Source organism: Cygnus olor, chromosome 8 (genome assembly GCF_009769625.2).
Source record: "Cygnus olor isolate bCygOlo1 chromosome 8, bCygOlo1.pri.v2, whole genome shotgun sequence".
NCBI lineage: Eukaryota > Metazoa > Chordata > Aves > Anseriformes > Anatidae > Cygnus > Cygnus olor.
In genome coordinates this window covers 20,240,970-20,304,786 of record NC_049176.1, presented here as the reverse complement: position 1 = coordinate 20,304,786, position 63,817 = coordinate 20,240,970, and the positions used below count along the sequence as shown (strand labels likewise).

General features: G+C 37.4%; 1 protein-coding gene and 1 long non-coding RNA gene across 7 annotated transcripts; both read left to right on the top strand.

Moving 5' to 3' along the window:
• Positions 1 to 6,526: 6,526 nt before the first annotated feature.
• On the top strand, positions 6,527 to 18,313 carry LOC121074029. Its single transcript, XR_005822061.1, has 3 exons — positions 6,527 to 6,782; positions 7,915 to 8,022; positions 17,988 to 18,313. It is a non-coding gene; the product is annotated as an uncharacterized LOC121074029 (long non-coding RNA).
• Positions 18,314 to 26,191: 7,878 nt separating this feature from the next.
• On the top strand, positions 26,192 to 45,991 carry PTGFR (prostaglandin F receptor). Of its 6 annotated transcripts, none has more exons than XM_040565697.1 (3): positions 26,192 to 26,409; positions 27,560 to 28,407; positions 43,736 to 45,991. In XM_040565697.1, the coding sequence occupies exons 2-3, from the start codon at positions 27,619 to 27,621 to the stop codon at positions 44,039 to 44,041; spliced, it is 1,095 nt and encodes a 364-aa protein (XP_040421631.1). In that variant the 5' UTR covers positions 26,192 to 26,409; positions 27,560 to 27,618; the 3' UTR covers positions 44,042 to 45,991. The 6 variants fall into 6 exon arrangements, with proteins under 6 accessions (XP_040421631.1, XP_040421632.1, XP_040421634.1 ...); XM_040565698.1 differs by having other exon boundaries at positions 26,210 to 26,272; XM_040565700.1 differs by having other exon boundaries at positions 26,213 to 26,409; positions 27,560 to 28,086.
• The last annotated feature ends 17,826 nt before the right edge of the window (positions 45,992 to 63,817 follow it).

Sequence of the window (63,817 nt, the reverse complement as noted above, 5' to 3'; positions counted from 1 at the left end):
GAGCAGTCCTTGGATTGCCTGCAAGTCAGTTCTGATCCAAGCACAACAGGATCACCACCTTTGGTACATGGGGTTAGCGGCATGAAGTATTTTTTTTTCTTGATTGCTTCTTTACTCTGGCTTGCTGACATTATTAAGTATGTCTTATTTGTTTCTGTTTGAATTAAATGTTTTGTTCAATCTCAAATAATCTGTTTTAATTGGCTGAGTGTGTGGAAACATTTCAGCTTGGGATGAATCCAAAACAATAACCACTAACTTTTTTTTTTCCTGTTGGCTACTGAACCAAAAAAAATCAATTATTTAAATGATTTCATTTTTAACATCAGCTGCAGAAGAACTTGGTAAAATTCTGCCTTTATTTGAATCTGAAAACCAATCTGAAATGTGAAGCTATGGATCAAAACAAAAGCAAGCTCAGAGAAGCTCCTAGGATAGAGAAGTGAGGATAGTTTGCTCTTTTAGTTTTATTTCTTTCTTTCTGATACACACAAATTCAATCTGAATTCATATCAGAGTCTCTTAAAAGTCAATATTATTTGGGATTTAGGGTTTCCTTTTGTCTTGTATAGAAATAAAACTACATCAGTTCTCAATAATGAAACTAGTCTTTTTAGGTGATGCACCTATTCTAGCTCTGGACAGTACTCCCTTATTAAATAATGTGAGCAGTAGGTTTAGATCCAAACTTTGTGGCAAATTTTAAACTTCTGATTTGTCAGCATAGCTTTTTGGATTTGGGCTTCACATTTTAAGTCTGAATGAGTTACAACTTCCAGCCAGTGCAAGCTTTGGTAACTTCAGCTGAGATTTCCAGAGCAGGTATATCTATAGTTGTGAGGGAAGGTAAGATTATAAGGTGGAGGAGACAAGCTGAAGGAATGACAAACAATTTTTTGTGCTTGTCTTACGATAATGTAGCACAGAATAGGAATGGAAGTGGCACTGTTAGAAACTATCCAACACAAATATGATTTAGGGAGATGGATGAGAACTGGGAACTTTGGCTGTATTTTGTTGCAGAAAGGAGTCAGACACATGATGGAAGGAACCAATGTTGCCTTTCCTGTAGAGCCAAGAAGAGGATGTGGTTTCTTGTGCCCCTTATGGTGCATTTTCTTCTGATGTGGTTGATTCTCAGATCAGAAAAAAAAAAATAAATCCATTCTCCTTTGTCCAAACATAGATTAAGTACCTGCAATTTGCTCATCTGCTGCAGTAGTAAAGAGATGGAAATAGCTTGCTGAGGTGCTAGTTATGGATGTGTTCTCCCTTCTTTCTCCTCTCCTTCAAGCCCACCACTATCCCAAGCTGTTACTTGATATGTTGACCATCCACATAAATGTGTACAAATACATTATTTTCCCTTACAGTCTTAAGAACAATGTTAAAGAGGTTAACTGCTAAATTCAGCTTGGCTTACGTGGAGTTTATCTGCCAAGACAAACTTGGCTTATATGAAGAAAAGAGTGAAGAATATGAAATAAAGATAACAGGTGATGTTTCACGTAGGCTGGATATATCTTCATTATGTTAGGTCATCAGAGGCAGTACAGGGGCTGTTTCTGATAAATCACCAGTATTATTATTTTTATAGATTTTATTTTTTTTTAGTATACAGGAATTACAGATGTCATAACTGGATGCTGCACATCTTTGAAAAGCCTACACTGAAAAAATTAGCAGCCTTCCCATGAGATCAGTTTATGGCTGTCCCCAAGCCCATATGGCAGAATGTCAGATCACACTCAGGTTTTCTTAATAGCAAGGAGGTATTGGGATGTCTCTTAAAGAAAAAAAAACCTTATGCACAAGTTCTGTGGAAAACAACGAGTGAGTCAATACCCACACTTTCTGGGAAACCTTATATTAAAAAAAATAAAAAGTAAAAAGGAGAGATTAGTCAGCTAACAAGATCTTATTTGGAGAAATTTCATTTCTCTACAATATAAGTGGGTCTTTGTGATGCTGAACATATGGAAATGTTTGAACGTACTGCTAGTGGCAAATATTTCCTCCCAGTGCTGGACCATGGCCTCATGCCCTTCAGTGGCTTCATTGATGGTTTTGCCACAGAGCTGAAAATCTTTTGCAAGAGTTGGTTTCACAGCATTAATTCCAGATTTGTATAGGCTTCTTAGTCTCTAAGATATGGGGTTCTGGAACAGCATTATCCACTTTCCATTTGCCTTCCCATTCCCGTAGTTTTGTTGCACACAGGTATTGCAACTAGAGGCCTGGGGAGAGGGAACTGCGACTTCTCTTTCTCCTCCGAGAATAGCTGATCCCCTCTTAAGCTTTATATTGCAAGCTATTTATTACAGGAGAAAGGTTGTATTAAGAGTTTGAGTGGTAGTTTTTCTCTGTTGCCCAAATTCATTTATTAGCTTCTCCCATGTAAATGGTTTTATAAAAAAAAAAAAAAGCTACATCACCAAGTCATGTACTTCACTCTGCATGTACTGTATGTACTGTATAGATTATTTTCTCTAAGTTTTGGTACATGTAACATCACTATGTAAAGAGAATCAAAGAAAAGAAATCCCTGGGAAAAAGCTGTGTTGGGTATCTGTGAAGTTGTGTTCTCCTCCTCCTGTGAATAGCTAAATTGAGTTTATAATGGTAATGCCAATAACAATTGGGATATGAGCACAACATAATGACTTCCGTTTGATTGTTGTACTCTGGTTTTCAGTTGCCACTATTCTTCACTAGTATTAGTTGTACCTATCATCTTTATTATTATTTCTGCAAAACATAGCAATGATTGGAGTTGTAGAGGTGGATCACCGGCAACCTATGCAGGTGGTCAGATCAGGATTAGAATACACTTTCAGGGTAATGTGGTTATACCAACTCATCAAATTTTACTTGCTTATGATTTGCTCAATACTAATTCCCAAAGTTTCCTGCCCTCAGAGTAAATTACATGATTCGTTTATCCTTTTTTTTTTTTTTTTTTCCTTACAGTAGTGCTACTCATTCAGATGAAGACTACCACTCTCTGCTTTATTTCCTATTTTCATTGTTAAAAAAAGTGAGTTTATGACTAGGAGGCCAGACATGATGCAGTGGGAATAAATGTATGGGATATTTTTTCAACACTTGCAATATCTTTTCTTTAAGTGCTCTGGTATTATTTTTTCACAAAAAAAAAATCTAGAGAATAATTTGACAATTCAAGCATAACTTGTCCATGTTGTAAGTGGATTTTATTCTTAGTGAACAGAGAACAGAGTAACTTTCTAGCTTCATAGTTTCTCTAATATGAGACTGGTAATATCTTGGAGGACAATCAATATAAATAATTGCCTAATACTTTTAATTGAATTTGGATTTTTTTTTTTTTAAATCTTTGCCTCTTGCAGCAAACTTTTAATCCTGCATTGAAGTATAAACTGAGTATAAATTTTGCTTTCAGTGAAATCATGTGGAACCAAATATAACCCTCCTGCCTAATGTAGTGAGTCCTGCAAAATATGGACAGTGGGATTTTGGTCAGAAAAATGGGAGATTAAGAATAGAACCAACATTATATTTGCAGAGGGAATAATTAGATTTTGTTGTTGTTGTTGCTTTTGTTTGTATGTGTTTAATTGCTCCAGATAAGGAAGCTGAAGTTGTTCTTTTTAATATTGATTTAATGAAACATCTTAATTTAGGAACCTTTGGGGCTTCTTTTGGTTGGCATTGTACTCTGATTCACATTATCAAAAAAAGATGAGTGATATACAGTAGATTAGTACCTATGCCTTGAAAATGGAAATGCAGTATTACATATGCAACTCTTGTGGAAAACGTTACATGAAAACTCAGTGTGACCTTGCACACGTTGCAAGCAAATAAGAATGGTAATACTCTAGCAGACTCTTGGTAAACTATATTTATTTATGTTTACACCTTAAAATGCAACTGTTGAAATTCTGGAAGGTGTTGTCCTTAAGCTCCCCTGGACTTTTCTTATCAAGAATATATTGTAAAAATAATCTGACCGTCCTGAGACAGAGTAGGAATGTGTTAATCTAATGCGGCGGGATTGCTTAAAAAGTTAACCATTGGTCTGAATCATCACTTTCCACAATAATTCTGAACTCCATTGGCAGTAACCATACATACAGCCTTTGAATACTTGGCTAACAGATCTAACAGATACAACAGCTTTGAAGCTGGGATTAGGAATGTGAAAAAACACCCCCAAACCTAGTCATACATGGACATGGATCAAAGTCTGCAATAGAACAAATATGCCTCTCTTCGGTCTGGATTTCTATTTGACTTTTACAAAAAGGTGTTGAAGAATCTGTTTTCTTGTCAACTCAGAATGAAAACTAGTTGAGTTTATGAAGAATAGGTTCATATTTGGTTACAATATAAAAATTACTGTTTTCTTAAAATCAACAGTGTTTTTTAATAGTTTGAATTATCAAAGCTTCTTTCATTTTTCTTAAAAAATACTTTTGAAAATGTTAATTGCTCTGGGCACCTGTTCAATTTTCTCACCGTGGGGACACTTTATATGAATTCTCTTTATATTATATTAAAAAATATATTTATTAGTAGCATATATAAGGTTAGTAGTATTTAAAAGGATTCACTGTAGAGTGCAGAAAAGTGCAGCAGTTCTGTGGTTTACATTTTATCATGGTTTACAACTGCTTGTTGCGTATTCTAACCATCTATTATGAATCATTAGTTGCCTTTTGTAAATGCACTCAATGTAAAGTGTTACATATTTATTATTTATAACTATGTTTTTTCTCCTATGTAACAGTCTGGAATCTTTTCTAGACTTTAAATTATCATTAAACTCAAAATAACTAGAGTTTTAAATGGAAAGAAAAGGCTGATGTTTAAAATACCTGAATTCTTCCTTTTCTTTTGCAAAACTACTTAATTACTTTTCTAGGGCAGAAGTCACCAGGCACAGCTGCAGTTCAGCCTATAGCCAAGGGGTGAGGAATCATGTTGCAAGATGCAGATTTCTGTGCTCAGGGCTGTCTTTGAAAGAATGTCTAGGTCCTAACATCCAGAATGAAATGTGTGTTAGGTTAAGTTGAATTTATGAGAGAAGTTTAAAAGACGTGTATATTATAGTTCCCAGAAGCTCATGAAGACAAACAGAGTGAATCATTTGTCTTGATTTGACTATAAAATCACCTGCTTTTGTACCTGAAAACAGTTGCCAGTGACAGGTTCTGGTTCAGAGAAAACACATGCAATGGGCAGGGATGAGGCAGTCAAAGATGTATAGCGAATAGAGGAAGACATGAAATGGCTACTGGGGGAAAAAAGGCAGGAAAGGCATTTGCTAAATGTCATAGAGGGAAGCTGAAGATGAGGTGACTGCATGAGCAAATACAGAATCTGAATAAGATTGGGTCAACTGAGCTGACAAATATTGAGCTCCTTACAGCTGTACTTCATTTTCCTCCATCTGCTAACCAGAGAACAGGTATTACTTCATTTTACATATGGGGATCAGAGGCAGAGAGAGATTTATTTAAGGTCACTTGGGAAGCCTACAGCAGAACAGGGAACTAGACCAGGAATTTCTGAGTTCCAGACCAATATGCTAACTATGGGACAACTCATTTCCCCTCTGTGTGTTTCTACTGCCAAATTGCATTAGACGAGCAGAAGTCCCCTTTGTTTATGTTTCTTTAAAACAAAGGTTCATTAAGACCAAATTCAATACATCACAAATACATTACCAAGATTACCGTGAAATGTTTAATAAATCTCTAAATCCTAATGACAAGATTGGCTGGTGATGTAAATGAAAATGAGGTCACAAGATTCAGGAAAAAGGCAAATAAGACTTATCTGAGGAGATAAGTGAGGTTATTTTATGTAGCAAGAAAAAAGAATAAAACTATAAGAAGTTTTTCTGAATTGGGAAAAACTTGTTTGCTTGATTGAATATACCAGAATAATTTAAAAGCTTATTTATTATGAAATAAAGTTTTCTGTTTGAATACTCTTTCTCATCAAATCTCTGGGGCTTTTTACATAAAGGAAAACAATCTGCCAGTGTTAAAAATTGTACTCATTTCCCTCATTTCCCAGTTCTTTCTTAAATTTATCCTCTGAAAAGGATGTTGCTCAAGTCACTAGTGGAAAAGAGCTGTGCTTTAAAAACAAACAAAAAAAAACTTTTTCTGAGTGTTATAGATCTATACTAGATTATACATATTGTTTAACAGCTTCCAAACACTGTAATGATGATCTTTGTTTTCAGGGAGACAGTGCATTCTGCACTTCAGCTTTGGGACAAATAACTCTATGTTTATGTGTCTGTTTCTAGTCCTGAGACACAAGCTAGGTTATGATTTACACATGGTAGCTGCATAGCTACCAAGCTATCTTCTATCTTATTTTTTCCTAGGTACTTATATAATCCAGTTATCATCATCTCTCTGCACCCTTTAAAAATGTTTTCTACATTTTTCCTCATTTTAAATAAAGCTTTTTTTTTTTTTTTTTCTACTTGCATTAAATTTAGGTGCACATATGACAGCCTTCCATGGCTTTTGCTCTAATGAGAGCCACACAGTCTGCTCTGTATTTCTACTGTAAATGAACAGCCTTTCACTGAGCGCAGCCTGGCTCTGCTGAAGTCGATGGGGGTTCCTTTGACCTCCACAGCATTTGAGTGTCAGCCTGTTCCTCAAATGAGTGTCAGAAAGTTCCCAGTGACAGCAGCTAAAGCCTTGGCATTTGGCTAAATGTGTGTGCAAAGCTGGTACTACTGGTGATGCAGCCAGCTCTACTTACATGATGAGGTGAGCAAATATGCCTTGTGGTAGTCACATATACTTGTCAGCAGGATTTAATTATAAACAGACTACAGTGAAAGATAATACTTTTCATTTACATGTTTTACAAACTTTCTTGTCCTGTTTTTCTGTATTACTTAGGTTTAATATTCAGCAGCACAAAGTCAAAGTATAGAGAAATGGGTGAATATACTTCATCTCAGTACTGTATTGGACATTTGTGCATAGTCATGACAACATGTGAATTTTATAAAATAAAATTTTGAGTTTCTCTTGCTGCCCAAAAGAACATCATGTGTTTGCTAAAGTCTATCAGGAAAATATGGGCATAAAATTTCTTTTACACATAAACATGATCCTTTCTATCCAACACAGCAAAATGGCGTGCCATTTTGAATCCAGATTAGAAAGGGAAGACACAGTGTTTTTAAGCATCTTTGGGGCTAATGAGCTTGAGCAGGGAAGGAGTGTAGCTGTGGTGAGCCCCCAGAATAGGCTTCTTCATCTCTCTCTCAAAGGCAGCTGGTTCATCCCTGCCCTAACTGGACTGCAATCAGCTTCCCAGCAGCTGTGTTTTCAGCTTGTTTGAAGCTCTCTATTTTGCTTCCAGTAGCTCAGTAACTCATAAAAAGTTATTTGTGTACATATACGTGTAAATTCTATTGTCTTCTCCTGCTTAACCTAACATTTTCTAAGCATTTTTGTTTAGTGGTACCAAGTGTTGATACTTAGGTTTCCTGAAGAAGCCATCTCCTTTTCCTTAACTTTTCACCTTATAGCACATTGTATATTGACTGTGCTGTTTGTTTACTGCCTTTATGTTCCAAAATATTTCTGCATGCTTCCTGGTCCCTGTTACTCTTCAATTCAATAAGAGGCAACAGGATACTTCCTATCCCATTAGTGCATCCAATAGCTCTCCTCTTTACTTCCTTATTTGTTTTGCTTGGCAATGATTTTCTTGTCTTTGCCAGGCTTTTTGCTCCATATCCAATTCTTCTTCTTCTTTTAATAATCGATAAATTATTTTAACAAGTAATTAATTATAAATTGTAAATTTAATATTTTATTTAATAATTTTAATCATTAAATTACATTTAATAATTAATTATAAATTATTTTTAATGTGTCCCAAAAGGGCAGATCACAGGGGAATAGTATCCGAAAGCTTTTCTCACAAATCCTTTGGGGAAGACAGGATGCTGATGCAGCAGGCCAACATATATACTGTTTTATCTTCTATCAGGTAAGTGGTGATTATTCTAGGTCAGCTGTTTTTCCTTGCTTCTTTATCTACAATTTTGGTACTTGCACAATTTTTCTCTCTCAGCACTTTAACGAAGTATACGAATTCTAGCCATGCATCATCAATCTTCAAGACTAAAACAGGGTCCAATACTCGGGCTTAATTTCTGAGTTTTCTGAGCTTTATACATCATCTTGTTCTATCTTTCCAACAGTTTACAGAGCTGCTGTGTCTGTCAATAGTAGTCTTCTGCTGTGTTTAAAGGTGATAATTTTATTATCTGAGTGGGAATGGTGTTTCCTTTTCATTGGGGGAAAAAAGGAAAAGCAAAAATAGTCTTGACCCTCTTTCTTATATCAGATCTTTCTGTAGATTGTTCAGGGCAAAACAGGTGCTCATTGCAATGATTAATTATCAACTAAGATGCTGATGTCGTAACACTTTTTTTTTAGTTGTGTTAGGAAATGTCATCTCATACAAGAGTTCTGCTGTATAGAAGGAAAAGCTGTAAAACAGCACTGGCTGCAAACAGGTTGGGCAGGAACTGAATACCTGCATTTTTTGTTGGAAAGCAAAGTATCTTCCACTGGTAATCTCTCTTGTGCTCTTTAGCTCTGTGAACTCCCATGCAATGTATTGTAATTTGGCTTCTCAGACTTAGGGATAGAGTGGATGTGGGCATATACTGGAAACTTCACTTGATAAAAAGGTATGATTAAGCTTCCTGGAGTGGGGCTGGAAAAATAGTAGGATTTTTCAAGTATTTAAATGGTTTCACTGCTTCATTGATATTAGTTATGATGAAAGTCAGGTCCTTGGTCTACTCAAGCACTTCTGAAAATTAGCCTGCTCTTTTCTGCTGTCCTGGTTTCAGTTAGGACAGAGTTAATTTTCCTCCTAGTAACTGGCAGGGTGCTATGTTTTGGATTAGAATGAGAAGAGCGCTGATAACATGCTGATGTTTTAATTGTTGTAGAGCAGTGCTTACACCAAGCCAAGGACTTTTCAGCCTCTCTCTGTCCTGCTAGCGAGCAGGCTAGGGATGCAGCAGGAGCTGGGAGGGGACAGACCCAGGACAGCTGACCCAAACTGGCCAAAGGGGTATTCCATACCATCTGACGTCATGCTGAACAATATATAGGGGTGGCTAGCCGGGGTGGAGGGGGGGGCCGGCTGCTCGGGGATAGGCTGGGCATCGGTCAACGGGTGGTGAGCAATTGCATTGTGCATCACTTATTTCGTACACATTATTACTATTAATACTATTATTATTATTATTATTGTTGTTATTCTTTTCCCTGTCTTAATAAACTGTCTTTATCTCAACTCACAGACTTCACTTTCCCGTGTCTCTCCCCCATCCTGGAGAGGGAGGGGGGAGGGTGAGCAAACGGCTGTGTGGTGTTTGACTGCCAGCCGGGCTAAACCACAACATCTGCTAAGACTGGTATGGAGATTTTATGTCTTTTCTTTGGTGCTGTGATGTTGATGGAGAAGTGGAGATTCTGCTCAGGTGTAATCAAAGTTAGATTGAGATCATGGCTAATTTTCAGGATGTCCTAGTGCACAGGTTTCAGCTAAGTGGTGAATAGTCACTTTGGATTATCTCCTCCTAGAGGTTAATACATCAGAAGTCTAGCAATGATTGCCAGAGAATCTCACAAGAAAGCCGCACTGCGAGACAAGCAGTTTGAAGGTGAGGTCTCAGTAGATGCGTTTTCTATTTTGGACTGTAAAGAAACTTCGAGGGAAAAGAGGCTCTACTGAGGCTATCATTAAAGATTTTCTTCTCTAACCCCTTTTTGTTAAGGAACTTTTCCGTATCAGAAATAATTTCACAGGAGATACACTTCTCATTAACTCTTAGTAGAATTAGGTTCTCACATATGTACACAGAAAAGTTAATGGTAGAATGAGCTAAACAAGGAAGAAAGGCAACAGTAACTCTTACAACTGTTTCTCTGATCATCCAAGAAAACACACAGGTTTTGTTAAAAAGAAGAATATTTTGAGATTTGATGGGGAAATCTCTAAGACGTATCCATTATTTTAAAGCAATAATTTAACTTCCATAGGGTTCGAGGAACCATGCTAGATCTGGTGATGATGGTGAGCACTTCTGTAGGCAGGTGATGATGAGAACCATTTAATATCCCTTGAAATAATCTTTGAGGAATTGTTTCATGTGTCACCATTTCATTGTTAATACTATTGAGGGGAGAAATCTCTAAAGAAAAAAAATAAATTGGGTAGAGATGAATACTGTTGCCTGGTGCCTGTTACTAGACTGTAACAAAGAAAATAATCTAAAGGAATTCTGTAAATGGGAAGCACAGTATTAATTCAAAAGCTGTCTCAATATCACTGAAATTGGATCGCAAGGAGGCAATCTAGATATTTAAACCCAGAAACAAATGAACACGGGTCAGATGACCCATGGAAACTGCAATTTGTTAGTCTGCAGCCAAGGCAAAGCATTGGATGTAACTTCTTTCCCTGCCAAAGGGACAGAACCAGACAACTGTATTTGATCCAGAGGACCTCCACTTCCCTTGCTAGATGGTTTAAAAATAACACATAAGTACCATTTTTATGTTCACAGAAGACGAAAGGTGAAACCCAAGTTTTGAAGAAGAGCAAAGGCAAGCACATTAAACATCTTTAACTTCTCAACTTACAACACCTCGTTCACATTTTTGGGATAAATTTAAGCTTTGATTATGCTTGGTTAAAATTGTGGGACTGAACACAACAGAGACAATTTTGCATTTAGCTTTTTGTGAAGGAGACCTAAGACTGCCACATACTTTGGTAATCAAATATTTATTACACAGTGGTGCAAGAATGCCAGTTACTCACATGGAAGTCCTTCAGTTTTAACAAAAATAATGTCTGGCAGGTTATGCTGAATTGGTTCTGACTGCAAAAGTTATAGCCTGCTAAACTGTGAACTCCCATGGAGGTTAATTTTATTATCAGTAGAGAACACCAAAATTCACGCACTTTTTGACATTTAATCAAAATTTAGTGTAATAGGATGAGATGTAGACTATTGCTGCTCAAAGCTGTTGGAAATACGCTTTTTCAAATTCAGTAATGGCTCTCTGTTGAGCACCTGATTCACGATACATTGAATTTGATTCAAGTGTTTAGGTTCTTTGCAGTCTCTGGGTTAAGTCTCATGTGAAAACATATGAGAAAAATTTGCATACAGGAAAAAAAGGAGCATGAAATATAAATCCGTAACAGTGACTGGTTGCAGCAAAATTAAGACTGTGTTAGAATTTTAATTCCTTCCTTCCTGAGTGAATTACTCATTCAAACTCAGGACCACTGGAAAAAAAAAAAACAACAAAAAAACAAACAAACAAAAACAAAAAACAACCCCCCCCAAAAAAAACACAGAAATTCAATTTCTGATGCAGATATGCTCCTGTCAACATTAAACACATGGGAGAAATATGTAGTAGCATGAATCTGAGCTTGAGTTAATTACATTTCAGCATAATTGCAAATAGTATGATCTCATTTAGGTATAATCTTTCATGAAGACTTGCCATTTATAGTTTAATAAAGCAGATAACATCGTTTACAATTTTCCCCACTATTTTTAGATAGATTTTCTAAATGGGGAGGATTTTTGGTATGTGGCTTCTTATATGTGATTTTTATTATTATTTTTTTTCTTCTGAGCTTCACGTTTGAACTCTCCCACTTTGCTAAGAAATTGTTTCTCAGTGTTACAATAGTTACAGGCTTGGTAGCTTGCAGTTCCACTTCTGGTCAGCCAGGAGAATGTGAACTATAACATAAGTAGTATTTCAGCTTGCATGAATTTGGGATCTACAGGAACAGATGTGGGTCATTTTATAGCTAAATGCAATAGAGGTGTTCTAGACACAGAGCCTGCACAGAATTGTGTTTCACTGCGGGCAGTTCCCTTGCTTATATCATTCCCGATTTTCTCTTTCTGCAGTCTCCTGCTTTAAGAAATATTTCTAAGTATTCTTATACTGCAAAGCAAGTAGAGGAGTTTTATTTTTCTAGTTATAAAAGAACATATTTAACAAATGCTCTCATTAATCAGAGCATTAATCAGAGGGTCCGAACTGTTTTTGGAACTCGTGGCAGAGTGAAACCTATCTGATGCTGGGAGAAGCGTTGGCTGAAGCCTGGGTGTAAGCCAGAAGGGTCATTTGAACTGCAGGGCTGGAACACTGTCCTTGGGGAAACCCTGGTCCAAAATCTAGCCAACAAAATGGTATGCTGCAATCCTGTAATTTATCAGGGCACTGAAATCATAGACACCTCATTGTGGTTATGTGTGAAAGTGTGAAAAACTGTGACAAAGTATTTGCTGTGTTACTGAATCATTGTAATTAGACAGGACAAACTTAGTTATATTTGAGTAGGATTTTCTAGAGGATAGACAATTAAATTCCAAGCAATTTAATATGCCAAGCAATTCTTTCCTTTAAAAATAAATAAATAAATAAATAAGTGAAGTGGAATGGAACATTTAAATGAGAAAATTTGGGCGGATGAATTTTATACAGCCCATAAGCTTTTTTTTTTTTTTTTCTTTGTTGATTTACTGCTTAATCTAAATGATCTGGTTTTATAAAATGGTTGTTGATGTCCTGTATTGTTAAACCAAATTATTTCTGCAAGCATCACTTCATTGTCTGCATCATACCTGAAATTTAGTAGGAAGGCTAAATTCCTTGGAAATGTTTCAATGAAGAAATTTCAAAGTACTGATTCTCTCTTTTACCTTCTGCACCAGCAATACACTTGAGTACAGTTTGTCTCCACATACAATGTGGTGAAATGAACGGTGATTTTCCTCTGTTTCAGGAAGGGATGAATTGTGCAACAACAAATAACTTAGCAGCTTGTTTGACAAAACTTAAATCAATCCTTAAATCAATTGTGGTACTGTTGCATTGGAATATTCCATGTTCCAATCTCTTACTTGTTTTTCTCTGAATCAGAGAGCCACTAATTCTGAGGAAATTAATTATTTAACATCTTCATATTTTTAATATTTCTCCTATTTTTTTTCCTATTTTCATTGTTAAAAATGCAGCAGTTAACCTGAAAACATGAGTCAGCTGTCTAATAGTGTGATGGTTTGTGAACAAGAAGGCTGTACCATTCACAAAACAAGCTTGCTGCTACTTGGTACTCCAACAGCCACAGGATGAATGCTGTGTCCTGTTGTGGGCACTGTTTATAGAAACTGCAGACTAATTTGCTCTTTGCAAAATGTAATGAAGCAAGAACATGGGCAATATGTTTTGTGATCATTAGTTTTTTTAAAAAAAAAAATCTTTTTTTTTTTTTTCCCTGTCTGAATTCTTTAGAATGAGGGTGGTCCTATAACCAGTTAGAAAAACTTCCCTCTCTTTTAGGATTCCATTACAATTTAGGTATTCTCAAGAAAGATAACAGACATCTTACAGAGATAATAATAGCTCACAGATACAGATGCATTGCATTCACAAGTAAACATGAATATAACTAAATTACCATATTGTTATACAGCTAAATAGGGCCTCAGCAATTTACTTCCAGTTAGTTATTCTATTGTCAGTATACCCCAGCAAATGTAAGGACAGAGAACTTGAGCAAAACTTTAAATACCACTTGCTGTACACAACCAATGAAAAATATCAGATCACACTGAATTTCGTCAAAGGGTAGATACTGGCAAGAAAGGATACTGTGCTCAGTACTCTTACCAAACTCTGAGACACTTTGACCTATTCTTTTCTAATATTGTATATTGCTTATGATATGTACTATGCTGCCTGTAACATTTACTTCAGTTACTAGGGTTGCTGGGATATGCTGTTTTGACATTCACACTATTAAAAGAAATACCTTCAAAATGAAACATGGAAACATGAGATTGGAAAACTGTAACTCTTCCTGGACTTTTGACTCTGAAGGTGTCATGAAACACAAAGTGATTTAACACAGCTGTAGTTCTTTGTTTTTATTTTTTAAATTCAGGTATGGAATTTTTAAAAGTAATTATTGAACATAGGTCTGTATAAAGTATGATGTTATCAGTATGGGATAATACAGTCCCAGATTAATTTGGGACTTAACAGTACACTAAAAAACAGCTTAATTCAATCAATACATTTGAGAAGTATAGCTGCTAAGGAAAAATATTACATGTACTATAGTTTATAAAATTGGTTATTTACTGTTTATTTTGATACTCTCTCAGAAAAAAAGTACCAGTGTGGTAATCGGTCTAACAAAGTCCTATTGTCATTGGTGACTTCTATATTCCAAACTGAACTCTGTTTACACTTGTGCACTGTGTATTTTACATTTAGGATGTAGTCATTACTGTTTAATATGTAAATCCTTAAAAAATTAATAGTTAGCATTAGAAAAATAGCAATGTTAAGTAAAAATCTAAGACACTCGTCCTTTTTTGAAACACTGAAATTTCTTGTCTTGTCTTTCATAGCTTGCTAGAATCTTTCCATAAAACCCAGTGGCATGAGTTGTTGTCATGAATCATGCTGTTTTTGTATAACTGTTACCTAGCCATTCTCTTATGAAGAAAAATCTACGCTTGCAAATCTTGCCTGCAATGACTCACTATTTTTTTTTTCCTTTATCCACAAGAAGTTTTGGGGATTCAATATACTTTTGTGGATTATGACTAAATCTATCATATATCAATTCATGATCAAAGCCTAGATTCTGTTCTAGGCCTTGCTGGATACAGTAAATATGAGCTGAAGATCTGGCATTTAATATGAAAGCAACGATATAATGGAGAAAACAAATCAAATCAAAACAAAACAAAAAACCCAAACTCTTCAAACTTGGTAAAGAAAAATTCTACTAAATAAACTTTGTGGTTGACCCGGGCTGTCAGACTTGGCTATCCTGTTCAAGGTTGCATCAGTGCCCTTACCAGAACACTTCACAAGCAGTCACCTCTCACGTTCAGTGCATTCTTCTGATATTTTCCATTGCTCAATTTAGTCCAGATAGCACTAGCTATGTTTCCTTGGGCTTCACCCTAAACAGTTTCTTTTCCTCTTTTTTTGGTGCTTGTGCTTGTGTAGAAGATAATCACATCTCCTACTGAAACTTTCTTGACCAAACTATGCTGATTATAGCATTTCCTCAAAATTACATTCCTCATTCCAAACCTTTAATCATTTCATCTGTTTAATTCATTCCACAGTATTGGTCATCTTTATGGTAGCAAGGTACAGCAATATACATTTTTCTAGCCACAGTGTCATTGGTGAGGAAACAGTAACATGTTTTCCTAGATAATTCCTCTACCAGTCAGCTTTTATTAGATATCATGGAAGATCTTCAGAGGATCTCAGAGATGAGTGTATAATTAGCTATGAAAGCTAACAAAAGATAGTTGCTAAGACAGACCCTTTTGAAAAAGAAATCAAAGGACTCTGAACCATTCAAAATGGAAACATGGAAATGCACTGGCTGCTTTTATTCCTTAAGTACAGCTCAAGTGCACCAAGACCTGATGTGACAAGAGCTTAGATGTTTGGCCTTCATCCTAAGGGCTAAGTACTTCTCAGAAGGCAACACATCTGACATCAGACTGGCCAATTACTTAATGTTCAAAATGAAAATAAAAGAATTAAAGCCATTACTCTGGATGAGATGAAATGTCCTCTCATAGATGTTCTGATATTAGATCAGAGTTAGTCAAAGTTCTACAGTAACTGTATAGACTCATCCATCTTCAGCACTTTTCAAACTTGAATCAGGCTATGCAAAGGCTGTCTTGTTTTTGCTGCTGTGCTGCATAGTGCTAGTATTCATTTTGTACCTGTTTTTCCATTTTCTTCATTTCTCATCTGTTTTACTTCTACTGGGTAAACAGCTTTATGTCTACTGCAGTTTCCCAGGCTAGAAAGTAGAAGTCTCGTACTTAATTTTTGGGTTTTCCATTAACTAGCTATGACCTCAGGCAATCAGAATGTTAAAATGCTACTAATTGTTTTGTTACTAATTAATGCAAAAATTAAAACCCTCCAAAACTTAGTATGTTTTAGTTTGTGTGCATTTTACATTTCTAAGCACATCCAACTTTTTCACTAGCTGTATGCCAGGTGTTTTCTCCTGTATGTGAATCTAATTCAGCACATTTTAAAGTCAGTTGCTGTTCCTTACACGTGGACATTAGTTTCTGAATTACTCTATCCTGAGGTAAAAGCTGATCAAATTCAATCTTAAGCAGTCACAAGGCGAGGCTGATTTCTTTTTTACAACCTGCAGTGTTACTAGTGGAGTCACAAGCTGCAAGAGAAAACCCAAAATTGTTTTGTCTTTAAACACCAGAAGTCAGACTAGCTCTTTCTGTGCTTGCGCTCATATATATACTGGGTCCCATATCTATATACATGTGGCTAGCCTCCAAGATCCTTTATGACTCTTCTGCACATGCTTCTTTGAATATGCAAAGCTAAACTTCCTGCGTAAGCACAAATATGTGGAGAGTGTGGTTGCAAAACTAATTGACTCTCTACTAGTAGTCTAGTAGTAGTCTCTACTACTGTGTCTTAAGATACACATGCACCCATCTGATTATTAAATCCTTGCATCTGAGATTTGTTTGGTCAATCAAGTCATGCAGAACTCTGTTACCAAAGTTGAATGCTTTCTTTGTTTCTCTAACAAATCCAGCCCTCTACTTTTCAATAAATAAAGCCACAGAAAATCAGTGTACAGACATGCAGTATATGTAATTCCTCTTTGCTCCCTTCCTTCATAATACACTCTCAGATCTTGATGGTCTGGTCCCTCTCTAAACACCTTTTTTTCCTTCTCTCGTCTCTCCTGTGGAACTCCAGAAATGCTATTACTGGAAATATCATTATCTTTCATTAGCTCACTGTTTATCAAACCCTGCTGTTTTCAAAATTGACTGGCTTATTGAGATTTCAGAGGTAAATTTTCTGCTTGGCTTATGTCTATATTTATACAGATTCTATTAATTTAGTAAAAGCTGTATGGCCACATGGCTGTCCATCACAATGAAAATGAAATTTCTTCTAATTAAGGATATAAACTTGTTTGCCACCTTTCTTTAGCACAGGCTTACTTGAAGTAAGCCAACATTGTGAGAATTACTTATAATAAAATTAGATCACTCTTAATTAAATATCTCCACAGAGAGACCTCTTCACATCATAACTGAGTGCTTTTCATTTTCATTAAGATGAATCTATTTCTCCATCAAAAATTATCTTCTGCCAGGAAGTCTAACCACTTTCATTTAGTAGGAAACCTTGAGGCTGAGTTCCTGCTTACAATTGTGGTTTGTTGTTGAGTCTAAATTTTAAAAATCACTCTTTGCTTTAAGATACTAGCAATTCTAGGAAAAATGTCGTGGAAATATGAAACCCTTTCCAAAATTAATTTTCCTTACCTTTTCCTTATTGCTTTACTTTAATTTCATTTTGTTTACTTTGGTATATACAAACCAAAATTTATTTCTCCTCACTTTTAGATAATAAAATACAGGGATAACTTTTTATCATTTGTCCATAGCAATCACAAGCTCCTGCATCTCTGTTGATCTCTAGCTGTGTTGGCATGGCTCAGGGAAGGAACTGTATCTCTGTGATGTAATATTTGGCCATTCTAAGACTGCTTTTTGTGCTAATCAGGTTGCATTTATATTGCTTGTAATCCAAAGCCCCCTGAAGTTAATGGAATCCTTCCTATTGCTTTTTAATGGACTTTGAATTTGTATTTGATGATATACTTAAAAATAACACTGAAGTATTTTTACTTAAACTATGAAAAATGGTAAGAGGAGAATCTGGTAAAAACAAACAAATGAATAGAAAATCAAAATGAAGTTGCCTACTTGCTAGTATATATTCTGGTTTAGGGAAATTTCATCCATAATTAAAAGCTCCTTTGAAATATTTTTCCATTTGTAGGAAGTGCACACTTTACAACACGTTGCAATAGAGCAACAGGGTTATGAATATTCCACTACATGGTGTATGTTAAATAACAGCATCCGGACTTTACTGAGTTTATTTTATAACTGAAAGCACTTGGTAATATCTTTAATAAAAAGGCACAAAAATACTGCTGCATAATTCAGTGAGAATTGCCTTGGTGAGTACTTACATTAGATACGAAATCATATTTTTGGGGTTCTTAACATCATTCTGTTTTCTTAGGAAAGCAATGTTGTCTAAGTTTCTTTGACTAAAGCTTGCAGAAACTACAGAGTATTGCCAGGCATGTGCTGCCAGGAAGCTCAGTGCTGTGCACTGTAAAGCAGATGGGTAATAATTACTTTTATAGATTCTTTTTTTCCTGTTATTAAAATATAAATAACTTCTCTACCACTCAGAAAATTTATTACATTTGAATTTTGGAAGAAAGAGGATAAAAAAATTATCTAATGGTATAAAAATGTAAAGGTTACAATGGTGATTGATTCCAAGTTACTCTCTTCCATTATTTTTACCGCCTTTTATAGAAATTTTCCTGTTACGATCTCAATTTTATTTTCTCTATCTGGAAAGTAACTTTAGAAGTGGATGACCATTTTCAGAAATGCTTGTTTCATACTGACTTATTTTAACCCATTATATTACTGCCTAAACAGTTAAAAAAGAAAATAATATAAAATTGGCAGTATGAGATTTGCAAATATTAGCATTTCCTATCTCAGAAATGAAAAACTATTAATTCATGGATAAATGATTACAATAATTCTTTAACTCTTTTCTATATATGGTGTGTTAAATGCTATTTCTGCCAAAAGTTTGACTTTGTTTTTTGATGTGGAAGAAATGGTAACTTATTTGTAGAGCACAAATACAAAGGTGAAAACAGTGGATACAGGATTCCAGGATCACAGAGAGCAGATGTAAAAGTTAGAAAATCTTAATAATCTAGGAAATATATGATTAGAAAAATATTAAGTTAAGTAATTTAAGTTATTAACCCATAGAACTCATTCGGTTTGTCACCTTTCACATCTGCAAATGCAAGAAGGTTGTATGTTAAAAAGATGCTTTTGTTTTTGTTACTAAAGGCAGCTGTGTTCTGTTTCCTGACACTTTTGATAATCGAGAGCTACTAATAATAATCTGACCATGGTTTTGTAAAAGAACCAGAATCTGGAAAAGCGTGCACGTTTTGCAAACAGCAGCATTAATTACGGGTTATTAAATGGAAAGGAAGAATTTCACTCAGTCATGGCTTTGATTGCCCTGTCAATATCTGCTCAGAAGAAACAAGAGATCACATTCTTCATTTCTCTGTAAGTTATTAGTTTCAAATATCTTTTTATTCTTGTATGAATTACAATAGATACATCTGAAAATGAGAGCATTGTATTTCATCCTAACTGCCTGAGAGCTACGCTTGTCCGGGGCCGGCATGGCATATTGGATGATGACACTCGACAGTGAGTCAAGTGCAAGGGCTGCTTTTATGTTTCTGGGAAGAAGATCACTTCAGCCTCTTCTATCTGTTTATTTATGTAGATTGTAAACTCCTCAGGAGCAAGGCCAGTTCTGTTACTATTATTACTGTCCTCAGAGTAAACTGGCTGTAAAATAAGATCATTGTAAAGCTGACAATCTTCCTCCTGTTATCTGCATCCCTCTCATATATTCTCCCCCATACCCTTCAGCTTTTCCTAAGCTAGCAACAAGTAACAAATTTTAGATGTATTATTACGTAGGCTGCAATATATAAACTACTTCATACGCAAGTTGGCATGGAGCAGGATTAGGGATCCTGTTATGACCTTCAGCTGTACCTTTTGCAGGGCTGAGGCTGCTAAAATCTCTGCCAAACTGCTGCGGACCACTGAACCTGCCTAGCAGTAGGTGTTGAGATTCTTCTTCCACCCTTCTGCCAGAATTAATGGTCCACTTTTCTGATAAATAGTAAGAAAAATAGGATATGAGTCCTTCTCTGTGGTGGATTGGGGAGATATTTCACCAATAGCATGAAGCTAATTAGCTCTTTTGAAGGAAAAAAAACAAAATAAAAACAATAAAAAACACCCAAGTGGTCTTTTAATAAGTTCTCATCAGTAAACAATGAATAAATCACCCCTGTTAGGGATGGAATTGGCTCTTGGAGAAGCAGAAGAATGAATCCAGCCCTCCAGGTAGTGAAATTTTAATTTCTGTGGTATGTTAGGTAGGTATCCATTATAGTTAGTCAATGGAGAAAATTTTTCAAACAAAAATGATTTAGAATTCCCCCTTTTAAAAAATAAAATGAAATAGTGAAATAGTATCTCAAATGTGATTTGCTTCTCTCCTTAACTAACTTTTAAATTAGAAGTTTGCTGGATTAGTAAGTGATTTCTTGAATTACTTTTATCAATGATATCACCCTTCACCATATGCCTGAGATGAAAACTTATTCAATTTAAAAAGAATTTCACCTTTCATCTGAGCCACAATTAAAAGTAATATGTAGACCACATCTCCCAAACAAAGGCATTCAGGATCACATGTAGAAAGAGGAATGTTTCTTTAAAGCAGCTGATCATAACTATGCATTTAATGTGTGGTGTTCTAAATCTGCAACTATCGAAATTTTGAGAGAACATGATCTTTTCAAACTCTTTCTTCTGAAACTGATAAAGTCTGAAGAGATAGTTCTCTATCTGTTGCCTAGAATAGAGACTATACGGTAGGTAATATAGCATGACTACTAGACCTGTTAAAGAACTCAGTGAACTGTGCATCATTTATTTTAAGTAATTTAATTCTTAGAAGTCACTATGGAAATTCTGTTCAGAACTCATAGCACTCTCATGCATAGTTAGTTTCAAAACAGTTAGTTTCAAAATATTCTTTAGAAGTGTTTAAGCTGTCAAAACTTCACTTATTACATCCTTGAACATGTGTGCAAGCAAAGAAATCAAATAAACAGAACCATAAAACTGGAAGGCATACAACAGGCATACCCCTAATGAGATTTTTTCATGTAATGGACTCATTTTGACCGTTATGTCACGTGGCGTAAATACAATAGGCTAGGACAATTCAAAGGAAATGATTTCTTTATTTCATTTGACCTGAGCAGAATGATTGAAAAGAATAGTTGATGAAAGACTTGGTTTTGTATTTTCTCCATTCTGGAAAAAGGAAGAAGAGAAAAGAAGTTAATACGGCTCAGTATTTAGTATCACTTTGTAGATTGTTTGTTCTTATGTGTCAGAATATTAAAGAGGTGACTCATAAGAGAGAACATTTTGTCCCACATATTTAAAATGAACAAAAGAATACTATGCTGTTGTTATGAGTAGAACAGTACTTCAAGTCTTGATTAAGCCAACTCACTACAAATTACCCCAGCCTGAACAGGCAAGATTCGTGTCAGCAGTGGTGATGTGTCTGTCCTCTGGCCATGTAAGGATTTGGGTCTGTGGTAGAACAAAAAGTAGATACTTCATATAATCATAAAGGAGACATCCTTTGATTGTGAACTCTGAAACATCATATTAGACTTTAAAAAATACCTTTCTTATTGGTAAATCTACTATTGATTAAAGCCAGCCAAATGCATACTAGCTTCCCAAAAGTTCTTGAAGGGAATGCTTCTGAAATCACTGATTTATAGGAAGAACACCCTCAGATTATTCTGTAGTCAATTTTTAGAAAGTACTTAAAAGATGCTTCAGTGACACACCTAGTAAATAATCCCCCTGCTATTATTCTACTCCTCTTGCCTCATTTCTAAGGGGAAGACTTCTACAAAGTAATGCATAAAAATATATGGAAGAAAGAACTGAACTATGCCCAGAAAGATTTTCACCATCTCCTGTGCATGCTCTGTTCTGATATAATAGAAGAAAAAAAGTGTCAAGAAAGTACCAGATACAAAACATTTGCAAATGAAGAAAAAAAAAGGGGAATTACTGTTCTCCAGTTCTTCCAGTTCTAACCAAGTTAGGTACTGTCTGTAGTAATCAAATAATTTTAGAGTGACAGTATGTGATTAAGATGAAAGTCTGTCTCTAAGTGGGAAAAAAAAAAGTAAATCAATAAAGCGATGTAACGAAAGGTTTCAGTAGACAACTATAATATTTAGCATTGACTAGCATGATCTGTTGGTGAATCATTTGACCAATAACTAGCATCTTCTTTTATGTGTTTACATAAACATTACTAAGAACAAATGTAAGAAAGCATAGAATCAGTTATTATTAATAATAATATTTTTTGTATTGCATATTCTGGCATATCACAAATATCCCGTCTTAGGCTGGAAACTTCTGGGTTCAGTTTTTTTTTTCCATTTGAAGTTTTGTCTGGATGTTGGATGCTTTTGTCTGCTGGATGATGGATGCTTGAGCTCTGTCCTCTTGTGTTAACGTGTTTTGGCTGTGATATGGTCAAATTCATCTCTCAGAAACTTAGCTCATGTTTTTGGTCTACTGATCAACCAATTGCTTTGCAGGTCTTTTTGTATCTCAGTAACAATCTGTTTATTTGGTATCAATAGACCCGTCTGTCATTTCATGGCCAAGCTCTTTGGCTAAGGGAATGCCTCTGAATGGACTTCTTGGCTACTTCTTGTGACAGAATCAAGATCTACATTAAGAGAGAAAATCTGTATTTGCTTTTCCCAACAAAAAGAACGCAACGCAAATATGGTCCCAAATTTTACCAAACCTCTGTCCCCTGCTTGACTCCCATCAAACTTCACTAGGGAACTGATATTTCCTCTTTGTTCTGTCTACAGAAACTTTTACCTCATTTGCCAAGGGACACGTCTCATTGTCAAGAAGAAAAGAATTGAACTTCCTTGATGATAAGGATGTTTAGAAAATAATAGTATCCAAAGTTGTACTTCCAGTAAGAGCAAACAGTCCCATTTTAGATATCAGCAGGTGGAAATCTCAGCAGAAGGATGCATATTTGTTGTTATGATTCCTGATGACCTTTCTTGTTTTCACTCCACTCTGATAGTGAATGCCTGCTGGCATGTTGGTGTTCTTAACCTCCTCAAATGATTTAGGGCTTGTTACAAAACACTGTTAATTTATATTTAACTACCTAAGAATTTCCTCCTTTAACTGCATTGGACAGTATCCCAATTCAGGCAATACTTAGGCCAGAATTTGTGACTGCTGTATGAACTACTTGATGGTGAAGCATAAAGGTCAGGGTGGCATTTATCTGAATGGCAAAGCCATGGCTGATCTGTTCAGCACATTCTGATGAACAGTACTTTTTAAAAATAGAAGTGTTTTAACGTATTTTAAAATGAGTATTTTGAATATGCCAGGATTCTGGGAGTATGTATTTTATCCGCTTTCCTAAAAAATCAAGCAGACCCAGCATCGCAAGACCACATATTTAAAGAGAAATATTACAACTTCCATTATGTACTTCATGTAGCTATACGGTCTAACTACAAACCAATATGATAGTGTACATGAAATAATATGTTGTTACAAAATATATGTTTTCTAGCTTGGGTAGAAATTCAGAGATTTTGTCTTAACATTATAAAGCCAGGACATTAATCAGAAATTATGCCTAATTTTAAAAGGGTATTTAACAGTTACACAGTGATTTTTAGAAAGCTTTGTTAAATTTATATATATTTATATACCCTTTATTGTGCACTTGTTGCCATTTTACTATGTACATTATTACTTTCAATATAACTGACCTCGTTTTCTGCCTCTATTTTCAAGGCATAATTTATAATTAATTTCTAATGCAAAATCAGTGTTCATTGATTGTAAGTGTTTCATGGTATGGTATTGTGAATTTTTCTTCACTTGTTTGTGACTTAAAATCAATGTCTTTGAAAATCTGCTGTAAGACCTAGTTAACACCCCCCTCAGACATGTAGATTATTGCTCATTTTCTAATACTAAGAATACTAAATATTACTAGTAAAAGTACAAGAACTAGTAATACTTTTGTTTAAGAAATGACTCAGACTTGTAGGACTGCAATTTTCACTCCCACATTTATAATGTCTGCTTATTAATAACTTTTGAACAGAGCAAGATTCTAGTAGTAGGAAATGCAGAAAGCTGATCCTCAGTCAGTATGAAAAGCTTAGTTCTGCTGGTGTCATTGTTAGTTCTCAGTCTTCCAGAACCCTCCAAAGTCAACACCCTACCAATCCATAACCCCACAAAAGCACATAATTCCACAGAAACCATTATTTCAGTTATTCTCATGCCAGGAGCACAGAAATGTGTATGGGGGGCACACGTATCTGTCCTGCTCCGGTCAATGTAACATTATCACCTAACTGTTACAGATGCATAATACTGCCTGTGGCCATTTCTCCTCTTCAAGCTGTTCAGAAGCTGTAGCAATCTCCTGTGCCTGTTGTCTGAAAAAAAAAAAAAAAATTTGGTAGTTTATATACTCAATTTCCCAACACTGATTCTTATCCTCCTTCACCATCTCTGCAGCAACTGAAATTTCACTCTGCCTCCTTTTGGCAGACCAGAGCTTTTTGGGGGATGAACTCTCCAAGCCTTCCTTTTTTTTTTTTTTTTCCCTTACTTTAACCACATTTTTAGCAGCATGCTGAAACATCTGTCTTGAGGTTTTTCTGCTCTTTTCTTTGGCTTGATAATGATGTTTTAACTTCTGACTCCCAGAGTGCAGGGTCTTGAAGTACCAGCTTCATTGCTTCGCTTCAGACGGAGTTGCCCCTCATTTTGGGAGAGATGGGTGAAGAAATCTGGCTAGGAAAGAAAGGCATGGTGCAAAGTGTTTGTAGTATGAAGTCTCCATCTCTATTTCTGTCTGGAGGAGGAAACATAAAATAAACTATTTTCCTCTGAAATGTAATGTCAATAAATTGCTTTGAGATGGTTTTATATTTTATTGTGATCTTAAAAAAAAGAGCTTCTGGGAATTTATAGGTCCCAAACAGAACATTTTTTTTTTTTTTTGCTTGTTGCATGATAAGATGCCAAAACGTACAGGCATATTCAGGGAGAATGTCACTGCGTAGTGCTTTTAACTATTTTTGTATGTGACTTCAGGTACTATTTGAAAGAATGTTTTTAGTTGGCCTGTATTACCTCCGTGGTGAATTAGGGAGAGGCAAACTGTATCCATAGTATTCAAGGCATGAAGGAAAGCAAAACTTTAACACGTTTGTGACTTGTCATTTTTAAATAATTGCCTTGTGGAGCTAGCAGTAGTACAAATCAAGACTCTGTCTTAATGTAAGCAGATACATGTTTTCCGTCATTCTTACTCATGAAATATTCTGTAATATATTACAATTTGATTTTATATTTTGACCTTAATTTTATATTTTGGCTTATTTCTGTAGTAAGAGCTTTTAATAAAGATTCCCATTCAGGCCTGTTTGGTAGTCCTAGACATTGATGGATGAAAGAGAACTTAGAAGTCATCTGTAACTTCAAGCTGAGTATATGATGTGAAACCAAGAACCCTTGGATCTCTATGTCTCGTTCATCACTAACTCCTCATCTGGCCATGTTGATGTCATATTGCACCAGTGGAGAAATGCCCCAAGGAACGCTGTCAGCTCTGCGTGATCTGGTGGGTGCGAGGGCCGTGTGTCTGGTGATGTGCACCTCTACATCCCACGGCAGAGTTCCTGGGGGCTGCCCCCTCCTGAGCTCCCTGTGCACCGGTGAAGGGGATGGTTGGGAAGAATTGTGTGGAAAGCGAAGGGACACCTGGCTGGTAACAGAAGTCGGTTGCCCCATGAGCTGTTGCTGCCGTGGCTTCAGCACCGCTGGCAACACCTCCTCCCGCTTGGCTGTGGTGACCTTGCCGCGTGGACTCGTCCCCTGGTGCTGTGACATGACAAGGCAGCCCGGTCCCCGTCACCAGAGCTCTCTCTGCAACGGGGCACAGAGAGGCAGCACCTGCTCCGTGCTGGCTGGCGCAGGAGGGCCTCTCTCCTCCATCTCCCCTGCTCCGATATGGGGGCCGATCGCAGCCCCACAGGGGTGAGGCCTCAGCTGAGGGGCTCCGGGTGCCCGGACCACAGCGGGGGCTGCCGGAGCAGCCCAGAGGGGCTGGGAAAAGGCGGCCCTGGACTGCTGGGAGGGAAGCCGGGAGGGAGGGAGGGAAGGGAGGCCGGGAGGAGAGGCGGAGGGAGGGCGGGAGGCGGGCGGCGCCGGGCGAGCGGCGGGGGGGGGGAGGCGGCGGCGGCGGCGGGCCGGGGGGCTTCGTGCTGCTCCGCCGCGCCTCTGCTGGCACCAAGGACGGAGGTGAGGGGCGGCGACACCGGCACCGAGACTGGGACCGGCACCGGGACTGGGACTGGGACCGGCACCGGCATCGGGACCGGGATCGGCACCGGCACCGGGATCGGGACCGGCACCGGCAGCGGGATCGCGTAGGAGCGGTGCGCGGCGGTCGGTGGCGGGAACGGCGGGGAGGCGGTGGCGGTGTCCGGGGCTGCCGGTGGCGCTGGTGCCCGGCGTGGTGGGCTCGCCCCGCCCCGGGGCGCCGTGCACTTAAGGGCGCTGCTGGGGGCGAAGGGGCGCTGCGGTGGGAGCAGCCCTTCCACGTGCTCGGAAGGCTCGCTGTCACCGCTGTCAAAGCTGTCACTGCTGTTACTCTGTCATTCTGTCACCTCTGTCTCCGCTGTCGCCACGCTGGCAGGGTGGTGCGGGGAGGTAGGCGAGGAAGGCGCTGGGCCGGGGGGTTGCCGGCTGCGCCCCCCTTGAGCAGCCCGTAACGCCGGAGACGCGGGTGGCGTGGGCTTAGCCGGCTTCGTCGGACCTGGCTCAGTAACTGAGATACTTCGCTGCCTGTTTGCCTTACTAACGCCTGGCCATTTTTTTTTTTTTTTTTTTTTTTTTCCTTTTTGCGTGGGAAGTTTTTGCTATCAGGAATGTCCTGAGAGTAGAGATGGGAGATAAGGCGTAAAGTAGCTCGCAGAATTGGCTTCGGTATCAGAGGTCGGCTGCGGTGCACACTGGTACTTCAGCGAGCGAGCTGGGGACTTCAGGACCGGTTACGTTAAAGCTTTAAAACGTTGAGTTGTGAGAGGAGAATTACTTGGAAGATGTTGGGACATTGTTTTGAAAATAAATGCTTAACAGTGAGGGAAGAAAAATAGAGTGTGATTAGCATCTCAAAACACTCTAGTTGGAGTATTTCACTTTTGACTGTGGTTGGGTTGATAAATATTTTCATTCTAGGAGTACGTTACAAAAACATTTCTTTATATACGTAGTTTAACCACAGTAATGTATTGATGATTTCTCTGATTATATGTCCATGTGCATTATATATATGGCATACATTATCTGTATAATAGGCTTGCAGAAAATAACTGTAAACTACACGTATATTGTATCATGTGTGCAGATAATTGTTTTTTCCTGTGGCTGCTGCACTAAAATATGATGACATATCATATCGCTCAGAAAACAGGAAAATTAGATTTGTACCACAGACTAACATTATGGAATTTCTGCTTCAAATGTCATTTGAACAGTGGCATGCCTTTTACACTCTGTGTGTATTTTTTTTTTTTAATATTACAGATGCCTTTTGATTGCAAGACTGCTGAAATGTTTTGAACACTACTTCTCCTCTCCTAACCATGAACAGTTCAAAATCACCTGGGCTGGCTGGATTTGGAATCTTAAAAAACACAACCTGCCACACGGAGAAGAAGATTTCGGTTTTCTTTTCAATAATCTTCATGACAGTGGGAATTTTGTCCAACAGTCTTGCAATAGCAATTCTCATGAAAGCATACCAGAGATTTAGACAGAAATCAAAAGCATCCTTTTTGCTTCTTGCTAGTGGCTTGGTCATCACAGATCTCTTTGGCCACCTCATCAACGGAGCCATTGCAGTGTTCGTGTATGCGTCGGACAAAGACTGGATTCGATTTAACCAATCCAACATTCTTTGCAGTGTTTTTGGCATCTGCATGGTTTTTTTTGGTTTGTGCCCACTCTTCCTGGGCAGCGTGATGGCTGTTGAACGTTGCATTGGAGTCACTAAGCCAATATTTCATTCTACAAAAATGACTTCTAAACATGTGAAAATGATGTTGACTATGGTATGTCTGTTTGCTGTTCTTATAGCTTTGCTGCCTATTCTTAGGTTTAGAGCCTATCAAATTCAAGCATCGAGGACCTGGTGCTTCTATAAAACAGAACATGTTGAGGACTGGGAAGACAGATTTTATCTCTTACTTTTTTCTTGCCTTGGGTTACTGGCCCTTGCTATTTCATTCTTGTGCAATGCTGTCACAGGAATTACCCTCTTAAGGGTCAAATTTAAAAGTCAACAAAGACAAGGCAGATCTCATCATTTTGAAATGATCATTCAGCTCTTGGCTATAATGTGTGTTTCTTGCATTTGCTGGAGTCCATTCCTGGTAAGAGCCTAATGTGTTTGCCAATTTTTAATGCACATCACTGTCTAAAACTTATACTTTTTATCTCCAGGTTTAAAGGTGCTTTAGCTGCGATAACAGATCCATTCACATTTTAATGTATTAATTTTACAGCATATTGCCCGTGACATATGTACCTATGCATCTATAACAAAAATAGTAATTATTCTTCACTTCTGATCAAGAGTGAAGAAAATTGAACAAACTGTGCAGGGACTCTGAAGGCTTTATTTCCAGTGCTGTGAAGCAGACAGTGGTAGCAGAGTGGTGGTAGAATAACTTAAAGCAAATATTGAGGTTGGCCAAAAATTCAGTGAAATCTTGGAGTGGTAACTCTGTTTAGTCTGTACTGTGCTTTCTATCTTTTTTTTTTTTTATTTATGGTAGTCTGTTCATTGTTATTATTACAGTTTACTGCTACTTGCGAAATGTGTTACAGAAGATAACAGTTCAGAACATAAAAATCCTCCACTCCGTTAGCGGGATATTAAGAACTTTGTTTAAGAATTATGTTAAAAAAACAGGGTTGGCAGTGGATTAATGTAAAAATTCGGTTTAGACCTGATCAAGCTGGGTTTGTAATCTGGACAGATCACGGGCAAAACTCTGTGCACTTAGGGCTTTTTCTCAGCTGTCCCGGTTGTAACTTAGGACTGCTTGCTGGTAAATGCTGTGACTCTTCCAAAGCGGTAAGTGTTGCTCGGGATAGCATGTGCTCTGTCAGTGAGTAGTGTTAAAGGAAATGGGATTATGATACGGGAAAGAATTTGACGGCTTCTGTGGTATGATGGCATTATGAAGGCGGTATGGAAAATGACTCTGTTTACTCTAGTAAACCTGACTGAAGCAGTTTGAATTTTTTGCTAGGGTAAGAGAGGCTAAGTCACAAGTAATATTAAATCTTAATTTTGTTTCCTAGAAACAGTGTCCCATAGTTTTCCTCTGACGTGAACAAGGAGCAAATTTAGTTAGAGATTTACAAAAATAGAAATTTAAATTTGAGATCAGAATCGGCTCCAGCTGTATCTCATCTACTGACTGGCTATGGTATAGTGTGGAGGTACCTGAACTGGTTCTAAATTAGCTACTGATAATGGCCTAGCTGCAGCAATTGGGTATATCTGGCAGGTAGTAGCCAATTAACCCAGTACCATGGACATGAAGGTGAGTGTTGGGATATAAGTCTGCCTCTCTGAAATGCACAAAACCTCTGTCACTTTTGTTGAACAGCGACAGAATTGCCCCTGCTTCTCTGCTGATTTTTCTAGACTTGCTCTACAACATAGTTTAAATTCATGTTGGCTTTTGTCAGTATCCTGACTGTTGAATACACAGGATAAACAGTCATCCGAGCAGTGCAGAAAGCTTATGTAATGAGCTTTCTTCCAGTAACTTCCAACACTCTGAAATTCATCTGGGGCAAGCCACAGAATGGTTAGGTTATCAAGAAAAGTGTCTGAAGGGGTGGCTTTACTTTTCACAGCAAAACAGTATTTTATCCTCCACTGACATTTATTTTACTATAAAATAATTGTCTTTCTTGCACTTTGCAGGTTGCAAAGTGCAGGTTGCACTTTGCCTGTCAAAAGAGCTATAGCTGGTTTTCATTCAAAAGAGTTATTTTGTTCAACATTTGAAGGAACACAGAATTGCAACTACTCAGTTTGATTTTGGTAAATTTTTTATACCTTTCAATTTTTTAATTATAAAACTGTATATATATTTCAAATCTTGACAGTCTTTAATAAAATCACAGTGCAACATGTTACAAGTATTGGCCTTCATCTAGGTTGTAGTCGACAATGAATTATTATACCAGCACATCTTTTTTTTCAGAGCTGTTTCAGAGTTTGGTGTTCTAATCAGCTGGTGATATACACCTGTGAATGACTTCTTGCTTAGTTTTGTACTTGGTAATTTTTGAGAATGGATTGCAGATGAAGGTGATATACCAGCAACTCTGGTCTATTCATCAAGTGCTGTATAAATTCAGGGTGCAAATTTCTGGCACTCTGTGTGTTGTAGGCTCTCGATGCTTTGCTTCTAGATCTCTTTAAACAAAATGAGCCAAACAATCACTAAAATTATCCTGGCAGTATGGACAAATATATGTTAGAAATGAGAAGTTAAAAAGTCAGTGTAAGGTCGGATTTAGATCTTGAAACAAAGTTTGAAGGAAGCGAACAATTAAAGTGTTAGTCACAGAGTTGGAAAGTCTGGGAAATGCAACAACAGCGAGCGAGTCCTTTGTGGTATTATCTTTCTTAGCTATTAGGATCATAGAGTATGCATCAAAGCTGTCTCTGAACTACAAATTTTACTCGGTTTTGATAGCATTCTGATCACTGAATAGAAGGAGAATTGTAAGCACTGTGCCGTCATAGCAAGCTTTACTGGACAGGAGTGGAGCATGCAGATTCAGTGGAATAAAGTTTTGCCAAGAACCTACTAAAGTGCTACAACAAAGAGATCTAGAATTTGTTAAGGCATATGGTTTACGATGAATTGCTGATCCAGATCTACACATCCTATTTATCTGCAATCTCTCAGGGCTTTTGATTTATGAAATGAATGGTTTAGATTCCATAATTTATTCAGCATATACCTATATAAGTATTTATTGGAAGGCATCCATAGGTGCAATTATTTCTCAAAGTATGTAAATACATGTTAGTTTTACATCCATTTGCTTGTATGATTTTTTTCTCAACATGAAATCCAGAAGTCAGTGTCAATCTTTGAGAATTTTACCCATGCTCTCTACCCACAGAGTCACATATAATAAAATATGTTTATATACATATACTGTTTGTGTACAATAAAACCTTATTTGAGAGTGAACTGCCTCAGTCTAACCAAAGCTATTAGAAACCAAACAAACATTTGGAAGAGAAGGCAGAGGAAGGCAATACAGTTTATGCCACATGTGGTTTGCAGATACGAAAGTTTAGATTTATTTGGTGTGACTCGCCATCTGACAGGGGGGTTGGGTTGTTTATTTTTCTTCTGCTTTTAATCTAGTCTGGTGTTATGTCAATTGTCATACGTGCATGGCTACCCAATAGCCATGTCTATCCAATATTGTAATCCAGTGCAGATTTTCTTTACTGTTACACTTTATTTTATATATATTTTTTCAAGTGGAGTTATGTATTCAATCGCTGCCCTGTGCTAAAATCACCTTTAAATAACATTGGACCCTGAATCATTCTTTATGGTGTCTGGTGTGGAACTGAGCTTGACTTCTGCACCTGTTCAGGGGTGATGAACTTGTTTTGATGTTTTGGTATTTAAATACTTTAATATTTAAATATCATTTAATATTATATATAAAAATATATTATAATCTATCACCACCTCTGTTTTAAGACTCCTGGAGATCTGGAGCATTTTTCATAAGTGGAGCCCATTGTCTGGATCATGTGGATCTCTGCCTGGGACTGTTGGACAGGGATTTCCTGCTGTTTTATTTTCTGAAGCTTTCTCTTGTCTTGTGTGCGTCTCAAAACAGACAGCTTTCTCAAGTTTTCTGCCACTGAGTGGGAATCCTTCCTTAATGGAGTATCAAGGTGAGAAGAGGAATGTCCACAGAGTCAATGTTATTCCTTAAATTCCTCCATAATTCTTAAATGCAGACAGTGAGGGATCTGCTGTCTGGGAGTTACCAACCTGTTTCTTCCTTTATGGGGAAACATTTATCTCCTTTTGAGGAGTTGAAAGGGGCATGAAACTGACACAGAACAGCTAGTGAAATTCATGAGTTTTCTGAGAGTCCTTGTGGTCAATGGTTCACAGAGGCACATTTATTCTAACAGTCCAAATCATTTAGCTTTGTGGTGGGTAATTCAAGGAAAATATGTTCTGAAGATAGCGACATCAACTTCTCTGTGTAGTAAGCAATCGTTTTTCCATCCTTGCTAGTCTTAGTCCTTTGCTAAGGATACACAAATTTTGTTGGATAGATGCAGTTCCTAGGGCTTGGATTCCCAAAGCGAATAGCTGCACTGGAGTGTTTTGTGACAAGCATCGCTGATGAAACAGATTGTTTTATAAATCCGATCTTTTGGCAGTGACTTGATGTCTGGCCTGTCATGAAACAGCTTGGTTTTGGAGCTATGTTCACATCAGCAGATTCTGACTTTCGTACAACAAGTCCTGTGGGGCTCAAGGGATAAACACGTTTTAAGTTTTGTTTCTGGGGAAGCAAAGTGAATTTCCTGTAATTACAGACAGGAGAGGTTTATTTCAGAGTGAATTTGTCTACAGGAATAAATTATGACATGGAGAAAATTCTAATATTTTTCATGTTTGGAACATAGCCTGAGAAAAGTACTTTTACCTTTAAATTTAAATTATTTTTGTTAAGATCTTTTTTCTATGCAACTACCTGAATCATTTCATTCTAGTTTTACCTCCCCTCTAACTCAAAAAATAGCTGCTCTTTTTATTTTTTTTTAAAGATTTCAGCTATTTATTTCATATGGTTATATCAGCTTTTAGTCAGTTGCTTTTTTTTACTGCCTAGATTAATTTGTAGCCATCACTTCTCAAGTCATCTCTTACCTTTCCAATGTGTTATTCTAATTGCTTTGCTCTAAACTTGTTCTGAGTTCTTGTCCTCAGATTGTCATATGCAATGAGGCTTGGTGGTTGTGCACGTAGGGCTTCATTTAGCTTCCATTTTGGTGAATCAGTCCAACCTAGATGTCCAGCCTTAGTGGTCGTGCTGCTGGAGGAGGCAAGAATATTAGCATAGCACTGCCCATGCTATGCTAATAAGATCTTGGTGCAATATCCTTACCCTGACCTCACAGCCCCAGTTGCTCCACCAGGTATTTCAGGTGCTGAGACAAGCTCACGGTTGATACATGATAAAGGAGGTTGTTGCATGATAAAGGAGGTTGATGCATGATAAAGGTTGATACATGATAAAGGAGGTTGATGGGTTGCAGGTTTTACACTAACTAAATTCTAGGCCACATAGTTACATATAATGTAGGACACTTTGCTCTACATGGTAATCCTCTGTGCATCTCGTCTTAGTATTTTTGTGTGCATGGTCATATATATACATGCACAGTGACACTTTTCCAGAAGTTTATACCTGTGTTACCCTTGAAGTGTTCTTCTGTATTCTCTTACAAATTGTCAGTTTGAATTTCCTTTATATTTACATATAATTATATATGCAATGGAGATCATTTATAGAGGCTTGTTGCTTTATTAATGCTGTGTTTGCCTTCAAATATTGCTAATTGCATTGTCTCTACAACAAAATATTTACCTAAAAGTTCTCTTGTGCACTCTGGCTGGTGATTTTCATAATTGGGAAATGCAGCTGAGCAGCAGCAGACTCAAGAAGTTCCAAAATGCAGGTCCGTGCCCTGCCTTGTGGCTGTGTATGGGACAGCCTGCCGGATCTCCTGGGTGGCTGCTGTGTGGGCACTCTGTGTTACACAGCCACTGGCAATATATGTTGCTGGTCAAAGCTGCCGCCACCATGAGCTTGCTGTGTCTGCACAGGCACTGTGAACAGAGAGTGGTCTTTGGAAGAATAAATAAGGCTTTCAATTTTCAGTCATCTGTTTCTGAAGACTGAAGGAGATACTCTAAAAGACTTTCAGCTAATCTTGTAGCTTTGAATACCATTGTAAAAGTTATAATCTCAGGGAAAAAAACATACCACATGCTAGGATAAGGGCTCTCACTCTCCTTAATATTGTGGAGTTTTAATTGCTTGCCAAATTTTTCAATATATCTTTTAACGCTGTGCAAGTTCAATTACTATTCTTGCTTGAGTTTTTCTGAATGACTTTCTGATACTCAAGGTTGTGTCACTGAAATGTTACTGTGCCATTTCAAACATTCTAGCCCAAAATATATTCTGGAATAAATTGCTGATTTAGAGATTAATGAGATTGTGGGAAAAGGAACACTATTTTTGACTGAGTCATACTGAAGGGTATGCCCACCTAAAATGATACTGCATTTGAAAGTTACTATTTTAGTGTTCAGAGTTGGTCTGTGCCTGTGTTCACCTTTTACAGTTTGTAGAGCTGTTAAGGTCTTTGCCTTTCTGAGAAATATGATTCATTTTTTAAAAATGTTTTTAACTGTGGGCCGGGGCTTAGTTTATCATAGACTACTTAGAAAATGTATTAAATGTGGCTATGTTTGTAATGCAAATGTAAACGTTTACCTCCCTCTCACAGAAGTCAGGGAGTTGAGCTGCTGAAATATTCTCTCAACAATAAAGAAGTTCTGGAGAAGAAAAGGAAAGTAGTCAGCATATTGTCCTGTGGTAGGGATGGGAATGAGGAAAGGAAGAAGAGCTGAGGCTGACAGATTGTCCTTTACTAGAGACTTTTGGAGAAGCATAATTATAGTTTTTGTTATTCATGTTTACTTGTGCTGTTTAGAAAATAAAGCCGCCTTCTGAAAATGCAGTGCCATCAGAATGCAATGAGGTTGGTTTGCTTTGGAGAGATAAAATACAGAAGGCAGGATTCCAACTGTGTGAAAACATTGCGTTTTCAAAACAACGGGGTACTGTTTTTCTTTCAAAATTGCTTGCCACTTGATTTTTAAATTCATATTATGTATACAGTATTAAACCACAAAGTTTAAAATGGAAACAATATTTAATTCCAGATAGATGTCAGTGACTATCACAGATTTTTTATTTTTAAATTTCAAGTTGCCATCTCAAAAAATCAAATTCTGAAAACCTCAGCCAAATTACTGTTCCTAACCTCCCCTTCTTTATTCAGTTACTAAAGTTTTCAGATGCTGTGATTGATATTGAAAAGTAAGTCAATTTGAGATACTTTCCAGTTTTGTTTGATATGAGTGGATTCTTTTTCTTTCTTAGGTATGACACTTATTCAGGCCTTTCTTGCTTGAAAATATCGTGCACTGCATAACCGTTTTTGGAAAATGTCATACACTGCATAACCATTTTTGGATTGTTATTTTAGGAAAGATCTTTCTCCTGACTATCAGAAGCCTTTAAATGGTAAACTTGTTGCTGAAAAGTCTCTGGGACAAATACACTCACACGGAAAAACTCCAGAAACTCTTCTGTACTCACCAGGTTTAACAGGACAGACTTCAGTGTGCAATATACATTCATATATTTTGTGAGATATTTGTTGTGTTATTATGGTGTTAATTCAAAATCTTAAGTTTTTCATGGTGATCATAAATGCTTTCTAGCATAAGTTATTTATCTCAGTACTGGCGTAGAATCTGTTGATGTCTGAGAGAATGCATTGTTTGGATCCACTTCTGTGAAATAGGCTGTTTAGCTTGAAAATAGAGCAATTCTGATTCAGGTCTTTTCATTCTTGTTTCACCTGCTCTTAAGACTTAAATTTTACATTTAAATATTCAGAAATAGCTAAATTGTGACTGGTTACTTAGGTTATAAACTCCCTGAGGAAGGAAGGTGTATGCGTGTATAGTGCCTACAGTTTACAGAACAGGAGCACAATCCCGTGCTGGGATCTGTGAATGCTGCTCTTACACATCATAATGGTCAGGTAGCAGAACATTGCCAAAATCATTTACACCAGGAATTACAGTGAAGTTTGAGGAATTGCAGTTCATTCTTTTGGATTTATTTTCATATTGAATGAGGTGAAACCGCTGACGAGGTGAATGAACCTCAGCTGTGTTGGAGGTAAAGCACTGCCTCTTGCCGAAGGATTCCTCTTTATCTGTTGCAAACAGAGCAGGAGAGGAGTGGAGAGCAGCTCTAAGCTCTTTCTTAGGTCCTCTTTTTAATGAGCCCCGTGAAGAGCTGTGTGTGCCAAAGCACAGGTTTCAACAGCACTGGAGCTGTTTTTCCATGATTGCCTGCAAGAAGCTGAAGATGATCCTTTATGTAAAATATGTCCGAAACTGAGTTTTTAAAGAAAATAGGGCCTCACTAGTAAATTCCCAGAAACTAAGAATTTCTCATTGGAGAACCAGAAGTTAATGACTGATCTCCAGCTGCTTGCCATCCCAGACCCTTGTGCTGCCAGCTGTCTCAGGTGGCTTGAACTGCGTGTTAGCTCACTGTGCCTGTGCTGCATGGCCACCCTGAAGTTACGGGAGTGAGTGAGGATGTAAAGGACATAGTGAGTCTGCCTGTGAGCAACCTCATCACCCAAGTTACGACCGACATTAGGATGTGAGGATATGGGGAGGAAGACTGTTGTTCCAGTGGGGATGTGGACAGTTGCATTCCCATCTACCTCACTGTGCAGAATGGTGTTAAAACAAGAAGATGAAGCAGGAAGTAGGTAAGGGTCCATATAAGTGATAGCAGTTTGTTTTAAGGTTTGCAATACATTAGTGTGTTAGAAATATAAATGAATGTACTTAGTAGTCATTTATGTTTACCAGGAGCGTGGGTTTGCAGAAGTAGTGAGAAATAAATCACTCTTAAATGGAGATTTGATTTTTTTTTCTTCCATCTCCACCTTAAAGGTCATCCAGCTGCACAGAAATCCCTTATATTTACCAACATTAAAAATAAAAATATTCCAAATTAAACATTCCAACTTGGTAAATCTAATACTAATTCATTAGCACTGATATTTCGGTTCATAGCTTGTCAGTGCACTTCTACAAAGAGATGTATAGAATAAGTTGCTTTAATAAAGTTTTTTATATATATATATATATATATATATATTTATAACAGTAAGGGAACATATCACATCTTCCTTTGCCTCCAGCCAGATCTGCAAATATTGAAAATTAGATAGTACAAGTCATTAAACAACTAGTACTTCAGTCCATATTTAAAAAGATCAAATTTTTCTCCACTGGATATGCTGTATATATTGTAAACATAAACATGCATAAAATATACTTACAAGTTAACATCTCTTTTTTTTTTTCTTTTTTTCTTTTTTTCCCAACACCCATGTAATCAGCACCATAATTTCTCAGACTATTTATCTGAAGGTCTAACTCCACAGGTAGACAATAGGTTCATTTCTTTTTTAGACTTGTCATCACTTGAGGTCTTGCAGGCATGATGACACATCAATGCCATCTGCATGTCTGAGCTCTAGAAGAGGTGAAGAGGCCACTATGTGGTGTGACTGACTCACCGTGGAATTCTTCTCCCTTCTTATCATGCTTCTAGTATGTATGGATATCTTTTGTTTTGGTGGTATTTGCCTTGAAAGCCAGTGTATATGTGCCATTCCTCTGAAACCAAGGAGCGATGAGTCCAAGGAATCCTTGGAGAATTCAGCCTAATTCTTGGATTGTTGGACAAAAGTAACAGTGCAGTAACGTTTGAAAAGCCAGTCCGCTTGTAAGCCATGGATTTGATCCTGTGCATAACAGTAATTAAATACTGAATTCATTCTATAATTGTGGACCTTTGCAGCTCCTTTTTCCTCCTATTGATTGTCTGTATACTGTCTCCTTTTTCTGTATTTCTACAGCTCTTCTCCCAGTATTAAGTATTGTCATTCTTCCTTTGGGTTATTTGTAGCATATCAGTGAGAGAAGTTCTGTTCCTTCTAAAACAGTGAGAATATTTATTTAACCAATAAAAATGTGATTATTTTCCAAATGCATGTGAAAGCCTGAAAAAACAGAGCAATACAAAAGAAGTGATATGCTAGTTCCTGGCTTTGAAGCTTTTCCCAACTGACCCTAATGGAAGAATGGATGGATTCTGACTACATATAGTCTTTACTCTAAATACTTATTTTGTTAGATTCTGTTTCTCAGGATGGTCCTTGTTAGAATACTCTATTGTTTTCTGGTCCCAGAACACATAGCAGTTGTCCTGTAAAGTTTCAGCATTACCAAGTAAAGAATATTTTCATTTTATCTGTAAAATTTATTTTCTGTGCAAGAGATTTTTGTTGTCTTGTTAGGCAGCAATACATTCTTTGCCCTATGGAGGCAGGCTTTTTTGTAGCTTTAAAATATGCAGCTCAAGAAACAGCTTGTTTATTTGACTTTGATATGGATACTATGTCTTTTCATTACGAAGTGAGTCATTTACTCTTTTCAGTGCTAAACTTCTCCCTATCCATATTCATTGTTCTCTCCGTTCAAATAAGTTAATCAATTAAGCTGCTAGTGTAATTACATTGTCAGCTAGCTGAACCAAAGTATTTGTAATTTTGAGGAAGAGGAAAGGAGAGAAGGAAAAAGAACCATCAATCCCATTATTGAAATTATCTGGATTCTTTTGGAGAAACAAAGAAGTGGCCTGGAATGTTTTTCTTCGAGCCCAAGCTGAATATATGTTACTGTAAAACAGATGCAGACAGCTAGCCTCCAAAGAAAAAGTTGTCAGAAAATAAAAGCTCAATTTTCAGTTAATGTTTGCTAGCTTGTGCACACCAAAAATCCTTCTTTTTATGAGGCTTACTTCATAATTGCATTTTTGCCTTATATAGGACATGATCATGCCAAAGGCAGTTAACAAAATATAAAGAGTGAGTATAATGTCATGGCACTTTATATTTTGTTCAGTAGTTTTGATAAATTCTTGCATACATAAAAATCTCATTTCAAATGATGCTTCCAAATGTTTGCTCAGAAATTATATTGTCATACATAAACATTTTGCAGGGAGCTGTAAAAACACAGATGGAGAAATTATCCCACTGACTCTAATGGCACAGTAATAGAATGTGATAAACTTGTAAATCCTCTGCAGACCTGAGCCTGATTGAGGAGAGTGGAAAGCCCAGGATAACTGAATGTCTTCAGCAAGGAGTGATTATAGAGCAAAGTCAGATGGAGCTGACTGAGCTGCTGGATAACAAACATCCACAGTGCCCTGTGTGCATGTATGAATAATGGAAGTTCCAAAAATTACTGGAAGTTCAAAATTATTATTATTTTTTTATACTTAAATACAAAATTAAATATGCTTTTGTATCCATGGAGAGGAACACAGTCAGAATACCACCTGTGTGGTTTAGGAGAAGCGGACGTGCACCTCTGGGTTCAACACAGGCATCGATGGCAGTGGTACAAGTACTCTGCAAATACTGGGAGAAAAAAATGGACTTCCTTACATTGATGGAAATTCTCAGAAATGCTTTAACTGGAATCCAAAGAAAGAGGAAGAGGTTTAGGAGGGTCTGCAAGGTTCCCACAGAGAAACGGAGACTAGAGGTTGACCTACAGCGGAAGAGAATTTCTGATATTTGTTTGCAAATAACAAAAATGGCCTGTCTGCTCCGCTTTCCGTATCAATCTCTTGGTGACTGTTTTTTATCCAGTTTCCTGAAGTCAAGGATAGAACATGGATTTAGAGCTTATGAGCTGAAGTGCATCAAAGTAGTTCTACAATTTGCCTTATTTCCTAACTAGCTTTAAAGTCTGCTTCTTGTTTTGACTGGCTGTCCTTGAGTACTAACAGGAATGTGACTAAGCAGCACTGCCATTTAGTTTGTTAGTTGTTCTCATCTAATTGAGATCCAATTGGAAGGGAAATTAAAGACATGCTGTTTATATTTGGAGAGTGGTGTGAAGCTCTGGAGTTATTATTATATATATATATATTTTTCAGTTTGTTGCACTGAGCTCTGTCTCTAAGGGAAGTGACAGTTCTCTGATGCTATATGCAGTTGTAGAAGTCAATGATTTCAAAATGTTTTTAAAACTTTTCCATCTGACTTTTTGGAACTTGCAAAGTAAGCTTTGGTTTTAGTGAAACCTAAGAGGTTAAAAAAAAAAAAAAAGAATGGAGAAGTTTAATTCATTGTGTCAAGTCCTTGCCTGACACAAATTTGGACTTCTTTATATTTATTTATAGGGATAGGGAATTCTCAGGTCTTACCTTAAACCAGCAAAGACTAACATGAGTCAGAGTAATTTTATATCTTACAAGCAGGCAGCCTTGGTTTGAAAAGTCATTGTTTTTCACTGATGCATTTATTGTTACTTTCCTAAAGAAAGTTTGAATTGTATTGGTTATATCATGTGATACTTTCATTTTTTTTTTTTTTCATAAGCCAGGAAGAAGTATTACAGCTGTATTCATATAAACATTGTATAACTCAGCAAAATGCCATTTGGATTTTTACAGTTCTAAATATGTTAGAAAATGTCATGAGTTACATTTATTATTTACCATCTGAGGATTAACTTTTTGAGTCACGCCGCTGGATCAGCATGGATATTACAGTCAGCTGTAGAGATCAAAGGCAACCAGATGTGATGCTGTCCTGTTGTGCCTCTTCCTTCTTCCCACTTGCGTACTGCTGTCTATAAACAACACAATTCCTTAATCATATTAACCTGGTGGACCTGCAGGAAAGGAAAAAAGCGCATCATTCTTTGAATTGGTTTCTCCACTTTGAACTAATTATTGAGTGGTATTAGTCAAATAAGAAGAAAAATGACCTTTCTGTGCCTTCAGAGGAGGTCCCGCTCTCATAAGTTGGCTTAGCATTGCAGCAAGCGCTGGTTCCCATTCCTGAGCTGGTGACTTGTGCCAGTTCAGTAACAACTTTCTCACACCCAGGGAGCAAATACAGACTGCCTGAATGTTTTGATTCAGTGAAACACTTTAAAGAGATGGTAGTGTATTAAGCCTTTCTATCATTCATAGTTTTAAAATGACTTGAAACTGAAATTAAATAAGGATGAATATGAAAGTGTGATATAAATAATTTATATTGACCTTGCTCCATTCTAACCCTCTTCAGCTAGAGTTTAGGGTTTGTTCTACAAATCATCAGATGGCTTTTTAGAAAAGCTGCAGTAGCAAGACATGTTCCCCTCTTTGTCCTCTCTTTGTGTGCAGTCGGCGTTATTTGACTGGAGTCTTATGTGTTGTCTCAGATGTGGAAGAGCTTCCAGGACAGTGCAAGTTGTTTGGAGGAACAGAAAAGCTATTTCACTTCATACCCAGAGATGATGTGATGGTAACATGTCTGTCACTGCTGCTGCTCTGGCACAAGCGTTTTAGGATAAAAATACTTAGGAATCACCCATGCTTGGAGCTTGACTGAGATTCTCTGTCTTATTTCAGGCCTATATAGAAATGTCAGCCTCACAGAACTTAAAAAGTTGGGATAATATTTTGTATTGATTTTAGTGATACAAATAAAAGGGAAAGTTTCTAATTTCTGAATAACACTCCCAAATAATTTTAGAAAAAACTTATTGTATGAAACAAAATTTGTAATTAACATTTTATCTCAATACTTCCAGTACTGGGATTCACAGCTGACTTGCTTAATCATTAACTATGTAAATAAGCTGTAGTTTCTATTTTCTACATGTACTCAAATACATTGTTTTGTGCACATCCAGTATTCACAAGAAGTGACTTAAATGTCCTGGATGAAGCTTATCCACTTATCAGAATCCATAAGATTATATATCAAATTTTCTTATCATTAGATAGCACTTTAAGGTAATACATAATCAAAACAGAAGGACTTTATGTTTAGCCAGCAAGTTGAACAGAAAATGAATAGATTCATTCAGAGGTGACAAATACTAAATAGAAAGGAATCTCTCAAGTTTCCTAGAAAACATGTAAGAAGATGATAGTTTTTCAAATTGCAGATGGAGCTACTCTTAAATGGCCAGTTCTGCTGCCTCCTCTTCCAGGCATTGAAATTAATTCCAAATGAATTCTAATTCATTTGGATTTGGCATTTATTAAGTTTACAGAATGCAAGAGAAGAAGAACAAATGGAATTTTGAAGTACCGACAGAAACATAAAGCAGCAGATTAGGAAGCTAGATATCTGTATTAAACCAAACATACAATATATCGGATGAGGATGTTGGTCTGAACTCTGTTGTGCTGTTATTTGCTGTCCAGTCCTACTTGCATGAGCAAGGAGTACTCTGTCTGAGTTTGGCTTGTGGTGTTGGACCTCTAATAAATAAAATGTAGGACCATGCTGAGAAAGCATCCTGTGCAGAAGCCAAAGGAGTTGTCCAAGTTTGGGTGGTCTGCTGATGTCAGAGAGGAATGCACCCAACGGTTGTGGGGTGAAAAGCAGATTCAGGGAACTGACTTGTAGCTGTTTGTGTTGGCATGGTGTTCAGACATTCCTCCTCCTCCTCGCACCGTTTCCCAGCTGTGCCTCTGCCAGTCTTACCAACTTCCCTAGGAATGTTCTGTGGGCTCTCTTCTCTGCCCTGACAGACCTCCATGTAGAAATGCTTAACCAAATCCTTAACTAAGCACAGTCTCCTTTTATGCATTCACTCTACTCCCCTATGGAAGTTTATACCTAGATGTGGTGACCTGCAAGCTACAAACAGGGCCTAGAGAATCATTTTAAAGAAGTAAAAATAGGTTTGCTGGAATCCTAAGCAATAGTTTTTTTCTCTTTCTCTCTTCATTCACTTTATCTTTTTTTTTTTTTCCAATGTTCCTCTTTGTGAAAATAGGACTCTGCACTTGTACAGACTGGCCCTACCTCTCATCACACAATAAATCAGTATACTCATAACATCAATTGTAAAATATCTAATTTCTTAGTTACTTAACTGTATCACTTTAAATGCTTTGGAACTGAAAGCCTTACAGTGTTTCATCTTTCTACCAAAAAAGTCTTCATGTGCTTTTAACATTAATAATAGAGAGAGATAATTTACCATCATCTGGCAGATTCCTGGCATTGTACAGTCAGGCTTTCTTCATGCACGAACTCAGGTTACAAAACCTCAGTGGTGGAAAGTCTACAAAAGAGGTCTCTGTGGGGCAGGAGCCCCAGTACTGTGTGTTTCAGTAGGGCTGGTGTTTCAAAGATTAGGCTGCAGCCCTGCAAAGCTGGGTGCCAGACACGGCTTACAGAGCCGTACTGGGCTGGTGTAGCTGTTGGATACCCTCTGCCACAAGTAATCCTGCTGAGCTGGACTGGGAAACTAAAGGGGTGGTGGATGTCTCTCCATGTGTTGCAGCATTTTCTTTGCCTCCACAGGTGAATGAGACCCTCAGTAGCTCCATTGGCAAGAAGAAGGTTATTGGTGGTCTTTGTCACCATGGATTAAATTTTCCTAGAAACCTCTGAACCTCTTCTCTGGTGTAAATAAATTATGTTGTGTTGCAGCTTAAAATGTATGAATCTTCTTGATAAAATCAAGGTGCTATATTCTTTATGCAGGCTTGGAAAATGTGAAAAAGTAAATACCCTTTGTAAAAATGTCCTGATCTAACAGTGGCCTCTATCCTTGAAAAAACCCAGCCCTGACAGTCTTGTGAAGGCGTGAATATTAGAGATAATGTTGAAATGATTTCGCTTATTTACATGCTCACTTGACATATTTTTTTTTGATATATAATTTTAAAATGTTCCATTTTCAGGTGACAATGGCCAGAATTGGGATAAATGCAAGTCGTTCAAAGGAGACCTGTGAAACAATACTTTTCGCTCTCCGAATGGCAACATGGAATCAGATTTTAGATCCCTGGGTGTACATTCTTCTCCGGAAAGCCGTACTTAAAAACCTGTACAAGATCACGAGGGGATGTTGTGGCATGCACATCATAAACTTACACATGTGGGAGCTCAGCTCCATCAAGAATTCTTTAAAGGTTGCAGCAATATCTGAGTCACCAGTAAGTTCCAAACAAATAAATCTACAGCCACTCAGTTCTACAGGGCAATAAAGTTAAATATGGTGTAAGAAGAGATGATGGAAGCAGCGCTCATACACGGGCAATACCTTACAATGAATTCTAAGGCTCAGTGGTTTGGCATTTGTTTTAAATTGTGAGTGGTTTGCTCTTGTTGCTTACCAGTTTGACATTGTTACTCCAACAGATATGCTTGAATGTTTTAATTCACTTTAGTATACATCCCTTCCAAAACTGGTTGTAGAATGATAAATCATCCTGGATTTTTCACTTCCAGGTACTACAGTGAACAGGGTTCCTTATAGTGACCCCTACCGAGTCCTTTACCTTAGCAGGATTCTTAAGAAAACATACAAGTGAGAAAATGATCTCCAAGATGTTTTTTTAAAGGGGTAGCTGTACCTACCAGTAATACCCCCAAATCCTTTGCAAAGTCACTGCTTCCTAGGGTAAAGTGCATCATCCTTTTACCTAAGCGTATTCTTTGCTTATAGGCAAGGAATTTTACAATTGAATGTAGAAAAGATGTTTTGCTTCTGGCCAGCGTACTAAATGATCTAGTTTGCTTGGTTCCTTGACTTGACCTCCTAATTATTTACCATTGCATGAATATTTGGGAGAGCTGCAAACATCATCAGTGTAAGTGTTCCTTTCCAATCACTGATAACATGTTAGGTTCCCTGTGGGAACACAGAAGTAGATCAACTCAGCTTGCTTGCGGTTACATTTTTAGTTCTATCAGTGAGTTTTAAGCCTTCTCAATAAATTTTGTTGAAATTAACAGAATAAAGCTGTGGTTAGCCTGTATAAAGAGTAGGGCTTTTTTTTTTTTTCCTAAATTGAGGAAAATTTCTTGAAGGGTTTCCCTAATACGTATACTGAAATGCTCATAAGGTACCTCATAAGGCTCCATTTGTAAAAGGTCATGCGTATCACATGTGAAATAATTGTGTGAACAAATGAGCAGCTCTACAGGGAACTGCGCTGTGATTGTGGTTTCTGTTTGTGAAAGCAAACTGCATACTCAGTGTTTGCAGGGTATGTGTCTGAAGCGCTGTGTACATTTAGTATATTTGAAGGTGTCAGAAAATTACAAGGACTTTACACAGGACTATACCCTGCACCTCTAATGCTGCTAAAAGATGCGTTGGCTTTTGTGACTGTACTTTCTTTAGAAGCAAAATTGTCAGTATCAGAGACTGTGTAGCAGAAGGATTATTTTTCATATAGAAATGTCTAATGTTATTTTTACCTACTTAACTTCAAGTAACAACATTTGCAAATTGTTGATATATTTGGACTAAGTAGATAAAAATTGATTCACCAAGAAGACAGTTTGAGAGACCAAAACTATTCACTAAGTACAAATTCATGTTGTATATGAGAATAGTTTGAGTCAGAAAATAATAATAATAAAAAATGATTTAAATAGTTCAATTTTTGTTTTAAGAGTTATTTCCTTTTTATTTTAAAAAGGTTTAAAAAATATGGGTTACATAAACTTGTAATGAAATGAAATGGCTTCATTTACCCTAAGGAATTTGTCTGTGATTTATTTTGTCAATCACAGAGTTCATAAAATGTGTACAGATTTGATGCTGGTATAAGCTCAGCACTGTTGCTTCTTGTGGGTTCTGCTGAAATCTGGGAGTATTCAGTCAGTGCTCAATTTGGCCTTTTCATTTCGTAGAATGTGATGCCAGTGTATCTATTGACATAAATTATTTGTTCTTTAAGGAAGATAGTTGTTTTAGCAGCTGCAGAAAAATGTTGGTTCGTAAATTGTTGAGGTGTTTGATCAGTGAATGAAGCTCATCAATGTTCCATTTTGTTATGTGAATAAATGTAGCTTGTGTAGTCCGTAATGGTTAACTTGTAAAACAACAAAAAAAAAGTTTATATGTATATGTGATTTCTTATATTTTGTGTACTATTACATACTGAATGTAAATTGCAGAGCCTCATTAAAGTTATCAAACTGTATCTTGAGAGTTATGATATTTTTTTTATATGACAAAAAGAGAACCTATGTTGCTAAACATAAGCTTTGCTACAACCCCCACCTACATTGGATTCAAGCCGACCAGTGCCATTCACAACTTTGACAGCAGAAAAACTGTGAAAGTAGAAAGGAGGACAGTGAGGATATAAATAGGAGGCCTGAATGTTCATACACTTCATTTTCATGTAAGTAGCGCAGTGCAATCAGTGGTCTGAGGTAGACAAGGTCAAGCTCTGATGATCCATACTTAGAAAATGCAAATAGAAGTGTTTATATTCAAATTGCTGCCAACATGTTACACAGATGGTGATTAGTCTCACGTACACTATGAATCCTGAAAAAAAAATGTTAGTTTTGCTGCTAGTGTTTTGTCTTGCCCATTGGCATAGTAGCTTACAGAGACAGTTCAGGATACAGCCACCCAAGGGTCTATTGCCTCTGAAAGTTATTTGATTATCATTGTATTTGGTCTCATAGGAGATGTGCTATGTTGTATGCCTAGCAAATTATATGTTTTATAGCATATAAGATTATATATATATATAAAACAAACAAACAACAACAAAAAAAAAAACACACCACAACAACAAAAAACAGGACAGCTTCACAGTAGGGTTTGAGTATTGCCCAGCCAGGAAGAAAAGGGCAGGCTGCCTAGCAATGTGCCAATGATCTCTGCAGCGGATGGCTGCCGACGTGAGCAGTCGCTGGCTGCCTGTTCACTGCTGGGCAGTAATTAGCGCCTCCAGAGCAGGCAGGGGCAGTCTGCTGGGTTGAAAGTGAATCTCATTTCTGACTAATGACTGAGGAAATCCTCAGGGTGGGAGAATATTTTAATCTAATAGGGAGCTTAAGAAAGGGTAGGCTATATAAGGCAATGTTATCTCAAAACAAGGTTTCAGCCTAGGCTGAATCAGCCTGCTGAGGCAAAGAAGGCATCAGTAACAGGTTGCTCATCACTGAGATTAGACAAATACCTGTAGCTTGTTTGCGGTGTACAAAGACAGAGAGCACGTTTCAAGGTCTTTTTAAAATGTGATTCTTGAGGCAGTGTCCACCTTTCTACAGATTGCTTTTTTTTTTTTTTTTTTTTCCTCCCAGATATTTGTATATAGGTATTTTTATTTGCTTGTTACCTTAGTCTGAAATGTTAGGAATTATTTCAGGATCACTAATAAACAACAATAGGTACTGATTCTGTAACTGTGGCGATCCTTTAGGGCAAAGTGTTGGGACCTTTCAGATGTGCCTCACCTGCTGGTATGCTTCTCCAGGGTTGTAATGGTAACACAGCACACCTCTGATCAACTGCATACATTAGCATGATATTTAATTCTCAACACTTGGATACTTAGGAAAGCACCCAAAGGAATTTACAACACCTGTGATGATGTACTTTGCTTCCTAAATACTTCAGCTTTCTTTGTTTTTGTTTTGTTTGTTTTCAACTTCTGTGATCTGCCAGCATTGAAAATGACAAAATTGTTCTCTGATTGTGGTAACCTTTGACTTCCAATTCAATCTGGCTGCATTATATTGAAGGAACTGTTTATTCCTTGGACAGACTATGTTTTCCTCCTGAATGTAAGTTAATTTTAATACTTGGTGAGATCTCTTAAATACTGCCAGTGTAATGCTGTTACAGAGGTGAAGATGGCCTATTCAATATGAGTAGTTGCATTCTTTGTTCTTGAGCTATCTGTGAACTTACTACTTTGTGATTTGGAATAACAGTAAAGAAAAAATATGAGTTCCAAACCCACTGTCCAAATGACGATATGAGTGTGTACCTCAGGTGGAAACTACTACATGTTAATACTGTTTTGAGTGGTTCAATAATAACATGCCCATTATTCTCAAATAAATGAATTTTCAATGGTGGGTTGCTGCTTATCAGTGGATGCAGCAATGTGGGAACTGTTGGTGACAGGTATTGTGTGTCTTATGGCTTCTAGGCTTAGACACTGGAGCTGGGTAAACAATGGGGAAAATGTCATACTTGATTTGGTACATGGAGCAACCACCATCACAACACAGTCTTATGTGATCGGTTGTACCTCCAGATGGATGCTTCAGAGGGAGGTCTTTTCTGTTATAAATACAACAATTCAGACTGTCAAGTAAAAGATTGCCTCTGCCCCAAGATATTTGCCAGGCTGCTATTCTATCAGCTTCTTGGGCTCCTGGGACACTTTTGGAGTAAGCTGGCTGAGCTATGGCTGGGAAGACGAGATGTGTGGCCATGTGCTGCCATTGCTTCCTTTGCACTGACTTAGGCTTTGACTGCACTGTGTGGTGACTGAACTTGCAAAAATGACAAAAAAAAAAAAAAAACAAAAAAAAACAAACAAAAAAACCAACGGAGTAGCTGTTTACAGGCATAGTGATTTGAATTGCTCTACAATTGAATTCTTCAATGAATTGCTCTGCACTACTAGAAATAGTACAAGGGAGAGGTGAAGGGTGTGTAGGGGGAAGCCAGCAGCACAGGGAAGGGCTATGAGACTTCCCTCACAGGGCAGGTGTTCCCTGTTTTGTGAACCCATGCCTTTGGTGGGAGGAGATCAGGCTGGTGAGCAGGTCCTATGTTTACTTATCATTGCAGAATTCTTAAATTCTTCACACATTCATTAACTCATTCTTTCTTCAGGCTTTTCCAAGCTTATTTACACTAATTAGGTGATGATTACTTTCTTCTCGTGGAGGCCAAAAAAGGCAATGACTGTTGCAGACTTTCCCCATTCATTTTATTTGTCCTTTGTTTTGGGCTTATGTGGCAAGATTTTTAGGGGACTGCAGAGGTGGCCTCTGTGAGCAGAGCCCAGCAGATGCCCCATGTCAGAGAGGAACTGGCTCCAAAAGGGACCCACTGCTCGCCATTGCTAAGCCAGCAAGTGACTCTGGTTCCATCGCTGTGACAGCAGATTTAAGAAAGGGACAAAAACACTGTGCAGCAGCAGCTGGGAGACAGGAGTGAGGAAATGTAGAGAGAACCAGCCCTGCAGACCCCAAGGGCAGTACAGAAGGCGGGCAAGAGATGCTCCAGGTGCTGGAGCAGAAGTTCTCCTGCAGCCTGTGGAGAGGCCCCTGGTGGAGCAAGCTGTCCCCCTGCAGCCCATGGGTCCCACAGCAGAGCAGATCTCCACGCTGCAGCCTGTGAAGGAGCCCCGGGTGGAGCAGGTGGATGTGGCCTGGAGGAGGCTGCGGCCCCTGGAGAGCCTCCGCAGGAGCAGGCCCTGGGCTGGAGCTGCAGCCCATGGAGAGGAGTCCACACAGGAGCAGGGGGTCTGGGGGGAGCTGCCGCCCGTGGGGGACCCATGCTGGAGCAGTTTGCTCCTGACGGATGGACCCCATGGTACTGACTCATGTTGGAGCAGTTCTTGAAGAGCTGCTGCCTGTGGGCAGCCCCCACAGGATCAGTTCGGGAAGGACTGCATCCCATGGGAGGGAATCCATGTGGAGCAGGGGCAGAGAGTGACCGTGAAGGAGTGACAGAGATGAAGTGTTATGGACTGACCACAGCCACCATTCCTCATTCCCCTTGGGGGGAGGATGTGGAAGCGGGTGGATGGGGGAGGAAGGTGTTTTTAGTTTGCTTTTAATTCACACTGCTCTAGTCTGTTAGTGCTAGGCAATAAATTACATTAATCTCTCTTATGCTGTGTCTGTTTTGCCTGTGACTGTAACTGGTGAGTGATCTCTTTGTCCTTATCTCAACCCATGAGCTTTTTTTCATCATTTTCTTCCCCCTGTCCTGTTGAGGAGCGTGTGAGAGAGTAGCGGGTTGATGCTGAGCTACCTACTGGTGTGAAAACAATACACCTTCCTAGTAAGTAGTCCATACTTTTCCTCACTTTTTCTTTTTAATAGTGTCTGGTGAACCAAAACAGATTTGTGGTCTGATCTGTAGTGCAGCTGGTGCTCTGCTGTTATGCAGATAGATACAACATATGTTCATGGCCCACAGTTCCTTATTCAAGTAACTTAAATGCTATGGATGAGTACACACCGTCACTAGCAGGCTTCCCTTTAAGAGATCTGAGCTATTGAACTGACAGGGAGTGTGCAGAAAGGGTGTGATCTTAGCAGGACAGCAGAACATAGACATGAATATTTCCCTTTCCTCTGTTCTCCATGCTCTTTCCATTACAAAACAACATCAAAATTTTTCTACTTATTTATTTGTAGAGAAATACCATAGGAGAAGAATTGCATTCAGCTCTGGAGAAGTGTAGAAGGCTGATGACTTTTTAGAGGTGATTTCTATTTAGAAGGGGTAGGCAGTGCAACTGAGAAATGATCTGTTGATGGAAACCCAGGACTCTGTTCAGAGAGCCTGAATATTTTGCAAAACTTGAAACATTAGTTCTTACTCAGTACAATTTATTCATAAGAAAAGAGGAAATAAACTGAAATCATTTGTAACACCCAAATACCAAGTAACTAGTTAATCACAATTGTTTTGCAAGCAGTTTGTAATAATAGAACTGATCCTCCTTCTGAGGGGAAAATGGCTGCCAGTAAACATTTCAGCAACTCCAGATGTTGAGACTGGATGTTGAACACACCTATTTACCTCACTTCTGCCTTCTTTTCTGCTGTTTACTGCAAACAACATGATGTCTGAAGTGATTCAATAATGGTTAAACATGAAAAATGTCATTTCAGATGCAATTAAACAAAAAATTATAATTATGCTAAGTTAAAGACTGCATAGATACATTAAGGGCTTTGTTTCTTAGTAACACTGAAATTGAGTCTTTTTTTTTTAAACAACAAAAAAAAGTGTTGTGGTCACAGGAACATAAACATGTATCTGTCTAACTGTTTAATTTCAGCACCATGGTTGCAAAATAAATACTAGCTACAGAAGTTTGCAAAGATAATTCCATTTCTTTTCTTTCTTTTTTTCTTTCTTTTTTTTTTTTTTTTTTTAATCTACTGCCAGTAGTAGTTTGACAAGTTAAAATACTTGCGGCTAAAATTTGTTATCAGAAAAACTTTACTACTATATAACTACAATTCCCAGCAAAAGTTTCTATGTGTCTTTCTTCTGAATCCAGCAGAGGAAAAATGCTTTAAGTTCTATTATCATCAGTTATAAATTCAGATACCTGTAATCTGAAAAATTTTCTTCTTTGGATTACATATTTCAGTCATATTTTTGCTTCAGACACACTGAAAACAGCTGTGTAGAAGCGAGGACTCCAACAGGAGAGTCTATGCCAAAGCAGCCTACAGTGAAATTTTTGCATCATTAGTTGGACAAGTGATAAAGTCTAAATATCATATCAGGATTCAAATTTTTTATTTTTATACTAACTGAAAAGCAATGAACTGTAATTTCTAGGGTGCCTTAGTTTTCATACATTGAGTTCCCCAGATGCCTGAAATACCACATTCTATCTGCTGCTCCTTCTGGTCTACAAAACAGTCATGAGGGAAAGATGAGGAAGGCAGAACTTTAATCCACAATTGCCTCAAGCAATTCAACACCCACTTCTTAAAATGGTAAATTGACACCCAACATCTGTGAAGATATTCTGGTTTGCACAAACCAGTGTGACTGAGCCCACAGCAGGGCAGGAACATGATTCTGCAATGCGTGGCCAGAGTGCTTACTCCTCAACAGAAAGTCATGCTGAGCCCTGGGGTCTATTTATTGCTTAACTCATGACAACAAAGCCCATTGGTGAATATGAGACCTTGAACTTGGTACATTCACCTGGTATGTGAGTGATGTGACCTCTGTTGTTATTTGCTCCTTTCTTTCTCTGGTATTTTTCCATTGCAGTGGAGACAGAATATCTCAGACCCTTGGCGGTTCCGTGTTGGCTGTTTCCAGCCCCTCAGTGGTGGGCAAGATTTCTATTGCCGTGGTATTAAACTCCAGGATGCTGTATCAAAAAGCATGTTTCAAAAGCACAAGGTGATACTAATCTTCAAAGCTTGCCTTGCCCTGAATAGGAAGTTGGGCACAATGACCTCCAGGATCACTTCCAACCTAAATTATTTCATGTTGCACAACTTCTCAGCCACGTGTCCCAAGTCAGGCTCATCATCAGTACAGCTTATTCTCTCATCTATATATATGTCTGATGAAACTGAATTTCTGGTTGCTGGGTTTACTCTGTCAACAAATTTGTTCCTTCTAATAAAATCTTTGGTATTCTCCATAACTTCTGATGTCTGAAGTTCTTTGTAGTTATCCATTTTCCAGCCTATGATGCCTGCTACTGTGGGAAATGAGCAGTTATCTCTGTTAATTTCAGTTTGAAGTGGTCCAAACCCAATATCTTTCTTGATTGCACATTTAAGCTTTTAAAATTTAACAGAGGCCATTAAAATTGCTTATTTATAGTTTTGCATCCTCTCCCAGAAGAGAAGGGGTGATTTTTAAGAGAATGTGGAGGCAATATAAAATTTTATATGCTGTAAAATAAGATACGTCCTTCAGATTTATCTTCCCCAAATGTGTCCACGTGTTGTATGCAAATACATTTAATCAGGAGATAATTTCTCCTGGTATGCTATGGTCAGTTGAATTAGAAACTAGCAGACTAATAACACTTGGAAAGATAATGGTAAAAGCTTGGTGGGAAAAACTGCAATAAAGAGAGGTATGTTTTCTTCTCACTGAGAGCTTTACAAAATAGCCATCAAATAGTCCTTTGGCATCTCATTTAAGAGGTTTGAAGTGTATGAATCTGACAAGATATAAATAACATTTTACTATTTCAGTGATCTTCTGCCTCCCACTTTTACAGAAACATCATGCAAGGCCTCATATTGTGCAAATGGCAAGGTGTCTTGGACAACATAGAAAAATCCGCAAGAAAAAAAATGCAGTAAATTTTAAAGTAAAATTATTTAAGTTTAAATAAGAATTACAAAACAATCTATTTAAGAGGAATGACTACTTCTCATTATCTACTGCTGTCTGTTTGCTAAATCAAAGCATTATTGTTGCAGTTCAGGGATATGTTTTGTGTGTCATATCAACATTGCCTCTGCACCTGTTTTGGGGTAAATAAACTATTCTCATACATGTCTTTTATAGAAGAAGTATTTATATTTTTATACAGAAATGTCATTCTTTGTACATATCCTTTCAGTAATCTTCTCTTCCAAGAAACCATTAAACCACTTGAGTGAGAGATCATTCTTAGGTTTTGGTGTTTTATTGGTTCAGTTTAACAGGACCAGTAAAGTGATTTTTAAAGTGTTTATAATGTTTAATACTACATTTTATTTGGTATGCTCACTGTAGGCCTGTTCTTCTTGAATTTATTGGCAAAGTTCACACTGACTTTGATGGAACAGTTTTCAGTTCTAGAAAGTTCAACAGAGCTACAGTAAATCATTCTGTGTTTGAAGAAATACTAATATATTTTACATGATTTCCTTCCACCAAATAACTTGCAACTTGACACAAGATAATCTCACTAAATATTGCTCACTGCTTCATTTCACTTCCAAATAAATGTTCACATTTCACCATATTTGGCTGGTGTATTTCTGCTCACATGAATGTCTTCTTGGGAAATAGCTTATTTCTCAAGAAATTGTTTATATGCTTTCAGTGATCTGAAATTAATGCAGTTGATGATTTGATAATACATATGTAGGAGAAACAGGTTTCTCATATGAACCCATAATCTTAATTTCAATTATTTGTTCTCCAACAAAGGAAAGGCAATTGTCAAGTGAAAGTTAGCATCATTTATATGTAAAAAATGGTTGCTTTCCTTTCTAAAACCCTTCAGTTCATCAAGCATGAACTGTTTTTTGCTGTAATTAAGAAGGAATGATTCTTCTAACTTGCATACTTCTTTATTAAGAATTATTCTTCTCACTGTAACTAATTTAGGAGGGTGATGTTTTGAAAAAGAAGAGAAAAAAAAAGCCCTAAATGACGTATGGAAATACCAACATCCCAATGATGGAAAATCACTTACTACATCAGCATACTATGTGCTTGGTTTTGGTTAGTAGTTTGTGCTGTAAATAGTTCTGCTAGTGTTATAAAGTCAGTAGTTTATCAGAATGATCTTATTTTAGTGTGCGAACTTGTAGACAAATAACATTCTGAGTCAAAGATTTTTTTTTTGAAGTTATACATGAGCGTAAATTATCATAGAATGGTTTGGGTTGGAAGGGACCCTAAAGATGATCTAGTTCCAATCCCTGCTATGGGCAGGGATGCCACCCACTGCATCAGGTTGCCCAGGGCCCCATTCAACCTGGCCTTGAACACTTCCGGGGATGGGGCATCCACAACCTCTGGGCAACCTGTTCCAGTGCTTCACCACCCTCTGAGTAAAGAACTTCCTCCTAACCTGTAACCTAAATCTTCCCTCTTTCTGTTTAAAACTGTTCCCCCTTGTCCTGTCATTATCTGACTCAGCAAAAAGTCGCTCTCCATCTTTTTTATAAGCCCTCTTTAAGTACTGAAAAGCTGCAATAAGGTCACCCCTGAGCCTTCTCTTCTTCACACTGAACAGTCCCATCTCCCTCAGCCTGTCTTCATAGGAGAGGTGCTCCAGCCCTCTGATCATCTTCGTAGCCCTCCTCTGGACCTGTTCTAACAGACCCACATCCTTCTTGTGCTGGGGGCCTTTTGTCCACTAGAACTTTTTTTTTTTTCTCTGTGTGTGTGTGTGTGTGTGCGCGCGCGCTTTGTTTGTTCTCCAGAGAAATGCATAAAGGTAATTGCACTGTGATGGAAATTCCAGTGGCTCCTGTCAGTGCAGTGATTAGTGTTGTACATAATACTGCCACAGTACATACATGCCGCCACAGTTGGCTTAGTTCGTTTTACTTTCTCATCCATGAAAATTAGAAATGTGATTTAATTTCAGAGTTGCGGAGTCAGTAACAGGGGACTCACACTAGTGCATATGTGTTTGTGCACCACATGTTTTCCATACAAATACAGAATTACAGCCATGTGACTGTGTAAATGTTGAGCAGTGAAATATAATGAAGCAGTCATTTCAGTGAAATTAATAGGAGCAGCTGATGATATTCAAAATTATTATTTGCATGCTTTAAAAAAAATTTATTTTATTTTCTTCCATAGGAAAGGCTTGGAAGTTGTAAATAAAATAAAATCAGAAATGATATTAGACTGTTGTAAGTACGTCTCTGAGTGATCTCAGTGCTAGTGCTAGGCTTGGATCCTGGATATGTTAATAAGAAGTGAGGTCATGAAACATTTGGAAAAATCCCGGATGACAAAAATGAGCCAGTAAAACTTCATAAAAGGTAAAAATCTTGAGTATGATGTTGTCTAGCATATTTATTTCCAGTGAAATTATGCAAAGAACAGAGGGGGAAAGATACAGATGTGGTTTTCTTGGATTTCGGAATAGCTTTTGGCAGAGGCCAGTATCATGGCCTGGATGGATGAGCCTAGTCCATATCTCCATATCTTAATCCATATCTCCAAACAAGGAGAAAAATTGGCTGGAGTTAAGAAAAAGTGTAGAAAGTGGGTTAACTCATCGTTGTCATACACATGCCTGCAGAATCCCAGCCAGAAGAGTCACCATTCATAATTGTGCTCTCTCCAGGAGAGAGGATGATGTGGCAATGCTTCCCTGCCTTTATGCTGCAGATTGCTCTGGAGAGGCCCCAGATAAATCCTGCTTGTCAATGCTCCCTGCCTTTTTCTAGGTGACACTGCCGTGGCTGGGATGTGATACTTCAGCAGTGCTGGTGAGCTCTACGGAGGAGAACATCATTAAGGCCAGTTGTCACGCAGTACATGACATGCTGCATCCCCAGGGAAAGAGAAGCTGCTGGGCTGGGTGGACAGGACAGAAGCCCTGTAAGCCTCCAGCATTAGCGGATTCACCACGCAATGTCTGAGGTAGATGAAATCTCTTGTTTATTCTCTGGCTGGCTGGTGTGAGGAAGGTGGCTCTGAAGCTGTGATGGTGAGTAGCACATGGTTTCTTTTCATTGCAAAAAAGGACAAAAAATTCAGTCCAGTAGTGGATTTATTTATTTATTTACTTTAAGAATAAAACTTTTCACCTGAAACACAGCTCTGTGCGAATATGCTATCCAGAGGGCAGCTCCAATAAGGTATTCTTCTTTGGACCCTTATTCCTAAGGGACATTGAGATCACCTGAGAGCAATAACTACTTATAAATTTTCCCACTTAAGTTAGGCCTTATTGAATCTGAGTAGTCAGAGCAAGCAAATCTCTGAAACAAGCTTCTGTGGAAGGTAGGTACAGCTCTGAGGAGCAGATCAGGAATTCCTCATTCACTTGGGATGCTTGGATTTCCTGCCATGGGTTACTTCAATAAAATCAAGCTGCAGTTTGGTCAGCAGTTTTGTATACAGCAACAGACACTTTCCTTGATAATTTCCCTTCAGACCTTCATTATTTGCTGATGAAAGGCAACCCAAGAGGTGTCTAAAGAAGCTGCAGTAGATGACTTGACCAAGAATCTGTAAATGAAGTTGACAGGAGTAAGTATAAAACAAGCTTGTGAGCTAGAGCGCTGAGCAGCAAACTCATACTTAATGAGGAACTCGACAAAAGTTCTGGTCATGAAGAGGTTTTTAGAGATTATCAATAAATGAATTAGATGATTTTGCAACAATAACATAGCAAAAATACACAGTACAACATAAAAACCACACAAATAAAAAGAAGAGATCATGCCTTTGCAGCATAAAATTTTTGTAAAAATTGAAGGACTTTCTGTGATTGAGGGCTACGCAACGTGTCTTGTTATGAAGAAACATAATAGAAATAATTAAGAGCTTTCAGTGGATCAGGATGTTTATCAAAAAATGATTGTGGAATTTTTACGAGATTCAGAATGTCAAGGAGTTGGGTATAATTCCATTGTGTGGTTCACTTCTTGTGAGTACTTGCAGAGAAAACGAGGACAAAAGTAAAAAGTTTGGCTAAACAAGAAACATTATCATTTCATTTGTGTGGCTGCTACCACACAAATGCATGTGTCAGAGAGGGTGCAATGGCATTATATGCAATAGACTATATTTTTAGTACAACAAATTCACAGTTGCTGTTCTATCAGCCTGTGTGCTCTGATGACTTATACTAATCGTGCTGCTGTAGTAAATGATTCTTCCGGTACTAAGCAGTGATGGTTCACGTTGCAGTTTTGCATTGGTGCAATGTGACTATTATAAATGTCTGTTAGTCCCCCTCTAATTCCTCAGTAAACATGACGGTCTACATCCACATGGCCTACCTAAGAGAAAAGTAGACATGTGAGTAGGGTTAAAACAATGGTGTTCAGTAACATCAGTGGTGCTGAAGACAATATAGTAAACTTCTGCCATCAAGGGGAAAGGAGATCATCATGAATTCTTCACCTTGGATGAAAGAAGGTCATCCTTACTAGGTGTGACTCCATTTCCACTATGGTTATGAGGGAAGTTTCTGCTTATCTGGGGAACACAAATAAGTAATCTTCCTACCCCCTGAAATTTTGCAAAACTTGTTCACTGTTAACTAACTGCACCACGTGTGAGGCAATGTGCCACTGTTTAACAAGCTATTTACCAGAACAATATGGGCTATGTGGGAGTTGCAGGAATAAATGTTTTAAAAGAGTGCACAGGCTCCACACTTCTCTGGCTCTTTTTTTGTGTGCCATTAAAAATGAACACTTGCTGTTCAAAGCTCTGCCTGAGAAATCTGCATATCCTTCCAATTCTAAGGATGTGCCAGGAAGGAAACTGAGCTTTCCCAACCTTTGAGCAGTGCTTAGTCCATTGGAAAGTGTGTTAGTAGCACATAGATAATTTTCTTGTCTCTAAGTGGTGAATGACGGTGAAGTTATGTCAGAAAGGTATTTATAGTGAATTGGGTGTCTGTGCTTCATCATGAACTTAAAGGAATAATTGAAGATCATCTTGTCTAATTATGCTGCAATCCAATCACTTTTATTTTTTTTGGTTGTTCTGGAAATAACATTATCAAAATACCTAAGAAAAATCAACTGAGGCCAAATTAGTATTAATTACCATGTGTTAAGCACTGGCTACAGTTCTCAACTCATCTAAATTAATTACATTCAAAGCATTGCAAACTTTGCTTCCTTTTGAGCTCATAAAAATATTGGCCTTACAAAACATATAATTATTGTATATTGAAGGTAAGTTGGTGGGGAAAACTTAAAAGAGAATGTTTAAGAAGTCATTCTTTTAATTTAAACTTTTTTTTTTTTTTTTAAATGTCTCAGTTCCATATGCATCTAAGCACATTTAATTTGTTTAACTGGATAGAACTGTATATTTAGCATCACTTTTTATTTCAAAATTCCCTATGGCTAGAAATACATGACAAATATTTATTAAAATCTTTGCAGTAATAACTTTATGAATATGTAACCAAAATCTCTGATTCATTAAATGTCCATCCTGATAAATGTGTTCTTGAGACAAAGTGACAAAGCATAAAAATAGTTACTTTGTTCTCTAAAAACATCCCAAAGCTATAAAACAGCCCATCAGGAGTCTTTATTGTTTTTCACCCAAAAAATAAACAAATGCCTACTTCAACATCAAAACAAGACATTTTTATTATGCAAACCTTGTTTCTCCGGACTGCATATCTTTCCAATTTACTCAAACCTTTTGGCGTGATGAATGTAACTAGCTTTTATCTTCCCTGTTAAAAGTGTTATGGCAGTCTAAGCAGAACGTAAATGCTGGTACTGTGAAGTAGTTAGGAAAAGCAAGAGAATAAGCGTTAAGTAAGAGAACCTGAAAAAGAATTAAAATGTTCATTTTTATTGAAAAATTCTGTCTCTCTCTTTAAATATTAGTAGCAGGTATAAATAGATATTGTCATAACTAGGTGGCACAAATTTCTGTGTTCAGTTGAAGTTGAAAAATGCTTCATTTAGTACTATTTTTACTGGTTGTATAACCATCATGGTAGTGCTCAGGATAAAATGCCAAGCACAAGATGTTTGCTGTCTATCTACAGCTTTGATTTTTTGTGGAATGATGGGAATTGCAACGGATGTAGAATGAGACACACAGTTTAGAAGGCACTAATGAGAATTCTTTTGGGAAGAATTCCTAAAATTTTATTTTAGGAACACCTAGTTCGCATTTATTTGTATTATATTTAACAGAAAAGGTTGCCTGAAATAGCCTTAAGGATGTGACATGTTTATGCGAAGTTCAACTTTCCGTTATAATTCAGAAGTCAGTGACTGCTGAAATACACTTTATTTTATTTTTCAACTTATAATTTGGTGTGGAAACTCAAGTGCTGTCTTCTGTGTTGATGCTGCTCTTTTTTTTTTTTTTTAATGTATGTATGTATTTATTTTTATGTGCAAAGAAAAACTTCTGAGTCTCTTGAATGTTCAGGAGTATATCTGAGCACTGTTTTGAGCAGACAGTTTTTAATGATGAGCACCTCAGCCTAATGTCATTATTCTTGGTGAGAAGACAAAGGGATCTAGCATCAACTGTACCTCAGTAAAACAACTTATGTCAATCTGCAGATATTTTATGGTACAGCAGTAAAGACAGACAAAGAGGTTTTATTTTTTTCAGTATGATTCAAGCTTAGCCAGAAAAAGCCCTGTGAAATTTTATAGCTGAAATGCAAAGAACCTAAGAATGACTGGGCTCTAAAGGCCAGATCCAGGATTCATCCAACTTCCATCAAAGCCAGCTAGCCTCCTTGCAGCCTTTACAAGCAAATTGTGTGATACTCAGTGTTTGTTTGGTGACTAGGATATTATTTATTTTTCATTCCTGGAAGGTAAAACCGATGAATATATTTCAGACCTGTATCTTAATTATTTAATTTGCGGTTTCTTGGAAGGGAGAGGATGGTTTGTGTTACAGCAGTTTATAAAAATTCAGAGTCCGAATCATAAAATCCATAAGGAACTGGAAGAGAATCCCTTATCTGGAAGTCATTAGCAAAACGCTGCTGGACTGTTGCCAGCAGCATTCATGCACCTCAGCTACAGTTGCGCTCGCCAAAGGAATGACTTGTGCTTTTTTGTCTGCTTTGTGATAATATGTTGAAAGCAAGAAATTAGTTCATTTGAGCTGGCACAATAAAGATAGGTATGTAGATAGGTATTAACACGCTTTTAAATTGCAATTAAAACAAGGGAAGCATTATTAAATCTACAGAAAGATTCTTGAGTTTGATTCTGTTTTCACAGGATGAAAATAAAAAGCATTTAGTGGAGGGAAAAAAAAAAACAAAAAACAAAACAATTTAAGTATATGCCAACATTTCATGTTGTGGTGTGCAGTGCAGTGAAACCGTATCTAGCTTCAAATAACATCAAAGGAGTAACAGAAACAGCATACATGCAGTGTGGAGCTTTGTAAGGCAGGCACAAATGGTGTAATGGAATTCCATAGATAGCCTTGAATTCAAGAAATAGACTCACAGTAAATACACATGGTTCAAATGAACACGGTAGGAATAAGTATACACTGAAACTGGCCAGTTAGTGGAATTAAAATACTAGGGTTTTATGTAATTATGCGTCACAGTTGTATCGTATAAATGATATTGCAATCACATTAGTTAGTAGTAGATTTAATAATTGCAAGAGACATATTTGCTTACTAATTCTTTTCATGTCACCTGACACAGATCTCTTGTCAGACTGTATTATGTGGCACAGGAATTTAGATCATGTTCCTGGGTCAAATAGCTGAAGACACCTGTCTGTCTCTGACTTTTAATTTTCTATGAGTATGAAACAGTAGTATAATGTTGAATGTCCAACCTGGAAGGAAAGGACGAGCAGAAATACAGATTAGAAATTGTCAGTAGTCAGACCTGCTGGGCAGGTAAATGTATTCTGTCTTGAGATCAAAAAGGAAATAGGATGCCATGGGTCAGGTCAGCACAACTGAATGCGAGTTCATAGCATCTGAAGCAAATCTCAAAATGGTCAGGTAGGGTAACAGTTGTTCAACTGGGAATGACGAGCAGCTGCGTGGATCTGAGTCATACCACGTGGTCTCATTTAGTCCTGAAATAACTTTAGTCCTGAAATAACACAATATGGCCCATATTATTCTATCCCATTCCTTTTCTGTTCCCTGTATGGGAAAGGAGGATAGGTGACTTATTGATGGCAGGACCTTTTTCTCTTCTCCTGATGAATCTGGCATCCTTGAATCCTCACCAAAGATGCTCATTTTCTATATACATGTTTGGAAAGAGGTAAGAGCCTTTCCTATGGGACCATCTGAGAGAGCTATGAGAACTCAAAGTATAACCAGTTGCATTCACTGAAGTTTGAAACATTAACCTTTTGCTTGAAAAAAGTCATGTTGGATGGCTTTTGGAAGGGAGTCAATTTGGGAAAAATTCAACTGAAGCATCTCAGCTGACTGTGGAGATGGGACTGGGGAATGATATATTATCTGGCTCACTGCCGGTGGGAAAAATAGCTAAAGATTGTTTTGTGGTGCATACATACACACAGTATCAACTATGGCTGCAAAGGAAGTGTTAATGTAGTCATTTCTTAATTTCTGGTTGCTTAATTTTTTGAAGATTTAAAGAAGATTTTTTTATTAGTTGTAGAGGGGATAGAGGAGCTTGCCCTCATTAAAAAAAAACCTTTATTTTCTTGTCCTCAAAAAAACCTAGTATGAAATCCCAGCAGAAATAAATTGAAAAGGTGTTCATCAGCCAGAAAGTAGATATTCTTTTTTTGGGCTGTATCCATGTTGAATTTCCCTGGAATTGCAACACATTTTTTGCCTTCGATGAAGGGAACAGCATATGAAGTTCCTGTGAACTTCCTGTGGGAGAAAGCACAAAGGCATTGTGTAGGAAAATCTGGTTGCCGTGAAATGAGGCAGTGTGGAACACAGCTTGAACAGCTGCACACAGATCCTAGTCCTTGGAGCGCTACTTGCTAGAGGTTTGAGCTTCCAGGCTGTGAAGTAAAAACACCTTTTTTTTTTTTTTTTTCTCTCTCAACACTGAAAAATAATAGCAGCAACAAGTGAGCATCCATCACTCAATTGTTTTATTGAAGCAATATGATGAAAAGGTTTAAGCTGTTGGTTTTATTTTAATTTTAATTTAATTTAATTTTATTTTATTTTTATTTTTAACCTCAAAGGTGCAATTTTGGGGAGGAAATAAAATTTACTTTCAAGCACAAAAGACAGAGAAAACTTCATAAAACTTTTTTTTTTTTTGTTGGAGAGAATAATTAGCTCATAAAAATAAAGGATTTACACATTCCTACCTTTCCTATTTTTCTTGTGGAATTAAGTTTAGATTATTTACATAGAAAAATGTAATAATATCTAAAAAAATTCTCATTTTAGAGACAACATTATTGTTTCCAGTAAAATAATCATCTTTATCTGCCTACACATAAGATACTACTAATCTCATAACTGCCAGCAGTAAACTAATCCTATCTATATAGCTATTTGTAGATGTTCATATTTTTAATCACAGAAATATGTGCTTTCTTGGGATTGTATACTAAAATAAAGAATAATACAATATGAAAATATAATAGCAATATTGAAGTAATAAGGATTCAAATTATTTTATTTTTTTTCTAGGAGTGTCTGTACCTAAACAGATGCCCATGCACACATATATATAAACAAGAATACGTTTTAATTTATAAGAATTGAAGAAGGCTCCAAGCCTTGTACCTCCCTTTATAACCATTAAAATATTGACAAGGATCTGTTTCTTTGTGTGACAACCAATTATAGGAAAACATTCTGTGTAAATAAAATACAGTTCTTCAATATAAATAACAAATAGGTACTTTTATTGGTACTGAGTGAGAAACAAAATGTTTCTATCCTCTGTAAAAGGATCGTTATTTTCACCAGTTTAGCCTGACATATTTTAATCCTCCTTTGCTATACTTTTATTACTTATAAATTCACCTCAGATTTTTTTTTTTTTTTTAACTCTGCACTGATTTCAATTTACCTAATTTATCATTTAATTGTGTACAATATTGACCATCATATTTCTCAGCTCTAGTTAGGAAACCACATGGGAAAATGTGATACTTTACACTTCTTACTACCACACTAAAATCATTGTCCATAGTGTTGCAAAGCATTGAAGTATTCTAAGTCACTTAAAAGACAAAGAAAAACAAGATATGTTTATTCTTCCTTGCACTCTGCTTTTTATTATTGTGCTATTTCTAAATGAAGTTCTTTGTTTTCCATTTTGCTGTTTCCTATCAGAAAACAAAACAAAACAAAAAACCTTAAAATGCTACAGCTGGAAACATCAAGCCATTGCCTTATTAGAACTTTGATTCCTTTTGAATCATTGCCTCCAGCTTTGTGTGGTCATTCAGTTAAAAGTTAATTTACAGATAAGACTGTGTACATATAACATGCATTAGGAGCTGTGTTTGACTATGCGTTACTGGCATTTTTGATGTTGGAGGGATCATGATCTCACCTGGAAATTTTTGAGGTATTCAGGTAAGATGAGAAGGAAACAGTTTAAGTTATTTCGAAAGGTTTTTATTATTCATTGGAGAGAGTCTCCAGTGGCACAAAGTGATGCATGCCTTTAGTGGTTGGGCAGCTTATTGGTAATATGAGAGCTCAAGTCCCTGTTGGTTTTGATTTTGATTATGATTCAAATATTGACCATTTTTGTATGCTGGGGAATATTTCTCACAAGAATCACTTCCCTTGCCTTTGGTGAAGGTTATAATGTGGAGGTGGTCGTATAATGGGATATGGGTTAAATGAGGAAGAAAGTCTTCCCTCAAGTTGCATCAAAAAAGTTGTAGAAGCCACA

Bases quoted from the DNA above. Each gene is read 5' to 3' on its own strand.
- PTGFR (XM_040565697.1), top strand. From the start codon at position 27,619: ATGAACAGTTCAAAATCACCTGGGCTGGCTGGATTTGGAATCTTAAAA. The intron at 28,408-43,735 runs GTAAGAGCCTAA...TTCCATTTTCAG, and splicing joins TTTGCTGGAGTCCATTCCTG to GTGACAATGGCCAGAATTGG.